General features: G+C 34.8%; 3 protein-coding genes across 10 annotated transcripts; 2 read left to right on the forward strand and 1 right to left on the reverse strand.

Annotated features, from left to right (window-relative positions):
- The first annotated feature begins 10,259 nt into the window (after window positions 1-10,259).
- LOC107859764 (protein PIN-LIKES 7) lies at window positions 10,260-14,646 on the forward strand. Of its 3 annotated transcripts, none has more exons than XM_016704862.2 (11): window positions 10,260-10,436; window positions 12,002-12,271; window positions 12,355-12,434; window positions 12,612-12,736; window positions 12,909-13,030; window positions 13,109-13,312; window positions 13,422-13,535; window positions 13,608-13,708; window positions 13,872-13,924; window positions 14,084-14,269; window positions 14,356-14,646. In XM_016704862.2, the coding sequence occupies exons 2-11, from the start codon at window positions 12,137-12,139 to the stop codon at window positions 14,478-14,480; spliced, it is 1,245 nt and encodes a 414-aa protein (XP_016560348.1). In that variant the 5' UTR covers window positions 10,260-10,436; window positions 12,002-12,136; the 3' UTR covers window positions 14,481-14,646. The 3 variants fall into 3 exon arrangements, with proteins under 3 accessions (XP_016560348.1, XP_047263104.1, XP_047263105.1); XM_047407148.1 differs by lacking the exon at window positions 10,260-10,436 and adding an exon at window positions 11,708-11,900; XM_047407149.1 differs by lacking the exon at window positions 10,260-10,436 and adding an exon at window positions 11,708-11,784.
- A 393-nt stretch (window positions 14,647-15,039) lies between these two features.
- LOC107859763 (exosome complex exonuclease RRP44 homolog A) lies at window positions 15,040-39,925 on the reverse strand. Its single transcript, XM_016704860.2, has 25 exons — window positions 38,881-39,925; window positions 36,956-37,211; window positions 36,706-36,873; window positions 36,468-36,625; window positions 34,709-34,764; window positions 33,234-33,356; window positions 32,897-33,027; window positions 32,568-32,808; window positions 32,057-32,204; window positions 29,080-29,320; window positions 28,750-28,906; window positions 28,547-28,615; window positions 27,979-28,104; window positions 27,786-27,838; window positions 26,808-26,914; window positions 25,961-26,015; window positions 25,748-25,847; window positions 19,825-19,936; window positions 18,465-18,585; window positions 17,100-17,159; window positions 16,902-17,007; window positions 16,727-16,822; window positions 15,896-15,977; window positions 15,741-15,806; window positions 15,040-15,460 (listed from the first exon to the last, which is right to left on the reverse strand). Exons 2-25 carry the CDS (start codon window positions 37,007-37,009, stop codon window positions 15,265-15,267), a joined length of 2,826 nt encoding a protein of 941 aa, XP_016560346.1. The 5' UTR covers window positions 37,010-37,211; window positions 38,881-39,925; the 3' UTR covers window positions 15,040-15,264.
- A 4,822-nt stretch (window positions 39,926-44,747) lies between these two features.
- LOC107859765 (putative B3 domain-containing protein REM15) lies at window positions 44,748-51,899 on the forward strand. Of its 6 annotated transcripts, none has more exons than XM_047407151.1 (11): window positions 44,748-44,898; window positions 45,010-45,103; window positions 45,508-45,817; window positions 46,496-46,626; window positions 46,785-47,016; window positions 47,312-47,461; window positions 47,804-47,934; window positions 48,057-48,288; window positions 50,705-50,784; window positions 50,910-51,141; window positions 51,370-51,899. In XM_047407151.1, exons 3-11 carry the CDS (start codon window positions 45,697-45,699, stop codon window positions 51,429-51,431), a joined length of 1,371 nt encoding a protein of 456 aa, XP_047263107.1. In that variant the 5' UTR covers window positions 44,748-44,898; window positions 45,010-45,103; window positions 45,508-45,696; the 3' UTR covers window positions 51,432-51,899. The 6 variants fall into 6 exon arrangements, with proteins under 6 accessions (XP_047263107.1, XP_047263106.1, XP_047263109.1 ...); XM_047407150.1 differs by having other exon boundaries at window positions 45,010-45,099; XM_047407153.1 differs by adding an exon at window positions 46,214-46,299 and having other exon boundaries at window positions 44,822-45,099.
- The last annotated feature ends 18,714 nt before the right edge of the window (window positions 51,900-70,613 follow it).

A 70,613-nucleotide genomic window follows, 5' to 3' on the forward strand; every position in this document is an offset into this window, starting at 1 on the left:
AAACTTATGTGAAAAACTTTTAAGGATTCAAAATACTTGAAGCATATAAAAGTTTCTGGGAAACTTATTTATAATCCTTATATTGTATAAGCTTATTGTTTGAACATCATTGGAACTCTTGGAGAGTTTTCAAAGCAATAGATTATTTGCTGAAATTCAAAATATATCGAATTGGATTGGTTATGAAGTATCATATCTTAGTAAAATTGATGCACTCATGTACCTTGCAAATACTACAAGGCCTATAGCCTTTTCAGTCAATTTGTTAGCAAGGTATATTTCTGCTCCTACTATGAGACATCAAAATGGGATAAAACACATGAGCTTGTTTTATTCTAAAGATTACAGTCCCGATCTTATTGGTCATGCTGATGTTGGGTACTTATCTAACCCGCATAAAGCTCGATCTCAAATAGGCTATGTGTTCATATGTGGTGGTACTGCCATATCTTAGAGATATACAAAGCAGTCTATCGTAGCCACTTCATCGAATCATGTTGAGATAATAGCTATTCATGAAGCAAGCCGAGAAAGTGTATGTTTGAGGTCCATGATACATCTCATTCGAGAAAAATGTGGTGTGAAATATGACAGAAAAAATTTGGTAACCTGCAGTAGCAAGTCAAGTTCACCTGATAGTGTAGAATATTTTCTATACTGACGATGCACAAAAATTAAATTCCATAATATATGTGGACAATTAATGATTCCTTTTCACCAAAGCTAGAGATTTAATTAATTTGATTGAGTAAAGAAATAACCATAATTCGCTTATTTATTAAGTATGGAGTATTGTATATATGAAAGGGCTTTTTAAATTTTAAATAGATAGTTAACCATTAATTTATTGTTTTTATATACTTCTATTGGTAGCCCTCCAATAATTCTTTTGATTCTTATTCTTCTTGCTGACTTTGATTCGGTAGGCACAACAACATGAGAATCTAGTTTCCAATTAATTATTATTACTCTCTCCATTTTAATTTATTTGTCTGATTTCGACTTTATGAAATTTAATTTAGTGATTTTAATCACATGTGAATAAATGAAAATAAAGAGCGGTAAAGAAATACATTAATTTTAAAATGTACTAAAAAAATAAAATAAGATAAATAAATTAAAACAAACGGTGTATCAAGCACAAGACAAATTAATTGTTTATATTTTCATCTTCTTGAGAAGAGATCAATTGCTCATCTCAAATCATCCTCTATGTTTATAACAAAAAAATAATCTTGAAACTTTCTATTATAACAACTACTTACATTAATTAATGCCACACGAATGATATATGTAGAAGATGACCCTAGGAAAAACGAGTAGAATTGCATTTATTTTCCTTTTTCGTCACATTTTTTATTTTCGTTTTAATTAGCAATTAGCAATCTCTTTTTTATATCCATATATGGTTAAAAGACAAAACAAATTAAAAAGAAGTGTTAAGGGATTAATTAAATTATCCATCCTGCTAGCTGCAGGTGAACCGGTCAATAAAATGATTAGCTGGATTTCTTATGTTTCATACGCTGTATTTTATGTGATATTAAGTTTTTGTAAGTTCATTTTACAACAATGACTTTTTTTATATGTTAAAAATATTCTAGTTTTAAATTCTTAATTATTCTTATTTTAAGCTTTAATGTCATATTTTTAGTTATAACCACAGCAAAGATTATGGCAAATTAAAGTTACAAAATTCTTTCTTCTTTCTTATTGACCGTACTTTTTCATATTGAATCAAATATTGCTACATAAATAGAAACAAAGCGAATTATATAAAAACACAGTATGGTTGTAATAGTCAATGATATTCAAAAAGATGGTGAGAAGGAAGATATAGCTAGTTGCTTTGTTATGTTTTGCTCTAGCTAATTATTATTATATCCATTTTTCAGAATATAATGCAAGGTAACATGGACAGCTTTTTTATTAAAAGATTGTATTTTACCTTAAAAGGAAACTGATGAAATAAATCTCGAACGTGTGTGACTGTGACTGTGACTGTGAGAGAGAGTCATCAAGGAAACACGTTTTTGCAACTTGCAAATCCCATAATAATTATAGTAGTATGGATGAAATTAGAGGAACTGGTCAAAACTAATGTTCCTCTTGTTTTTTTGTTCTATTCTTTGAAAGAATTGGTCCATAAAGTAATTTAATTTCTTTTATAGAGAGAAAAGATTATGAATGTTGAATTCATAATAGAGATTAAGACTGACACCCTATCTTAGGTGGGCATAATTAATACGATCTACTCGAAGAGAATATAAGAATGAGTTGAGTTAATAAATATGTCAGTCTCGGATGGTCACGAGTTGAGCTTTAGTTATTGGGTTGAAGTTTGCATAAAGATGAGTGGAGTTTGGGCCATTGACTTTAGCTAATTTTTGTTGATTATGTTCAAGCATAATTCATTCAAGATTGATTGATTATGATGTTTGATCCATTAAAAACTTTCAGGTTAGAACAGGTCAAATGGATTTGGGCTGAATTTGTCTGCTATGCTCTCTCAGCCCAACCCAACCCAATGCCTGCATTTTATTTCATTTTTTTTCTCCAAATTTTAGCTGAAGGATAAATTAGTCAAAGTATTTTTCTTATTTATAAATTTTAAAGAAGCGTGTGTAATACGAAACAGGAGGAGTATAAGGTAACAAAATGGATTTTATAACTCACACGAAGTTAAAAGTATGATAGACACAAAACTCACATCGAAACCTTCCTTTTATATATTTAAAATACGATTTTTATCTACTAATGTCACACATATATTTAGTTTGTCTCAATTTTGTATATTTGAAAAAAGAAATTAATTTTAAAATTTTAATCTATAAAATTATTCTACTTGCACAACTTTCCAAATTTTATTAATTTAGACTCTCTTCGTCCCAAATTACCCGTCTCAAATTGAGATAGCACAACTATTAAAAAAACAATGACTGGTAATGTAACTTTACCATTTTGTTCCTATTAATTTCGTCATGCTGATAGTTCCAATATTGATGGAGTTATTATAGGATTGATATCAAAACACTTTTTGCATGGATAATTACGATTATAGGATTACCAAAATGTTTGCAACATTTTTCAAGATTTGATAATTCAATGCTAGTAATAAGGATTAATCAATTACTAAGGGTATAATGGGAAAAAAAGATTGTCTTATCTTGATTAATGATAAAAGACAAGTAAAATAATAAATTAAATTAGAAAAATCGAGATGGATAATTTGAGACGGAGAAAGTATATTACATCTACTTTCATTACTGTCCACGTCGAAATTTCAGAACCTTGCAGTTTGATCCAATTATTGGAGTTTAGTACTATCAGAAAAAATAATGTCGATTGTAGACATCTACTCTACAAGACTGTTCAAGATTGTTCTTCTTACAGGTAAGCCTGTCAAATGGGCCCAGACAGGCCCAGCCCGACCCACTAAGCAAATTCGATTCGGTATGATTTGGCTCGATCAGTCCACGGGATGTAGGATATCGGGTCTCGGGCTGAGTTATTTTTTGATTTGGGCCCGATTAACCCAGTCTGGACCAAACTCGATCTGGGTCCGCTGGTTAACCGGCCTGAATATTTTTTTTTTAATTCAGATTTGGTCAAAATTTGACTGTTGGGTTAGTTGACCGTTGGGCCCAACGGCTATATTACCGTTTGGGCCCTTAAAACGGCTCAATTGACCTTTTTTAATAAAAATAAATAAATCATTTTAACTATTTTTTTAATCCCAAAAAAATCTATAAATGCCCTACACTCTCAAATTATTTTTCACACAAATTTTCATTCTCTCAAATCTCATTCTCTCTCAATTCTCAAATATTCTATACATTTAAATTCCTAAAGTGCTCACTTTAATTTTTTAATTTTGCGATTACAAAGTACGAGTGGAAGTTTCTAAAGTCGCAACCTTCGGATACTTTTAAAATTTGGTATTATCGTTCTATCTCTTACGTTTAATTTTTAATTAGTGTATTAATTGTTGAATATTTAATTTTATTATATTTGTGTTTTGAATTTTTTTAGTTTAATTTATATTATGGATAAATTAAGAAAACTCGCCACTAAAGGTGTTAAAATTTTTTATCCCGAAAGTGGTAGTGGTAGCAAAAAGCGAATTACTAGTGATAGCGGTACTTCAAGTAGTAGATATACCTGTGTGCCTTCGCCTTTAGTATCGCTTGGTACACCTTTTGAGGAAGAAATAGGTGTAGGTGCTCATGATATGAATTATATAAAAGCTCAGAAAAATTATGGTATAGAAGAAGAAAAATGAAGTAGATGCGGTTAATTTAGATGAAGATGAAAAAAGTATTGTTGAGACCCTTGCAGTAGGAAATGCTAACGTTAGATTCGAATCGGTTAATGTCTCTTTCCGTCCTCCCCGTGCCTCAAGAGCTCGTAAAACAACTAGTATTGTATGATAATTTTTTGAACGTATATTAGATATTGAGGTGCAATGCAATATTTGTCAAAAAATACATAAGCATAAAAAAGGGGGCAAGCAAGGGGCTACGGATACGTTAACGAGACATATAGAGGATCTTCACAAAAGAGAGTTACAAATTGCAAAAGGAGGTGAGGTTGTTGGTGGGTCCACACAAGCTAGAATGGACCTAACAACTGGTCATGTAATTAAGAAGTATAATAAATTAAGAGACCGGAAAGAAATAACAAAAATGGTAGTTGTGGGTTGTTTGCCTTTTAGTTTTTCTTCTTCTGATGTCTCTATTCATTATATTCAAACAATTTATAATCCTATGTTTAATGGTATTCCTAGAAGTACTTGTCGGTCTGATATTTTTAGACTTCATTCACAATATTATTTTTATTTATCAACATTATTAAAAAATATTCAATGTAGATTGTCTCTAACTTCTGATCTTGGTCGTGTTGTAAATAAAAATGATTATTTAACCGTTACTTGCCACTGGATGGATAGTAATTTTGTGATGTAAAAATGTATTCTTGCTTTTTTATATGATGAAGATCGTAAACATTCTGGAGATTTTATTGCTGGTTCGATTGTTAAAGTTGCAGAATTTTATGGTATCGAAAATAAAATCTTATGTATTGCTTTTGATAATATGCTTCTAACAACAAGACTGTTATAACAAAGTTAAAATCTAAGATATCTCCGCAATTACCTTAAATTTTTCATATTAAGTGTGCATGTCATATATATAATTTAATTGTAAAAGATGGTCTTGAGTTTTTTGAACGTTATATTGAATAAATCCGTCTTGCTGTTGGTTTTATTCAAGGAAATAATCGAAAAAAAAGAATTAGAGAATTTAAAGTTAAATGTCAAGAAAATGGACTTGCACTATATTGATGGCAGAGGAAATTGATATTAGATGGAATTCTACGTATGATTTTTTAAAAACTTGTTATAATAATAGAGTTCCTATTACACTAGCTTTTAACCAACATTGTGGTTCATTTGCTGATTGCATGCTACATGATTCTGATTGGGTTGTAATTAATAATCTTGTTAAGTTTTTAGAAAAATTTTATATAGCTACGGTTGAATTTTTTAGTGTTTATTATCCTACTGTTTGAAATATTTTGGCATATATAGCCGATATTTCTGGTTTACTCAAAGAATATAAAACTAAAAAAGGTTATAAAGAAGTTGTTGTTGTCATGTTTACTAATTTTTTTTTTAAAAAAATTCCGATTTCCCCTATTTACTTGGTTGGTGCACTGCTATGCTAAATCCGTGTATAAAATATAATACTATGTGCCACTTTAGTACTCTTATTTATGCTAACTTAGAAATAAATACTAACAATGATTCTGAACAAGTACAACTTAATTTGTGGACGGCTATGACTGATGCGAATGCTTACATAGATAAATTATATGTAAAATTTAAGAAAAATACTCATTTACTAAGTGGGCATTTTACTCATCCTAATTTGACATTACACAATTATTAAGAAAAATACTCTCTCCGTCCCAAATTGAGATGACACATTGATTAAGAAAAATAATTAATAACATGTCTAGCTTACCATAGTACCCCTATTAAATGATGTTTACAATTTAATTTGAAGAAAAAGTAATTAATACAAAGGGTAAAACATGGAAAAAAAAATTATCTTGTCTTGATTAATGAAAAAAGACAAGTAAAATGGAACAACAAATTAGAAAATTTGGACCGGATAATTTGGAACGAAGAGAGTAATTAATAACATAACTACTTTACCATAATTTTCCTAATAAATGATGTTTACATTTTAATTTGAATATAAAACAATTAATACTAAGGGTGAAAAACGGAAAAAAAAAAATTATCTTATCTTGAAATCAAATTAGGAAATTTGGGACGAGTAAAATGGGACGGGGAATATCAAGAAAAATTAATATCAAGAGTTAACTCAAGATGCGAAAATTGTTCAAGTTATATCTAAGTGACCACCCATTTTGACTTATGTTGATCTCGAGTCCTCAGAGCTAAAAGGGACAGTTTTCCAGCGTAGGAATCAAAACGGCCAATTCTTTTTTTATGTAAGAAAACGGACAAACTATCACTAATACCAGTCTAACGTTTGTTGAGGGAAGAAAGTAACAATTAGTCTAAAAAGTTAAAAGTGACTTAACACATATTTATTAATGAAAATTTGTATTGTTTTTTAAAAATTGAAGTGATAAAATCATATTAGTACTTTTTTTTCTCTCAACAAACGTTTGTCAGATAGTGTTAGCGGTGCCCATTTTTGGACAAATTGTCCATTTTATTACATAAAAAACTATACATTTTGACTCTGAACTTGAAGAACTGTCTCTATTAGCTCTGAACTTCTGAGTCTCTCTCCTCCCTTCTTATGCCCAAATTTGAACATTTAACGTGCAAGGCCCAACATCGAAAAATAAATTGAGATCAATTTTGATATTATATTAAAAGCTAACTCAATTTGAAAAGTTAGTTAAAGAAAATGAAAGTCAATCTGAAAATCTTCACAATAACAATATAATAACCTTTAAAGTTTGGAAGAATCGCACTATAACCTTTAATTAATAAGATAAAGGATTAGTATCTTCCTTAATTACACCAAATACCTCTATGTTGTCCAATACTAAAACAAGTTTTATACCAACTCTTCACAATACTTCCAAATCAAGTACGTCTCAAAAATTCTTTTTTTTAAAATAATTGCTGCTATTTAATTCGAATTTGTTCTTCAAAAATCAAAAGTCAAGATGATTAGGATTATCTGATAATGTGTTAATAATTCAGTTATTTTTTCCAGAAATTTCCGTACAAATCGGAGTTATTAATGGGTCCACCTCACTTTTTACTTGTCTTAGGATCATTTTATCAGGGATAAGAACCAGTAATATTTTTCATAAATATTTAAGTCGAATGTATGAATATTTGTTTGTTGAATTTCAACAATTTTTTTGTGAGTTTTTTGAGAGTTGAACATGTGGGAATCATGTGAAATACGGCCAATGTTGAATATTCCTACTTAGCAATTATAGTTATCAATTTGAAAACACAAACTAACTCTGATTAAAATTTCCATTAATTAAACTTGTTGTGAAATATGTCGACTACTACTACAGCTACCCCATCATTAAGTCCTTAATTATATGGCTGCTCATTAATACTTTACAATTAGTTCCGAAATGAAAACGTTTTATACTAAATTCAACCAAGCGTTCATATGACTAATTTTTTTTTTCTTTTTACAGAATTATACTCAATGTTTCTACAGCAAATTATATTAATTTTTTATACTTGATAATAAAGTTGACATGATTAACTCTCTCATCCCATTGTATGTGAAATTAATTTTCAATGAACGTGAAAAGAGATATGTTAAGTATCCCAAATCGAAAAAGGGATGAGTAATTGGCCTCCTTATATGGACTTGGGCAATCAAGAGCTGACTTTTGAGGTTGAGTTAGGCTCACGATTCATTCTTATCATGGTATCAGAGTCAGGCCCATCCCAAATCTTTGTTCACCGATGTTGGCAATGAATGGGTAATTGGTTAACTTTTGAGGTTGAGTTAGACCCAAGATTCATTCTTATCAAGCTAAAACGTTAACTAGAGTTAGGCCCAAGAATCAAGATTCATTCTTATCAAGCTAAAACGATAACTAATATGCGGAGGAGTGTTAAGTACCCTACATAGAAAAATGGATGAGTATTACTTGGTCTCCGTATGAGTCAAGCTAAAACGATAACTAATATGAAACGGATCAAGATGTATTTTAATCATCGTAGTAATCCAAATCTTTTACACATAATAACTAATATTGATAGGGAATTAGAAGACGATTATTCGATCGATGTAAATATAGTTCTATTGTTCTAAAGTAATGTAGGAGAATTAAAGACGACAATGATTGCAACCTAAGACCAAGTGTAGTAGTTGTCAATATCTTAGTCAAGACCACAAATAATTTGTCTGCCATTATATAAGTATATATTAGGCGTTCATGAACAAGAATAAAGAGAAAAAGAATAAAAGTGCATGAACAAGAATATATATATTGGTCCTATAAACTTAATTTGGACCCAGCAAAGAGGAGGCTGAAATTTGTCGACTAGTTAGTTTCGACTTTGGAGGTAGATGCTAAGTATATATCATTAGTCATTTATTAACTTCAATAATTGATGAAGTTTCTTAAAGGCTCTTGTATATTCCACAATAAAAATATTTAATAATCTTCATTATAAGAATATTAGTCTAAGCTATCTTTTTATTTTTCTTCAATATCTCACTTAATTATTTTTCAAGTATACTAGTTGGAACGACTAAAAGATTATTTGGCTGAAAAAAGTATCCGATAAATAAGTTCTTGTCTATTTAAAATGTTAAACATCCTATAATATGTAAATGTAGATCCGTTATAGCAAGTTAAATTACAAAAGTAAAAATTCTTCACAACCTAGCTAGTAGACATTTTATTTTGTAAAAAAATAAAATAAAAATAGTTGAAGTAGACTATAAATGTAACTTGTCTTAGAAGGACAATTGAAGCAATTAGCTGGATGTAAAGCCACCAATTTAGAAAGTTTACTTGACAATTATCATTATCCTAATTTTGAATAAAGTGCCAGAATCTAATTAAAATTTCTCTTCTTCCTTTTGTACAAAGTAAATCTAAACAAATAAAAAAGAAAAAGAAAAATACTCAACTTGCAAGGCTGCAAGCCAGCCAGGCAATTTGGATTTATATTCAACTGAATTACATGTCATTTTTGAGTCAGCACCCTTACAACAATATTATCTTATATATACCGTTATAAATGTTACTAAAAATTAAATTACTATAATCCTTTTACATGTAGAGAAAATAATTAAAAGGGTAGATTAATATAAATAGCTGTCCACCCAAAAAGATAGTGGATAGATATTATGTATATTAGCTAACGGTATTATTACATCTCAACATTTACTAAATGAAGATAAAGGAGAAAAAAACTAGCTAATTCCTTCTTGATTATTTAAGATAAGCAATTATTTTGAATTAATTCTTTAATAATCACGATAATTTAAAAGGATGAGCGAGTGTAAAAATATACATGAGTACATTTAACCATGATCAAGTAATAAATTAGAAGTTTATATGAGAAACAACTATTTTTTTCTCATTCGAAAATTATATTTTTCTATGATGGACCCATACAAACATATTTATTTTATACTATTATCTATTTTGAACCGAGGATCTCTCAGAAATAGGCTCTCTAGTAGTATGGATTGCGTACACACACTTTACCACCACCAACCCCTCTGGTCCCACTTTGTGGGAATACCCTAAATGTTGTTGGTATTCGGTATTTGTTTTAGAACTCGATTAATTCAGATTCATATAACATAGAATTTATTTAAATTTATACCGCGTAGAACTTATTTAGAAGAAGCAATTACTATCAAAAAAAATTTTAAATTCAAAACTCAAAATTGAGACGTCTAATTAAGATAGAAGCAATCTCATCGTTTGGTGGAATAAAATATTTTCTGATATGGGAATTTGTCATGTTATTGGGGAGGCATCAACTCTTTTTTTTTGGTTCCAATCATTGTACGTAGAGTTTGAGTCCAACACGGACCATACATATCAGTTGAACTAATTATTAATAATTCATTTATATACACTCAAGGGATATATATCAATTTTAATTAGTAAAAATAATACGTAATAACTTACTAGAAATTAGTATGTAATTTACAGATAATCACCAGCCACCACTCATATATAAGAAGGTCCGATACAATTGCAATTCTATTGTTTTCTTTTATTTTCTTATCCATTCTTTCTATAATACTTCAACTTCTATTCCTCTTTCTTCATACAACAACGACGACAATTTTTTATTTTTTTGCTTTTTTTCTTTGTCGTCGAATTTTCAAGTTTCTATTTATTTTTTTTGTCAGGAGAAAAAAATCAGATTATAATTATTCCAGGTTCGTTTCTTATGTCTCCTTGCTATAAATATACATATTTTATTTGCTATCTGTTTTTGAGGGTGATTTGAAAATCGTTTTACCAAGTAAAATTAAGATGCATGGATTGTTTTTTGTTGCTGCCATCAGAATTCTTTTTTTTTTTTTCTTTTTTTTCTGTTCTATTCTTCCTAATAAAAAAAGCGAAGATGTCAAAAAGAATATTAAAATTTATATAACCATTAACGGGTAAAGTTGTTATGCTGCAATCGAGGGTTCAAGCTGTGGTAACAGTCTCGATGCATTTAGTGCACCAGACTGCTCTTTTCTAGAGATGCGGAGTGTTTTTACATCAGTAAGTTTGAAATAAACAATTTGGGTGGCAAAAAATGAAGATGATTTCTTATCAAAACGTAGCCTTTTTTTCCTGACATTTTGCTAAACAAAAATAAGCCTCTCTGAGGTAAATAAGAAGGTGTATGCTTTATTAAAGCTTTGTGAACCACAGCCACATTAATTAATTAATATTTTTTAAAATCAAAATGGCTGCTTGGCTTTATGATAAGTAACTAAAGTGAAATGAGTTTGTAGAAATCTCTCAACTTCTCTATTTGGCTTTGCAATGGCTCAGATTATTACAACATTATGAATATATTTGGTATGACTGAATTTATTTTTCAGGAAATATTTTACATGAATAAGTCAATTTTGGTGCTTGATTATCCAAAAAAAAAAAAACCAAGTTAATTATGAGCAAGTCAATTTTTCTTATCGCTATTTAAATTTTTTTTTTTTTTATATTAATACTTATTTGAACTAACACTCAACATTATTGTAAATCTTTCAAACTCAAAATTTCTATTTGTTGAGAGGCATGGGGTGGCAGTATGGACGATGACAACACTTTCACATTATAGGCTCTTGACGTACAGATACCCATGCCAATTATTGGCGTAGTCAAGAATTCTAATAAAAGATATTCAAGATTTAATAAGCAATTTTTTTTTTGTATACACGATATTCAACGGACCACCATTCAATCTACATAACAGAATTGTTGTTAATAGAAAAGTAGTACTTCCTTCGTTTCGGAATAAGGAATTGTTGAGGTATTTATTGGTGTTTCAAAATAAGTGAATCATTGAATTTTCTTTTTAAAGTTACCCTTATAATTTGACAATCAATTAATTTTCGAAAAGGTTTTAAAGGTCAACTTTTGCTTTTTGGAGGGTAAAAATGAAAAATTATGTTAAATTTATGTTTTTATTGCTTTTTTTTAATTTGTATGTCAAAATTCAACAATTCATTTATTATGAACGGAGGGAGCATATCATAAGCCCTCAAGCGTGACTAATGAGTTAAAAACTAGGTGACAAATTGTGTTGGCTCAGTATTGTAGTGCCGTTTTCTGTCATGACAGTACTTTCCCTGGTTCTTTCTATGCTTACATTTTAAAAAATGTCACGGCCATTGCCCCATAAAACAGTACATTTCACTATTTTTCTTATCTATTTTTTGTTTGTTTATTCGGATTTTATCATTCCACCAACTAATTCTTTATTTCTTTTGGCTTCTTGTACTTGCAGGATTTAGATAGAGACATTCAATATCTAGTTTATAAAGTTTTGCTAGCAACTATGAAACTCCATAGTTAGACATTACAGCCAGCAAAGAATATACATTCTTAGACATTTTTTTAGCTACAAAATTTTGCAAAAAAGATGGGTTTTTTGACATTATTAGAAGTGGCATCGATGCCAATAGTGCAAGTGCTAATAATAAGTGTATTAGGAGCTTTGATGGCCACTGATTATCTCAAGTTACTTCCTGCTGATGCCCGCAAATCCCTTAACAAGGCAAGCGATTTATATTTGGCGTTTAATTTGTTGATGTCCATATTTTAAGAGTTTAACTTTTATACGTTGACGTATTTATGCAGATAGTGTTCATGGTATTTACGCCTTGCCTAATGTTTGCGAGTTTGGCAGAGTCTGTCACCTTTCAAGATATCGTCTCATGGTACATTGATTTAATTTTTCTTGGATAGTTTATTAGTCTATATGGTTATCAATCAAATAAATTGAGACGTAAAGAGTATTCAAGCTTTGATCACGAGGAGTTGTCAAATCTAAGATGATGTGTCATTTTAGTGGCATTACAGATGAACTAATCTTTTTTTAATTATGGTTTCTGTAGGTGGTTTATGCCTGTTAATGTTGGGCTAACATTTCTATTTGGAGGGATTCTTGGATGGATAGTTGTGAAAATATTGAAACCAAAGCCATATCTTGAGGGACTCATTATTGCTACATGCTCATCAGGTACATCAAAATTTATTGTCCGGTTCGACCGAACTTGGTAGCTTTGTCCAAATCTCTATATTTGTGTCAAGAAATCAACTTAAATATGTGTAACTAACTCAAAATTCTGGATTTGCCTCTATCCCGAACGCGTCTACATTGTAGATGTTTCTAACATTATTTTGACAAACAGGAAACTTGGGAAATCTTCTATTGATTGTTATTCCTGCAATTTGCAAAGAAGATGGAAGCCCATTTGGTGATCATAGAACTTGTTCTTCTGTTGGCCTTTCCTATGCCTCTTTCTCTATGGCAGTAAGTTTTTACTCATCTACCCCCTGTGTTATGTTTATAAGTTGCAGTTATCAACACAAAATGTTCTTGATTTTGCAGCTTGGGGGTTTCTACATATGGACATACACATATCAGCTAATAAGAAGCTCATCCTTGAAATTTAAAGCACAAAAAACAGCAGAAGAAGAAGCATTTAAGGAACCAAACAAGGACTTAGATACAAATGAAAAGTCTTACCTTCTTGACAACAATTCTCAAGATCAACTTCCAATTAGTGTGACAAAATCCAGTGAAAATTTAACAGTAAGCTATATATATATATATATATATGTATGTATATACACACACCCTGTCTTTAATAAGACATTAGTACTTATCAGATATCTAATCGATCGATGAATATAACTATCAGAAAGCATGTGTAGTAGCAGAAATAGAGACAGTAAAAGGATCATCATGGAGCAAAATAGTAGGGGTGTTGCACACTTTCTTGGAAGAGCTAATGGCACCACCAACACTTGGAGCAGTAAGTACTGCTTTACTATATTGAATAAATATAGTAAATGTTATTCTTAATTATCTGTGGGTAATATTTCAGATGGTAGGATTCCTGTTTGGGTCAGTGACATGGCTGAAAAATCTGGTGATTGGGGATGCTGCTCCCTTTAGAGTTATTCAAGACTCTGTCAAATTACTTGGGTATGTATTATTATCACCTAAACTAAATAGGACGCTTATAATTGCGATCATGCTACATCAACTCTTACAAACAGCAGCAGAAAGCTTGATAATACTCTAGGATAAAACTTTTTTGTTCAACTTCTTTCTCTGTGAAATGACATGTTGCTTTCTTACCTATCAGGGATGGAACCATTCCATGCATCACCCTCATACTTGGAGGCAACCTCACCCAAGGTAAGAAAAAATAATAATAAACCTATTGGCCCTAGTAAGCATCGTCAGAGGCAAATCTAAAACGAGTTCTGTAACTATGTTATATGTATGCATATACTCATTCTGAACGCCTGGAGTCGCCTATAGTTGTCTCAAATACTTTATCGTGAAACTTGACAGGATTGAGGAAGGCACAAGTAAAACCATCAATCATAATAGCAGTAGTTAGCGTACGGTATATCTTCAGTCCATTGATAGGTATTGGAATGGTTAAAGCAGCAGCCAGTCTAGGCTTCCTTCCAGCAGATCCTCTTTACCATTTCGTGCTAATGCTTCAGTACACCGTCCCACCTGCCATGAATATCGGTAAGTTTAATAGTTTCATATCAACTTAATTTAACAAATTAGAACAGATTACAACTAATGTGATGTTTATTGAACATGAACTGCAGGAACAATGACACAGTTAGTTGATGTAGCACAAGAAGAGTGTTCAGTTCTTGTCATGTGGACTTACTTGGTAGCAGCACTAGCACTCACCATTTGGTCCACTGTATTTATGTGGCTCTTATCATGATTGAAAAAACAGCACTATACACAACAAAACTTAAGACACTGAAAGCAGCATTTTTTTATTTTTTTTTAGGAGTTCCATTTCTAGTCAAATTTCTTTTATGAAGGAGCTTGTATGCTGTTCTACATTTGTTTATGAAAATACAAAATCATTATTTCGCATCCTAAAATAGCCTACTTTTGTATAGTAGTAAAAGTTTGTTTTTGAAGCACAAGTTTCTATTTTTGGTTGGGAAAAAAGACCTATTAGCAAAAATTTACAAGTATTTATCAAACTGCCCATTACTGCTGAAAAAACTAGCATCATGAAATGTCTAAAAACTTGTTTTACACCACAAGTCTCAACACTTTCTTTACAAGACATTGTTCCGATCAAATGGTATCACATAAATTAGGACGGTGGTAGCAGATGACAAATATTCAATGTCAACAACCAAGCCCCGGCCCATGAACACTACTAAGTTTTGATTGCATCATTTAGTAAGTCTTTTTTGCTCGTATTCTTAACATTAGAAATGAGGGGGAAATTTTGGGAAAAGATGGTAGTACAAAAAGAATAACAATGGAAGGAAAGAAAATAGTATATGATTGTGGCAGAAAGCAATCAAAGTATAACTATCAATATTTGAACATTTATGTGTATGTTTTATATGTTCATGGAGCTGCATCAATCCAATCATATTGTACACACAATATGTCCTTTACAAACGAATCCACTATCATACTGGAATAACGACTACATGCTATCAACCTCGACGTACCCCATTTTTTGGGTAAAGTTATCGGTCTCATACAAGGGTTAGTTGGAGTTTAGGCCGATTAGGCTGAGGCTCAACAACCTCCATGTGAATTCTCACTGTTCCAAGTACACCATAAGAAACACTCCCGTCAAGCTTTCTAATTTTCTGTTGTTTCTCATCGACTGTCCATTCCCCTCCTTTGTCGCCTTTAGGTGTCAAGTATACAGGTCCTTCAATACCGTACCTGGGAAGGTATACAATAATAAATGAGTATCTAACACATCTTCAGGTTGACAGGAGGATTTGGAATCCAATTGAAATCAAAAAATGATTTGACAATCTTAAAAACAACTAAAGTTTTAGCAACACCATGGTCAACTGATGCAAAAGGAAACCCATCAACTTGTTAATAAAAAAACTCATATAGTCAACTTTTGCTCTCTACGTGAAGAAACAGCAGCTAACCAAATGGAGGGTCAAGTAAAAGCAGTATGGCGAATAGAACAGCACAAGGGATACCATACTTGGGCACAAAGACAATGAAGCCATTGGATCTTATTTTCACTATTCTCGCCTCGGTATCTGTTGGCCTGCACAAACATGGAAAATAAAAATGAGAGGATATGGGGTGGGGGTGGGGGGGCATAAAGGGAGAGAACCAAGAAGATGCTCTTAATACCGCTTCCTGAAGAAAATGAGGGTATGGAGCTCGACTGATGCTCTGCTGGCCATCTGAGCATTCCTATGCCGATAATTTAGATCTGCAAAATTTAGATGAGCAAACATAACCACACAAAATGTGGAACTAGAGAACGAGTTCTACAATTTTCCTATAAGATGACTTCTACTTTTCTTCTTTTTCTATTTCCTTTTCACTTGTCTTTGCATAACAGCCACAAACAGTAAATGTTGGTGAGAGTGAAAAAAAGATCTGAACAGAAGTTCATTATAAGTTTAAGCCCTTTAATGTCCAAAGTTCAGCAGTAGCATAAATACTAGAAAGCTAATGATGCACAAGTGGATTATTTGCATTGAACAGGTAGGCTTTAACAGAAGTACTCAAGTCCTTTTAATAACCGAGAAATCCTCAACTGTCAATGGTGCACGATTAGAAACTCAGTGGATAATGGGCCACCATCTACCCTTCTACAAATAAATACCAAGCCTTTGTCTGCAGCAGGGTTTGAACCTGTGATGTGTGCCTAACTCACACATTACACATTAGGCCCATTGCTGGACTGAAGCCCCAGAGGTCAAAAGTACTCATAGCTAAGTAAAACCTGGACTAACAGACATTCAATCCGAAGTCCCCATTATTCACTCAGTGGAGGAAAAAAGCATAAAGCCATTAATACAAACTTCTTCTGATCTACCTCCGAATAGATGACAACCAAAAGCCTATTTAATCAAGAACAAGCATAACAAGAAAGGAAAGCTCATATTCCTCCATCCACAAGAAGTCGAATGCATTTAAAACAGAATACCAAGCATAATGAAAAGCAGTACTTACTGTCAGAAATACTAGTTAGCTTGGGCCTATCTTGGAAAACACCAGGAAGCTTATAAATCCCCAAAGAAGCAGCAAGCAACCGATGAACGATGACATCTACAAGTCAGAAAAAGAGGCTCACAATTGATCACATCCAGCGCTTTGTCATTATAAATGGACGGTAACTTATACTAACCAGCATATCTTCTAATGGGCGAAGTGAAATGAGTATAAAGCAGAGAGGCAAGACCATAATGAAGATATTCCGGAGGACTAAGGTCTCCACTACAGAAGTAAACCGCCTGAAAATGGTGTATCAAAAGCAACACCAACTCAGAAATTACTTGATTTTTTCAAAAGTAGGGGATTTATCAAATCAACGAAGAAGGATCACCTGTGTCATGCATCTCGTTGCCAAAATCCGAATCAGCTTGTTGAAGTATGGATCGTCACCCTAGGGAGAAGATAGAAAGTTAGCATATGAATGCACAACAGCACCCAAACGGAACTAGATGTCCCTAAACTACTTTGAGTAGTGCAATATCATCACTATGCAATGTTTTCATGGCTATCAAGTCCCGGATTGATAATTTTTCCGTAAAAGTTGTTCTTCAGTCAATTTTGAGCAAAATCAACTTATGCAAATACATAAAATATAATTAACGGCATTTTAGTGAAGGACCAATGCAAATCTTCAATAAATAACAGGACAGTCAAATAAGAACCATGGAAGGTATTCACTGATTTTCTTGTTATTTTCAACTTATTTTGAAGAAAAAACAATAATTTTTGCCAAATTACTTTCATTTGTGAGCTAAACACATTATGAAGTACCTTATGTTTGGCCAAAAAGTAAATAGTCAATACAGAGCACCTTGCATTGCAAAAGAAATGATACTGAAATTTCTTAACAGTAAAATTAGGATGCCAGCTAGTGAGCCTGAGTCTAGCTTCAGGCATTTAAGGATAGGATTGAGCCTAAAATGCCACGAATAGAGCTCAGCTTGATTGGAGAATCTAAAGGCTTGACATTAAGCTGCAAAAAGTTCAAACATAACGAATTGGATCTGCCACAAGCCCTATGTTCCAATTAAAGGAAGCCAAACTTGAAACAAAATCACTTAAATCAGCAAATCAAATTTTATTCCTCTAAGCCAAAAACAAACACGACTTGCAACAACAATAACAACAACAACAACAACAACATACTAATAATTAGTTGTTGCGAAACAAACACGACTTGCAAATAACAAAAATCTTAATAGCTTAATATAAGTGAATGTTGTGAAAAAGCCAATTGCAAAATTAGCTGTTCATTGCATCGTCAATCAATTGAATGGAGAAGAGATAAGTAAATAGTGAATCTTTTCCCATGAGAGAGGGAATGAGATAATGACACAGAAAGAGGCAGTGTGGCTGCACATTAGAAGCAGTAGGAAAAATCAGGTAAGGTTGTAGGATGCTCGTCTGCTAGGGTTCTATGGCTTATAAGGAGAGGATGAAATTCATTTCTCACCTTGGTCAGCTAGCCTACACCCAAGCTTATTCTGGGAGTGGGTGAATGCTTGTTCATGTCAGCTCAGCTATGAACTAGCTAAGGTGAGCAAACAATGAATTGGCACACGCAACTTGTGAACTATCTGTGATATTCAACTTGATTTATAGCTAAAACCCTCAGATATATAGTGGAAGGAATAAACTTCATGCTTTAATTCTTACGTTTCACAATGCAAATCAGGTTCAATGAGCCACAACTCACCTTAGCACGATCTAGAGAGTCAGCCAATGCTTTGGATGATGTCACATCCAAACTAAGACCAACTGCTTCAGCTGTGCGGAGAAGAGGCTCAAGCATTTCTTTGGTTGGGCTTGGATGGCGCCTGCAAATAAAAATGTGTCATGCAAACCTGGAGAATTATCAGATTTAATTGCAGTACAAAGGTTAAGCTCTAATAACCTTTCACAACACACTAGCAAAAATGTAATTCAAGTTTTTGCACAACGCTTGAATTGTCAAGTAAGATAATAGCAGATAAATTAGACTAGAGCTAAGCTTTGCTTGACCATGCTATTTTGTAAGAAGTTTCTAACATAACATTAAGTACAAAATTTTCAGAATACTTATGGTCATCCAAAGTTCGGGGCAGGAATTAAGAGTTAGGAAACATGCAGATAAGTCGGCTTCTGCAAGAGCCACCATCTCTTTCCCTAGTGCTCCATCTTAGACAACTATGAATAGTCATCTGATGTATGAAAACCGTGCAAAAAGAAAATCAGTGAAGGAGGGGAGAATATGAAGCAGAGATGTATGTAAAAGTGGATTGAGCATGTTCTTTGATGAAGTAAGGTATTTTATTAAAAAGGCATCAAGGAGATGCAAAGTAAAAGATCATGGTTAAACTCCACAGTACAAAAACATCCACCGCTATATCAGTGAGTTTAACCAGAAGCAAAAGAAGGTTTCTAAACCGTGGAAAGAGAAGCGATAAAATCAAAAGGGAGATAACATCATTTACTGGGGATAGATTGCTCCAACTAAAGAGATTCAAAAGGAAAAAAGATTTCATTCTACTGCTGGGAGTAGATACGCTATCAAAACATCTACAATTCCTTTCCTTCCAAAGACACCAAAAGATACAAGCTGGGATCATCTGCCAAAAATGGATTCAGCATATGTTAAGCCTGCTACAGCTAGACAGGCGTAACCCTTTTTTAAAGGAAATGAATCCCTTTAAGAAATATATGTCATCATCGCTTCAAAGGATTAAAGCCCTTAAAGAAATGTAGCCTCACATGTGTATTCCTTAAATTGCTATCCTTAAGTACAACTTTGCATCTTGAAAAACCTATGCCTGTGATCCAAGAATCATTTTAATATCTGCCTGTAACCATTCATCAAACTGCTAGACCTCCAAGAAACTTCTCATTATCACCTATAATCCCATATTATCTCATATTGCATTCTGTTTTAGCACATGAAGGATGCAGAAAGAGACTCATACAGCATAGCAGAATGTATATGAGACGAGAAAACTTAGACACCAGTAAAGGAAGATGTTCTTGGTAAAAATAGTTAACTGTACAAACGGATTTGTTTCGAAGTAACGATAGCAGCAAACCTTAATAGTGCACAGAGAGGAAAATGCTTCAGGATTTGTTCAGCAACTGCAACATTAGCCGCAAGCATAAACTCCTCAATCATTTGGTTTGCTTCACGAATCTGATACATTCCTATACATACAGCTTACAAAATTAGCTTTACACGAAACAGTAAAACAAAGGACGATGTTATGTGCAATCCCACCAAAAAAAGCAGAACTCTTCTATGAAATCGTGGAAAGAACATGAAAGATCATCACATCAAACTAGTGATGGCAGATCCCATGTCCCGTACTCTCAGCAGATGGAAATCAATCCTCTATATTCCCTGCATAACTCAACCCTTTGTATTCCTCCAGTGAAGTACAGATTAATCCATGTTTGTCCTCGAGACAATTCATATTCCTGTAGCTCATACCTAACAGTAGTGATGATACAGAGCTGAAATAACCCATACCATAGGAAAAGCTCGAACCACTTTGAGCAAGAGAGTACTTGTACCCAAAACCGACATAGAAGCGTAGGTAGGGAATACCTAGGAACACGAGACGACTCTTCCTAAGGAACTCAGTAGAATAGGCCCGTAACTTCGGGAGAAGGGATGCATCCTCACAAAGAGTTAGCAGTGACCAGGCCCTGACGACTATTCCCGTAGCTCATACCTAATACTAATAGGAATGATGATACAACGTTGAAGTAACCCATGCCATAAAGCTCGAACAACTTTGAGCAAGAGGGTACTTCTACCCAAAACCGACATAGAACCGTAGGTAGGGAATACCTAGGAGCACGAGACGACTCTTCCTAAGGAACTCAGTAGAATAGGCCCGTAAATTCAGGAGAAGGATGCATCTCACAAATGGTTAGCAGTGACCAGGCCCTGATGGCCTTTACCAAAAACACAGGTCTCCAAAAGGTCATAAGACCCTATACAGGGCCAGAAGGTCAAGGAATAATAACAAGAAGAAGAACAGCAACAATAAAGCTCCATACAGAAGATCAAGTGGAAGGTCATCACTTCTTTATATTTTTGGTGTAAAGAGCAACATATAGAACAGGAAGTTCAGTTGTTGGACTTAATAGGATTACTGAAGTTAGGTTTTAGTAAGTGTGAATTTTGGACGTGGTCAGCAGACCCTTAATGGTGAGGAATACAAAAGTTACCAGTTCCAAAAAAAAAAGAGGATAGAGAAAGATGCATTTCTGCCTTTAATAACATCTGTCAAAAATAAGCCAGAATTGGGTTTTACAATTGCTAAGGGATATGTTCTATGAGCCCAACAATAACAGCAGACTCGGTGTAATCTCACAAGTGGGCTCTGGGGAGGGTAGGATGTATGCAGGCCTTATCCTATCTTTGTGGGGCAGGGAGACTGTTTCCAATAGACCCTCGGCTCAAAAGAGAAGTTGTTGAAGTATGGATGCAAGAAAATACGACAACAACAACAACAAACCCAGTGTATTCCCACCTAGTGGGGTCTGGGGGGTAAGATGTACGCAGTCCATACCTCTACCTCTGAAGAAGTAGAAAGGCTGTTTCCGATAGACCCCCGGCACAAGGCACGAGATACCACACAAACACATAGTAAAGCACAGCACAAGATTACATAACATAAATACGACACCCATAAGTAATATAAAACAGAGGAAAGCACACAGATTCGTAATAAAACGTGGAACACGAACTCATAACAGGAATAAAACCCCCACCAAGTAATTCCCTACACTAGCGACTCAAACTGGTCCTAGTCCTCTGCCCTAATTCGCGTCCTCCAGACCTTCCTATCTAGGGTCATGTCCTCGGTGAGCTGTAACTGTTCCATGTCCCGCCTAATCACCTCACTCCAGTACTTCTTCGGCCTACCCCTACCCCGCCTAAAACCATCCAATGCTAGCCTCTCACACCTACGGACCGGGGCATCCATGCCCCTCCTCTTCACGTGTCCGAACCATCTCAATCGGGCTTCCTGCATCTTGCACTCCACTGGAGTCACACCAACCTTCTCCCGGATAGTCTCATTCCGAACTCTATCCCCTCTAGTCAGCCCACACATCCAGCGCAACATCCGCATTTCTGCCACCCTCATTTTTTGGATGTGGGAGTTCTTAACTGGCCAACACTCCGCTCCATACAACATGGCCGGACGGACTACCGCCCTGTAGAATTTGCCTTTAAGCTTGGGCGACACCTTCTTATCACACAGCACCCCCGACGCGAGCTTCCACTTCATCCATCCCGCCCCAATACGGTGCGAGACATCCTCGTCAATCTCACCGTTACTCTGGATCACGGACCCGAGATACTTGAAACTCTCCCTCTTACATACCTCCTGTGATTCCAGCTTCACTACTACCTCATTCTCCCGCCTCACGTCATTAAACTTGCATTCCACATACTCTGTCTTGCTTCTGCTCACCCTGAACCCTTTAGACTCAAGGGTTTGCCTCCACACCTCTAATTTGTCACTCACACCCCCTCGAGTCTCATCTATCAGAACTACATCGTCTGCAAAAAGCATACACCACGGCACCTCCCCTTGAATACGCCGCGTCAACACATCCATCACCAACGCAAACAAAAAGGGACTAAGAGTAGATCCCTGATGCAACCCTGTCAGGACAGTGAAATGCTCTGAGTCTCCTCCCGCCGTCCTCACCTTAGTTTTCGCTTCATCATACATATCCATAATTGCTCTGATATATGCCAGCGGTACTCCACTCACCTCCAAGCATCTCCAAAGCACCTCCCTGGGGACTTTGTCGTAGGCCTTCTCCAGGTCGATAAACACCATGTGCAAGTCCTTCTTCCTTTCCCTATACTGTTCCACCAACCTCCGTACCAGATGAATTGCCTCCGTCGTCGAGCGGCCAGGCATAAATCCAAACTAGTTTTCTGAGATAGACACTATCCGTCTCAGCCTCACCTCGACCACTCTCTCCCAGATCTTCATAGAGTGACTCAATAACTTAATCCCCCTATAGTTATTGCAACTCTGGATGTCCCCCTTATTCTTATAGAAAGGGATCATGGTACTCCACCTCCAAGCCTCGGGCATCTTTGCCGTCTTGAAGATTTCATTAAACAATCCAGTCAACCACCTTACACCAGCCTCTCCAACGAACTTCCAAAACTCCACCGGTATCTCATCCAGCCCCGTCGCACTACCCCTTCGCATTCTGCGAACAATCTGTCTAACCTCTTCTACCTTAAAACGTCTACAATAGCTAAAATCCCGACACTCCTTTGAGTGCTCCAGTTCCCCTAACACAATAGCTCTATCCCCTTCGTCATTCAAGAGCCTATGAAAGTACGACTGCCATCTATTCTTAATGTGGCCGTCCTCCACCAACACTCTACCGTCCTCCCCCTTAATGCACCTCACCTGATCGAGGTCACGACCCTTCCTCTCCCTAGCCTTAGCGAGTCTAAACAACTTTTTCTCCCCTCCTTTCCCCTGTAACCCTGCATACAAGCTCTCAAAGGCGGCCGTCTTAGCTGCCGTGACTGCTGACTTAGCCTCCTTCCTCGCTAGCTTGTACTCTTTCCTATTTACCCGCTTCTCCTCTTCGTCCTTACTCTCCACCAACTTGGCATACACCCCTTTCTTGGTCCCCACTTTATTCTCCACCTCTTCATTCCACCACCAATCCCCCCGATGGTGCCCGGCCCGGCCCCTAAAAACACCCAACACCTCACTTGCATTCTCCCTGATGCACCTAGCCGCCCTATCCCACATACTATCCACGTCTCCCCTACACTCCCACACCCCCATTCCCGCCAACTTCTCCCCTATCTCCCACGCAATCACTGGCGTCAGGCCGCCCCACTTAATTCTAGGTCTACACTCCCTACTCCTCTTCTTTCTATTCTTCTTTATACCCAAATCCATAACCAAGAGCCTATGCTGGGTCGAAAGATTCTCACTCGGGATGACCTTACAGTCCTTACACAACGCCCTATCCCCTTTCCTAAGCAACAAAAAGTCAATCTGGGTCCTGGCTATCGCGCTTCGAAAGGTGATCAGGTGCTCGTCCTTCTTCGGGAAGCCCGAGTTGACCACCACCAGCCCAAAGGACCTCGCAAACTCCAATAGGGTAGCCCCCTCTTCATTTCTCTCCCCAAAACCAAAACCACCATGCACATCACCAAAGCCTCCCAGTAGCGCCCCGATGTGCCCGTTGAAATCTCCTGCTACAACAATCTTCTCCGAGCTAGGCACGCCTCTCACCACCTCTTCCAAAGCCTCCCAAAACCGCATCTTCTCCTCCCCCTCCGATCCCACTTGCGGCGCATAGGCACTACACACGTTCAGGGTAAACCCCCGAATGACCAACTTAATAGTCATCAACCTATCGTTAATCCTCTTCACCTCTACTACTTGACCTCTAAGCTCTTCATCAACTAAGATGCCAACTCCATTCCTACGCCTCTCGCTCCCAGAGTACCACAGCTTGTAACCATCCACATCTCTAGCCTTAGACCCTACCCACTTGGTCTCTTGAACACACGCAATGTTGATCCTCTTCTTCCTAAGAGTCTTCACAAGCTCTATGGACTTACCCTGAAGGGTCCCTATATTCCAAGACCCAACCCTCAGCCTACCGTCACTATCCGCACGCCCTCCACTACCCCCCCCCGCGGCCAAACCTTGGCCTCCCTCCCACTCCCGCCCTTTCCTCATCCCCCGCCCCCACCACGGCCCCACGCCCCAACCCCCTCGGACATGACCCTATCCACCCATTACCGCCCACAGCCACAACTACACGAAAGTATAAGAGAATATAAAGATAATATAAAGATATAAAGATATAAACGATGGTAATAGCAAAGCAGCAGCAAGTAATACAAGGCTCACACAAATTCAAAGAAATACTCCAGAAACAAAACTATACTCAATTAGGGGCAAACACCACTAGACTGAACACCCACAGTCCCAAATACAGATTCCCGAGCCGATAACCCAATCCAACGCAGTGCAAGAAACGACCACAGCAACAGCAACAACAGACAACAGACAATATCCACAAATCCCACGCAAGTCAAGGTACAGGGCTACTACTAGCATAATACGAAGAATGAAAGAATGCAGAATGAAATAACAAAGGTTAGAAGTCACCGGATTACGCTTGTAGACCAAGCCGGCAACCAAGCCCAGCGTCGACCTGCTGCCGACCGAGCGGCGGGTGCAGATGGAGCTGCGGCTGAAGACCGAGCTTCGGCTGTTGTACCGGCGCCGGAGGGGGGGGGGGGGGGGGAGGGACAGAAGGGGGGGGGGGGGGGGGCGGGGGGGGGGGGGGGGGGGGGGGGGGGGGGGGGGGGGGGGGGGGGGGGGGGGGGGGGGGGGGGGGGGGGGGGGGGGGGGGGGGGCTGCTTGGAACTGGAGGTCGGCGACGGGGGTCGGCGCCGGTGACCGGAGGTCTGTGCCGGAGGTCGGGTCGGGTCGGCGCCGAAGGTCGGCGCTGGGGCCGGGGACCGGGGCGAGAGAGAGAGAGGGTAGGGAGAGAGAGAGAGAGAGTCGTTCGAACGGCGACGGCGGTCGATGCCGGGGACCGGTGGTCGGGTCGGGTCGGCGACGGTGCCGAAGGCCGTGGACCGGGGCGAGGCGAGAGAGAGAGAGAGGGTAGGGAGGGAGAGAGAGAGAGAGAGCCGTTAGAGAGGGTAGGTCGAGAGAGCAAAATAGAAAAATATATGTTTTGTGAACTCAAAACTAAGAAGTTTTGATGTCATAATACTGCACCAGTCTGAAACAAATGATCCCTAAACTGAATCTTAAGCACTGTCAAATATATAAATTAAAAGAGATCCGTAAGAAGATTTCTTGGATTTCCAAATAGCAGATAGTTGAGCACCTTTATCTAATTTACAATAAGCCTACCAAAAGAAACTTGAGAGAGAGAGAGAGAGAGAGAGAGAGAGAGAGCAAAAAAAGAATTGGATTATACCGATATCAAGAGGATCATGAGTTTCAGTATCAATCTGAAATTTGACTTCAGCAGAAGCAAGTGTCAGCGCACCCCTATCAATGCGTCTTTGCCTCATTATCTGCAAGGTTGGTCTCATTAGAATGCCTTTAATATATTGATACTAGCGCTGGAAGTCCAAAATCTAAGATATTGTAACTAAAGAAAGGGGAATAAAGATTACAAGATCAACACCTTGGCTAACTTATTCAAATTTCGTAAATCTGAAGTTATTGGATCCACCAAGCGACTGGAATAACAAATATATTTTGTGAGTACAGGAACTAGGATGTACAAATGAAGGAAATAACAAAAAAGCAGAGATGTGTTCTTTATGATGTTTAAGAAGTCGGACACGCAAGTAGTGACTAGTTTAAAGTTGACGTGAAACAAACCTTTAAGTTAAAAACACTCAGGTTGAGTGGTTCATCTATTCGGACCATCAAGAAACCCACTTCAACAATCATTAGTAGTAGATTTTACTTCTTAACCATCTACGGCCCCCTTGGTTGACATAAGTTAGACTTAATATTTTCTGTGACTAGATCAAATGTAAAATGCTTTGAAATAAACCAGTTTTAGGCCTGTAGGTACTGCATAATCAATTTCTACTGCATGTACAGATGGCAGATGCAGATAAGAAAACGCAGATCTAATCTCCTATCTACTTGATCATGAGCCCAAACAAAAAATTAACCTCCAGAACAAGATACAGATGCTAACCTCAAAAATGGGCACAACAAAGCAACTTCACATTTTTATATGGAAGTTTCACTGACAATTTTGTACTTTATATAATCTTAACATCTTTTTAAAGGAGAGGAGTCCCCTCATATTCCTGATGCTTGGTCTCTCTGTTAAGCATGACATGGGGTGGCTCTTTTGTGGTCACTCAAAATGAGCGTTGCACAAATAAATAAAAAAACTAAATAAACAAGAACTCAACAAAAATAATATCCATTGGTAGATCTAACCGCCTCTACGAGTGACCAGAAAAGAGCCAAGGAGACAAAACATAAATAGAAACATCAAATGGGAGAACCTGTCATCCATTCTCGCTTGAGCCTCAACATAAGATAATGCTGCACACGATTTAATCACACTTTTAGTGTATCTTGTAGAAATAATCTCAGCATCAGGTGTCATTTCCTGAAAGAAAAATAAACATACATTAAGTGAAAATACATATATAGAACTTATGTCACGGGAATGTAGATTCTATACCTTCTGGTATATAAATATGCATTGAATACGGCTAGTTTGCCCATGTTATGAACGTGGATACATTTACTTGATCAAAAAGAAGAGGTTATGTCGGAGGGGAAATATCAGACCATGACCAGCAGGAGGGAGGAAAGCACAAGCACACAAACGAAAACGACAGGGGCTAATAAAGTCTCTATTGTATGCCAGTATAATTGAGCCATACAATCCAGAATACTATAAAATTATTTCATAAACAACCTGCAATAATTAAGTTTTTATCTTCTTATATGTACCTATCTGCCTAATGTAAGGGTTAGTCACGACACTCGACTCATACATGCATAAGGACCAAACAAAAATGATTTATTCTAGGCTGACATTTAACCAATTGAACAGGACAGCTTGATCAATAAGGTTACAAAAATCCCAGTTGGTTGGGGCACGACAAAGGAACTAATTTTGAGTTTGAACTTGCATCAACATAAGACAACCTTTCGTACATTATGCATTACTTTCGACATGGCGGCGTAAATAACTGACAGTTAGCATGCAGTTAGATGATTGACCATTTAAAAAAAAAATTAATAAATAGATGATTGACCATTAAATAGTTATGTATAAGCTGGGTGTTAATAAAAGACAAAATTATACTGTCTTCAGACTGAGGGAACACTGTACGAACCTCTAGATAGATAGATAGGCAGCAAGAAAGAAAAATAACATAGATAAACTGACAGATATTTGAGAGAAAGAAGTCGGAGAAATAGAAGATCAGCTATTGCTTCTACCGATATCATAAAAATAAATCACATACCCAGATAACTGAGAAAGCCAGTCTTTCAACATCAGAACGAAGTGAACAAATATCTGCCAAGAAAAGAAAAAACATCAGATTATTGAAAAAGGCATCCATAACAAAGAAGTACAAATTTTGGTTAAAATAATAGAGCAAAATCCATCTCCAAGCAAAATCTATTCCAGGCTAGTGCCACAAAAGTAAACTTTACCTTCTGTAAGAGGTTTTGGAAGCATATCGATTCTACGCTCTACAAGATATACAGAAGTGCCTCTTTGTGAAGCCTCATCATCAAGTGGAGTTCCAGGATGAACAAAATTTGTAACATCAGCAATATCTGATATGCATTAAAGACTCACAACTAACACTTTCCCTGATGTAGAAGTTATATTTTATTTTTTTTAAAAAAAAAGGTGGAATACAAAAGGTAGTTGAGGAAAAGCACATTTTTAGTTGGGGACGCGGGGGCATACAGCCATTTGTAGCTAGCACAAGAAGATTTGGTGAGTCAAAAGATTATTTAGGTACAAAATCATGACGATTGAAAACATTAAAGGAAATAAGAGACGGTGTCAGTTAAATACTCATCATTACATTGGTTGTACACAGAACAAGTCTAATAAACCAAAGATAATTTGAAAAGCCTCATGTGCACAAAACCCTCATCACGCCCCTCTTCAAGAAGCTCACTGTCTATTGAAGAAGAAAATTAGCAAAAGACATCAGCGTTAAGGTTTTGCAAATTCTAGCCAAAACATTTCAAAATTAAACATGGATACGAACTCCCACTTCAAAATTTCCATTAGGAAGAGGCATACAATGCAATGCATCATCAATATCCTTGCATCCTGCATCATAGAAAACAGAATTCTGACTGAGATTATCACGTGTAGAAAGTATCTCACCTACGCTGACACAAACTAAATGTGGGCTCTGCAGTTAAATTGAAGACGAAAAGAACTATAAAATTTGGACAACATACCAGGAGGGTCCACACTACATACACGCAGATGACGTAAATCCTGTCTAATAGGATTTGTCAAATCTTGAGAAGAAACAGACCAAGGTAATGGTGGCAAGCACGCCAACACTTGGGCAGAAAATGGTCTGGCGTCTATATCATTCTCAATTAATACCACCTAAAGTGATTATAGAACAAATTAAGTCATGATATTATTTATCAGCATCAAGAAAAAAATCAAATGTTAACTATTTAAGCATGTAAGATAATATATAAGTACATTACAGAAAAAGTATAGAAGAATAATCAGTTTAAAATTTTAAAGAGCAAGAATGACATTTTACCACATACCTCTGTTTCCGTGTCCCTATCACCTATTTCTCCAATTGTCCTGACATAGTGACCAGTTGGAAATCGGGACAATCGATCCCACGAATCAACCGCAACAATAATCCGTTTATCCAGTAAATTTCCCAATTGACGAGTCTGTATCCGTATCTTAGGGAACCTGCGATCTTTGGATACAAATAAGGCATGGGCACGACCACCATCACCTGCTGGCATGGGCATTGGCTCCAAGGATCCACAGTAACTACAAGGACAAAACGTATTATACACAAGGTAAATGAAGACTTCGTAAATAGTGGATATTTAAAGAAGTATTGAGTTCAATGACAGTCCAGAGAGTCGGGAAACCATAGAACTTTTGCAGGATTTTCACATATTTAAGGGGCAGAACTCTATAATCCTCATGCTATTTGCAAATACAACAACATACCCAATATATTCCCACCAAGTGGAGTCTGGAGAGGGTAAGTCTACTCAGTCCATACCACTACCTCAAATGTAAGATAGAGAGGCCGTTTTCAATAGACCCCCGACTCAAAGTAAAACAATCTAACATAAGAAATAGTAAAAGAACAAGATACAATAGAAAATAGCATATTCAATAGTACCATAAAGAAGATACTCCAAGTAACACACCAAAAGATATCCTAAACTCAGACTACCCTTTTACCCTAATCCACCTCCTCCACAACTTCCTATCCAGAGGACAAGGTCCTCGGTAAGCTAGAGCTGCTCAAGTCATGTCTAATCACCTCCCTCCAATATTTCTTTGGTCTACCTCTACCTCGCTTGAAACCATCCCTAGCCAATCTCACACACCTCCGTACTGGGGCATCCGTGCTCCTCCCCATCACATGACCGAACCATCTCACCCTCGCTTCCCCCATCTTGGCTTCCAGCGACGCCACTCCCACCTTATCTCGAATAACCTCATTTCTAATCCTATCTTTCCTAGTACACCCACACATCCACCGAAGCATTCTCATCTCCGCCACCTTCAACTTCTGGATGTGGACCTTCTTAATAGGCCAACACTCCGCCCCATACAACCAAGCCGATCTAACCACCACTCTGTAGACCTTGCCTTTAAATTTGGGAGACCTTTTTGTCACACAAGATTCCGGAGGCGAGCCTCCATTTCATCCACCTTACCCCAATCCGGTGAGTGACATCTTCGTCAATCTCTCCATTCTCCTGAATCATAGACCCCAGATACTTGAAACTGTCTCTCTTACTGATAGAATGAGTGTCAAGCTTAACAACCACATCGGAATCATGAGATACCTCGCTGAACTTACACTCCAACTATTCCGTCTTGGACCTACTCAACCTAAACTCTTTAGATTCAAGAGTCTGCCTCCAAACCTCCAATTTAGCATTAACTCCACTACGTGTCTCATCAATCAAGACTACATCATCCGCAAAAAGCAAACAATAAGGCACCTCACCTTGAATGTGCCGCGTCAAAACATCCCTCACCAAGGCAAAAAGAAACGGACTAACGCCGATCCTTGATGTGAACCCCATCAAGACAGGAAAGTGCTCTGAGTCCCCTCCCCCAATCCTAACCCGAGTCTTGGATCCATCGTACATATCCTTAATCGCCCTAACATACACTATAGGTACACCTCTAGCCTCCAAGCACCTCCCTGAGAACTCTTAACTCTATCATGGGCCTTCTCTAAGTCGATAAACACCATATGCAAATCCTTCTTCCTTTCCCTATACTTCTCCACCAGTCTCCGGACGAGATAGATAGCTTCAGTAGTCGAGAGCCCTGGCATAAATCCAAAATGATTTTCAGAAATAGTAACAATCCTCCGCAATCTCAATGATTACAGGAATTGAATGTCAGGACCAACCCAATTGCAAAGCTATCACAAGAGGTAAGAAAAAGTCTCTAGAAAGATGATCGACGCCTGAAAGGCACCAGACATAGAGAAGCAGCGTCTCAACTGTCCCGAGAGAGAGGAGCAACACCTTGAATAGTCGTCAGGAGAGTAGTGGTGGCACCAGAGGGTGTAAGCCGCCCACCAGTAACATAAGCTATGTGAGTTTCTACCAAAACCGAAGAGGCTCAAATACCATGTCATGAAAAATGGACATTGGATCTAACTCAACCTCAAAAACTAGCTCCGGAGATAAATCTAGGAACATTAAAGGAGACAAAACCTCATACATCTGAAACACCAAGGACTGAACATTTGGAGCATGGAATTTATAATGATCAAAATTTACTTTAACTCTTACCTTAAAATTTAGGTTAGATGTGAATACTTTAACCTTGAATCACAGCAAGCAAAGTACGACTCTCAGTGGTACAAATTAAAGAATTTACATGCTTTGGGAAAAAAATATAACCTACAAAAGACAATCAAATAAACTTTTCTAACAGTTAAAGTGTAAAAATGTAGTTCGATCAATGCGTAAAAGAATGGGTCCCATCAATTTTTTGCTGTGAGGACCCAACATTATGAAAATGCATTTCACTGCCCAGAAATGGTCATTGTTCAAGCCCCAAATGTAAATCACAACACTCAAAAGTGAGGAAGAATCTAAAACTATACGTAACTGGTGCATCTAACTTTATCAAAAACCTTAGGCAAAGGCATTTTTACAAAATATCTATCATGTTAGAAAAAGAAGAGCCTGCTTTTCAACCTGGTTAAAGTCTAAACATATTTTCAAACATTTTCTCCATTTCGAATTAAGAAAAGAATTCAAAAGACTTAACAATCTGAAAAAATGAAGAATAAACCATAAGAATATAACCATGGACAAATAAAGTTCAATCCCAAACATGGATGCTGAAAGGTTCCTTAAATGAAATGACCACGATCGTGTTGCTAGGTGGTCACCAATTAGGAGGAACCAAGGTGATATCCTTCATCAAATTATCTAAATGAAAAATAAAGGATACAATCTTTTTTTAAAAGAGAAAAGATAGTGTACTCTAAACGTGATAGGATATGTCACTTACGAGTGCCAGTTCCGCTTTATGATACCAACAACACGTCCAGTTGGCCGAGAAGGTTTCGTTTCCTCAGGTGCAGTTTGCCCTTGATTCATGACTCTAGGAGCATCATCAGCGCTGTTTGGAGCTAAATGAACATCTTCTTCTTCGTCCTCTTCAGGATACCAAAATAGTTATGAGATTTACATGCACAAAAACGTTTTCCTCCATAATGAGAGCAAGTAAGGACAACTACATGGAGGTTGAAAGAAGATAGGGTAAAAAGTTAAGGGGGTGGTAAAAGGGTTGGATTTAAGCCACGTATTAGAAGAGTGTAAATTGATAGTGCTAATCAGTTCAATTAGATACTACTTACTCTTCAATCCTTTTGCATTAATCAATAAGCCCATGTTTGAAAAGTAAGAACATGATGACCTAATTGTAAACGGAAGACATATCTAACCCTCTTCGCATAGTTCGGAAATTCCCAATATATCGGGAATGTCCATTAAAGTATAAGAGAAGGAAGTGGACAAACCTTCATCGGCTAATGCCAAAGACTTCTCCTCGTGCCACTGTTCTTGAGGCAAAAGCTCAACTGCCACTATATCACCATCAAAAGCCCTATTCATGTTTGCACGCCCGTATATAATTATCTCATCGCCAATGCTTTCACTTCCAACATATGCTTCAAATGGATTAAAACGGTTAACACGGAGTTTGCCCTGGTGAAGAAGTCCCCGAAGCAAGCCAGAAGTAATTTCTGACATGGGCTTATGCTATAGAAAACATGAACAGACAAAGTTTAGGAGGTCATAGTCTTAAAAACCGCACCCAAAATAAACTATATTAAGCAGTCGAAAATACCTCATTGTAAATGACTTTTCGCTTTGAAGGCCTCAAATCCTCAACATCATCCATAATAACATCTTCAGAGGGAGGCTGAACTATTAGGTCAAGCAATTCCGGCTGACCAAGTGACTTTACATAACACTCAACTGAGATCAATGGAAGTAAGTCAGTTAAGATTCATGAAGATAACTTAATTAAGCAAGAGATAACTAAAGGAAACAGCTCTATACACAGTAACGACTAAAGAGAACTTTAACAAACATTAACAGAAGCGTCAAAGTGGTCAAATCCATACCACCACAGTATCATACTACTCAATGATTGACATCAAACAACAAGAAGAGAGCTTTACTTGTCTCTGCAGAAATTCCCTCTTCAATTGCCTTCTTCTTGTTCTCTCTATCATTTGTAATTAGCAAGACACTTGCTGCATCACCAAGATGATCCTGATACCATTTAGCTGCCTTCCTAATAGCTGAACCACCAAAAATTGTTGAAGTTCGTCAATATACTGGTGATTACCAACAAAAGCTTTCAGCTTCATTAAGGACAGAGTTGAAGGCATATATAAAGACCAATTAGAGATAAACAGTCATGGTTCTTGATTACATGTCCTCAAATCATATTAACCTTTCCCATTCCACTTCTTGCCGGTGAAATGTAACAAAGTTCGACTTACTTAGAGTTTTGCACTCAGTTAATCAAAATTAAGAGATCATGAAGCTTTACTAGAGAACAATGATCTAAGCATTAGTTTACACTGGATAGAAGATGGAAGAAAAATACTTGGATAAACATCAAAAGGACAAAAAATTACCCTAAATGTTAATTCAAAGGTTCTCATTCTGTCATCGTCTAGAATACTCCACCGAAAGAAAACCTGAAGAATGAAGTGCTTCACTCCCCAGTGCACCTAAGAACCCAATGCATCATTGGTGTGGGTCAGTGGCAGAAATAGACAAGGTTATGTTCACTTTTCTAGAGATTGATTTTCCCCAAATTTAGTAAATTTATAAAAATCCCTAACTATTCAATCACATTAAGAAACTGAAAAGGAATAATGTCAAGCATTTGACTTTTCACTTTGTATTGCCAATGATAATGGGAAATATCCTGTTTGCTCCTCTCAACTGAAAAAAGCCCAAATCAAAAGAGAGGATCAGAGGAAGACTGGTGGAAGAATGTCCCTGCTGGCATCTGGTGGACATTATGGAAAGAAAGGAATGAGAGATGTTATGAAGGGAAGGTAGACAGCACACAGATGATCAAGATGAGATGTCTCTGTCTTTTGTATTTTAAGCAGGAACTAGTGGGGGAAGTAGATAGTTAGTGGAATTTATAGGACAACTGTAAATTTTTGAAAGTTTGCTTTGGTTTTGATTATGATGATTGTAAATCCCTCTTCATCAGGAGTTTCCTGATGAATCTTTGTGTGAATACAAAGTGTTACTCATCTCCAAAAGAAATGAAAAATGTCCAAATCCAATTTCAATACATTTAAAATCTTTTTGACTTCTTTTCCTTTTTTTGATGGAAAAGATGAGACATTGTCGCAGGAGCAAAACTTCTTTTGCAAGTTTAGATTCTCCTCTACATCAGTATGAAACGCACTTTTTTAGCATGGCCTTTATACACTTAATAAACAAGTAAGGTAAGTGTGACCTTTAATTCGCCTAGCATAAGCACATACCATAGGACTTGGAGAAATTAGAGGAAGGTCCCAGACAACTAGTGGATGGATAACGCAGAAATGCATGGCACAAAATGTTCAAGAAAAGCAATGAAATACAACTTCAATTGCTAGTTCACAAAGGTGACCAGACGAACCTCTATCATTCCGATCATTTGGACTTTCACCAGCCATGGCTGTCACATAAGTATCCCTGAAAAAAAATGTGCAGAAGAAGGAATTTTAATCAGATTTCAGCCTTGGCTGTAACCAGCAAGAATTGATGTCTGGTAGTGGTTTTTCGAGTAAGAGGATCATTCAAAGGGCACACACAAGGTTTTTCTTATTGCTCAAGGTCAGCCATGAAATCCTCAATTATAGCAGTAGATGCTATTCTAAAAATGGGCAGCCTGGTGAACTAAAGCTACCGCTATGCGAAGGATCCGGGAAAGGGCCCCGCCACAAGGGCGTATTGTACGCAGCTACCTTGCATTTCTGCCAGAGGCTGTTTCCCAAGGCTTGAACCCGTGACCTCCTGGTCACATGGAACTTTACCAGTTACTCCAAGGCTCCCCTTCCAGTTGATGTTATTCTACTTATCCAAAAAACAGAGATACCATTTGTAGCAATCAGCAAAAGCGCGTGAGGGAGATGCTAACATCAAGACAATTGGGCAAATGAAGTTTGCCTACTCTACTTCCATCTTCTTTTAAGCGGAAAAGATGACAAAATTTAAAGTAGTCTGACATAGTTTAAAGTTGTGTGTGGATTACCAACGAGACTGTCACGGCATGTGATGCTCAGGTTGAGAAAACAAGAACTAATAAGTAGAGAACTGTGTTGCAATGTAATCTATTAGACCTCCTGAGTTAAGTATTTGGAATTATCATTATGCCACATAAAGTTAATAGAGGAAAGTACATGATTGTTGAGACATAGTTGAAGTGAATGAAAGTAAAGGAAAAAAGGACTCGTTAAGGTACTTTTTCATGCTTATCCAAGTTATTTCTCTCATTATTGTGTATCACTGAAGGGTTTTGGAGAACAAATACATAATCACACCACTTCTTACAGCCTAATTCTTCCCCAACTAATAGCTTACAATGGCAACAGTTCCAACACTACCATCTGCAAATGTTGAAGGATATACTACAATCTTTTTCTTTATTAAGAAGATAAAATAATAAGTGTTACAATATTATATATATATATATATATATATATATATATATATATATAAAATAATAAGTGTAAAAAATTTCCCTTATCTCTGAAACCAGGAAAGGAAGTTTCCACTGATAGGCAAACCTTGCAACCGTTGTGAATGAAAAGGGACTCAGACCAAGAATCCAAGTACAAGTGTAAGGTGATAACCACCACACTACCCTGGCCGCTGCCAATGCAATGTAACTTAACAATATCTTATGAGTTTTGACTGAAGAACTTTCAGCAAGTGCAACACTCTTTTCGTAGAGGACAAGTCCTTGACATACAATTACATGGACCATTAAGGTAACTGGTTTCTCACGCCCCAAGTGATAAACAATATTGCCCTATCCTACCTCTTTTTTTCATTATGTTCTTTAAATTCAATAATGTACTCACTCTATGCCAAAAAAGAAAATGATGCATTGCAGTTTAAGTGGATCAAATGAAACATATTACTAAATCATCGACCAAATCCTAGCATTCAAAGTCAATAGTTCCAGCACCCCTGCCCTCTCCCCAGAATGATACAATCAGTTATCTAAGCAGAAGGAAAAGGCAATATTCTGAAAATAAATAAATGATCAAACAACACGAATAAGCAGTGGGTTGTCAAAGCATTAAAGTTCCAATCTTTCGATCAAAAGGCAAGTGAAATCAACAGCAAAACAACTCGGGTTGCAGAAAGGGAAAAAAAGTAAAGGTACATACTTGTGATGTTCATTAGAAAAGACATAGAACTTCCTTAAAGAATTGCTACATAGCGCCCTGAGTCTGTTATAAACAGCAATATTCTTGTTCTTAACCTCGGACAACACCACGGATAGCACAACCACATTGTCCATAGCTGGATTTTCCAGCAAATCAATCTAGCACAAATCCAAAAGGTAAACAATAAACCCAACAGAACAAACAAAGTATGCAGCAGTAATTATCAAATTCTACATACCTGATTGAGGACAACATTGGTGTCAAGAACAAGAATAGTGGTGGAGGGAGAGTCACTTAAACGAGCAGATGAAATATCACAGCCTTTGTCATTGTCTTCGGTTTTTTTATTATAGCAATAGGGGACTCCACAATAAATATCATCTCGTAAATAATGTTCCCTAACTTCCTGTAACCCAAAACAAAAAAGATATCAAATTTAAAACACCCAAATGAGAAAAATGAAAAAAACAAAAAAAAACAGCAGCAACCTTAACCACTTTGCCTTGTCTGGTTTGGCGTGAGAATGCTTTGCTCTTCAACATATTTCTGCTGGTACTGCTGGGATTCTTCTACTTTGGGAGGTTTAGGGCAATGGGGTTTATGGGTTTTGGGTTGTTGGTGGGTACGATGATGTTAGTGTTTGGACAACAGAGAAGCACAGCGGCCCTCTTTCTTGATTTTCTTGAATTTGTTAAGGCTTTCTCTGGGGTTGTTTTTGCTTTGGCCATGTTGTCTTTTTTCACCCTATAAAATATTAACTAAATTTATTTATTACTTATTTTTATTAGTAGTAATTTTTTCCATCATATTAATACCTTTTAATATTTATGACTAAAATAAAAATGAAATTAAGCAATTAATTGTGTCTTTATTTTCTAAAATAATAAGTATTGAGGAATATCTAATTTTAAAAAATATGAAAAGTATTTCGGAATAAAGTGAATAAAATTTATAATATAAAAAGATAGTACAGTAAATAAAAATTAAGATGGATCTTCTATTTGACGCTTATATTTTACGTGGTAATAAAAAAATTACGCCATTTAACCTATGTTCCTTTTTTGAGAAAAATATTATATTAATACTACATATTTTTTCTAATTTTCTTTTTAGTTGTTGTACAATAGTATCTTTTAAAATTTATAATGATCAAAATATGATATTTTAAATTAAAAAAAAAAGTTTAAATAACACGAGCCTTAAAAAGTAATGATAAATTAGCATTGTTACAAAATAAATTTGTTTAATCCGCTATTTTATTTTATTTTTATAAATTAATGGTTAGAACCTGTTATTTAAGATGTATAGAATTTATCGTTTTGAATATTTAGATTAGTTTTCGATACAGAATTATGTGTTGGGATGTGGGATTTGAAGAATAATTGTCACACCCCTTTTTACATACTCCAAAAGATTTATATTTTAAGTTCGAAAGAGTTTTTACATACTCCAAAAGATTTATATTTTAAGTTCGAAAGAGTTTTTATTAAAGTGACAAAATGAAGATTGATTCCGAAAATAAGAATTATTTTTTCATTCAAAATCAAAGTCGCCACTTGGCATAATCTGGTGTGCCAAGTCACCATTGGAAAAATTCTTTTCGAAACCCTTTGACTCTTTAAACCGGTTTGCGAATAGAGATTCCGGCTAAGGAATTCTATTGACCGAGGGAAAGGTGTTAGGCACCCCTCGATCCCGTGGTTCGACCACGGTCGCTTGGTGGAACGTATCGGCTAATTTTGACACTATGAATGTACAAACCACACAAACACGTACAATAATCAAACAAAACAAAACAATCCGAAATGTAAAGTCCAGTCCAAATATTACAACCCGAAATAAAAAGGGATTGAAAATAAACCTACGCTAATCCTAAACTAATGCTCTACCCGACGCCTCGGGCCTTCACCACGAACGTCCTCCGGGCACATGATACCTCGGGGCATTCCCCGATGAATAAATATATACAGATACTTCGGAGCATTCCCCGGCCAAATTATACAATTGAATTAAATACGATAAACTAGAAAGAAACATTCACACGCACATTCCAACATCCAACCAAAACATCAATCTTAAATTCTTGCCTACCCGAACCTATATTGCCTATCCATTTCATTATGGCATAAATCTATCACATTCACTTGTACCGAATGGAACAAAAGACAACAAACCAACATCAATCTACGTTCAACTTTTTCTCAATTTCTCCATTCCTCCCTAAATCCCCTTATCAATCCATTGAAACATGATCAAATTCATTCTTCAAACCACCAAAAATCGACCTATCAAACATCATGATCATAACAATCGACATAAACAAAGTCCAACAAAACATAATCACAACACACATAATAACAACCAATTCAATATATACCAAGATAAATAAAAAGAGCGGGTTAAGGAAATGGACCTCACTGACACTTGCTTTTGTCGATAATAAAGAAGTCCAAAAATCGAAAAAAACCTCGAACAAGAACCCCACAACGAACAAAACCAACTCGAATTGGGAGAAATCCAAATCCGAAACTGAGATTGAACTTAAATTCCAAAACTAATACCGAGCTCGATGAACCAAAAACGGAAATCGCAATAAGAGAGTCGACGAGTTTGAAAATCCGGTGGACCCATCGGAACAGTAACAGGAACAGTGACTGGGTGTTTTTCGGTGGATTTTTTAACTGAAAAACGAGGACCCTTTGCTACGCCTGAGCTCCGGTGAGTTCGGCAGCAATTGGAAACGGAGATGCGATCTGTAGCGACAACGTTTCCGGTGAAAAACTCAGTCCAAATTTCTCTCTCGCACGTTTCTTCTCTGCTTTTAACTCTCAACCTCAAATCTCACTCTCTCCGGTTCGATCCCCTCTTTCTCTCTGTTTTTCTCCCGACCTCACTTCACCGGTGGAGATGGCTGGCGGCGCTGGAGGGGAGAACGGAGGAAGCTGGCGGTGGTTTGACGTTGGTTCCATCGATTAGGTTCGCCGGTGGGGTGAGCTGCGGCTGTTTTGATATTGTCGTTGATAGAGAGAGTAAGAGGGAGATGAGAGGGAGAGTAAAGGGTCCGGCCTTTTTTTTTTTTTTTTTTTTTTTTTTGTATATGCTGAGGTCCATTTTTTCAGTTTTTGTGTGTATGTGTGTATATATGAGGTGAGGGTGGGGCAGTGGTGAGGTAGGTGGGGTAGAGTTTGTTAGGATAGGGTAGGTAGGTGTTGTTTTTTAATTGGGTGGGTTGTTAGAGTATTAGGATAAAACAAAATTAGTTAGGGGGTTGTTATTTTTGTCATTTTGTAGAGGGATTATCCCACGGATGAGGGTACACGGTAGGATAAGGTAAACAATAGGTAAAAACAATATCGGGGAGGGACGAAATTAGGTGTCTATAATAATATTTTTTTATTTTTATCTTTTTTGTAATTTTTTAAAAAAATCTAAATATACATGATTAAAATTTTAGCTATTTTTTTATATGGATTGTAATCATGAATCTTATATGCAACAAAAGTCAGAGGCGAAATCAGGATTTGAAGAGAGCAGGTGTACTATTATCGTAATATAAGCGTTCGAGAATCTTTCAATGACGACTGAGGGATATTGTCATGTCTAATTGATTGAAAAGTAAAATTGATTGATCAGTAAAGGCTTAAGCAATGACGAAAATACAAATATATAGGTCAAATGTGAGCTTTAGGATAATATATAAATATTAACTCTTTATGTAGTAGCCTAGCGGTTAAGGGTGGATTGTGGTCGCATGATCGATTCCTCACAACTACTTTTGTTGTTAAGAAATTTTGATCACAGAAAATATTAAAGGAAAACTTGAAACTAGGATTCAATCCCAGGTCACATCTGCGGGAAACAGCAACTAAAACCAACACGCCCAAGGTGTTATTGTGCTCTCCAGTGGGTGCACGTAATTTATATAATAGTTTCTTAAGGTATATAAATGTACACATACACAATTTTTTCTGAACTTACTGGGTGCACGTGCACCCCCACCCTAACACGTGGGTCCGTCCCTGACAAAATCTCTTGATGATGTAATTGGAGATCAAGAAAAAAAGATTGTAGATGATAGACAGCGGACCAAATGGGATAGTTTAACTACGATTAGTGTTAAAGATAGAAAAGACGTTAATTTATGGAGGTTTGGTGAAAATAGCTCGAATGCAATGGTGTGCATGCTTTGGACAACTAGTTTCATTAAGGAAGTGGACAAAGAGGTGTTGCGGGATCTCGAGAAGCTGATTTTTGTGCATAAGGTAGTTAGCGATGGAATGGAAAGTTCACAGTAATGTAAATATTAAAAAGGCATATACGAAATTAATAGAAAAAGGTATAAGATGGCGAATAAGAAAGCAAAATCAACTGTTGCAGTACTACAAAAAAAGCAATTTTAAACCTCTGTATTTAAAATTAGAGAAGAATATTGGGGAATTAAAAAAAAAGTACATATTTAGTCAAGGCAAATAAAAATAAAGGTTCATGACTTATACCAATTAAGGATACCAGACATGGGTGAGAAGAGAAACCAAAATAAATAAATTAATTGAAGTGAGTAATTAAAATTGCCTCGATTAGTTTGCCTACTCTATGATACGGAGGAAATGGGCAAATAGCCTCTTTTTGAATCTCTTATTAAGTTTTAATATTTAGCATTTTCAAATTAACGAAATTTTATTCACTTTTTAATACGAAAACAAGTATTTGATTGATCATATTCTTAGACTATAAAATGAAAAGTTTAAAATATTAGATATTCGTTGCAACTTAAAAAAATGGAACTCCGGAAAATATTTCTAGAATTTGAAATATGTAATTGAAACTTCAGAAAATCTTCATAAAGTTTTATTTTTGAGATACTTTAAAACTTTTGCTCGGAGATTTTACAAAAATTAAGTCATTATTCATGGATAACAATTTAAACTATTTCACTAAATCTAACATATGGGGTATTCTATAAGTTGTTTTATAGGCTTATCGTAGCTCAAGAGCAAGTTGTTTTACAGGCTTATCGTAGCTCAAGAGCTTTAGAAAATGACTTGTGTCTGATGGACAATAGTTTATACTATTTCATTATGTCTAATTCATGGGGTACTTGATAAGTTATACTTCATGAACAAAAATTTGATCTTACGTTTAGTTGACAATAATGTACCAAAAAATTGTTATATTAAAAATAGTTATTTTAGTTGTTTAATTTATAAAATCAAGAAAATTTTATTACATTTTTTCCTTTCTACTTATAGTATTAAATAATTACACAATGTAAAAAAAAATCAAATATAAAGTTTCAAAATATCATTCATAAAGTTAGTCTATATCTATATCTATAATCTATAATATATAATATATTAAAAGTGTGAAGATTCTTAGAAATGTGATTCGAACTTTTTGTCCTTCATTAAAACACTTCGCAATAAACAAAATAGTTTTTTCACCTTTTTTTTATTTTACTTATTATTTAATTATAACATTGATTCCTAAAATAATTAGGTCAGGACTTCAAAATACATGGTAACTTTTGTGTTAAAATAATTTGTCTAGGTTTAATTTGTTCAATTTACCATATATATATTTATATGATTAATATATCATGCATACAAAATTTAGGTCTACAAAATTGCATGATAACAATTGTACGGTGCCTCCATCGTAAAAATTTGTTCATGTTCTCATAATCACGACAAGCAATTTTGTTCGGGCAACTGCAAGGGGAGAAAATAGTATGATAGTTTCTTAGTTTGTAAATTAAAATATGCAGCTCCCATTAGTTTTCTTTGATAATTTTGTGAATGAGGTTTAGGGATTAGATCTCCTCCACTGCTATTTTATCTATTAGTCTTCAATAGAAGTGTTTGATATGTGTCATGTGAACAATATTACAACCCAACACATTCGACTTTTGGAGGCTGATGGATACATGGATTTGGTTAGAGGGCGATGGGACTCTTTGTGATGAAAGGTATGACATATATTGTATTAGCACACTCATAACAGTTTCTTTATAGTCAACTATTGTATTTTAAACATCTATTTTATATAAATTACAATTTTTATGTTTCTCAAACATACTCTCTCAAATAGAGTGAAGAACATAACACTTTTTTTTATATGTCACTTTTGAATAATTTAAGTGTCTAATTGAAAAAAGGATCAGTTGAGATGTCTAAGTGAAATATGTGAACAATATAAAATTATAATTTATCTCGGATAGATTATAATTTTATAATGTTTCTTGTGAATTTCTGTCAACTTTTATTGCTCCTTTTTTGCTAGCCTATTCGCTCGTCATTTTTTTTGTTACAAATACATGAATATTTGTGTGACTTTGTAATTTCAAAATAGTAGAAATTAATATCTAAAAATAACTAGAAACTTTAAAATTGAATTTAATAAGCATTACTGTTTTGTTTAAGAGATCTTTTTCGTTATAAGATTTTAGATTTAGGAGCCTAATTTTTATTTTATTTTATTTTATTTTTTAAGAATTTCTTATTTTTAACATTTTTAGCCATACACAATTTGGGAAAGTTTTTACCCACAGTTTGATCCGTTTAAAATTACAAAAGAGTCATAGTCCATGGAACCATGAGTAGTTTAATATTTTATTATTATTGTTGGAGCCTTAATTGTTGATTTTTACTCTTCATTAAAAGAGTGCATAATACAAAAAAAATTATCTTTTCATTTTCTCCTTCAAATTACTAATAAATTATTTTTTAAATATTTAAATAAGAAGTTTTACAACATATGATAAGAGAAAATATATTTTAAAAATTAAAGAGTCTTAAAATATGTATGATAAGATATATTATGAAAAATAATAATTAGGATAAATTACATAAAATCACAAACCTAAGAGATCTTATTACCCAAAATTCCTTACCTTTTAAAAAAATATTTAAAATTTCGGATTAATTTTATATTTTACTCTTGATACACCTATATCTATATCTATAATCTATATCTATGATATATTAAATGTGTGAAAAACTTTTAGAAAAGTGATTTGAACTTTTTGTCCTTCATTAAAATACCTTTCTTCAGACAAAACTGTCTTTTCACTATTTTTAAATTATTATTTAATTATTTTTATTATATCAACTAGACTCCTACAATATATGGGATTCCTAAAATATATGGAAGAAAAATTAATTAATATTTCTTTTGTAGCATAAAAAATACTCATGAAATAAGATTCTATTGAGGAAATATTTTTATAAACATTGAATACACGTTAAACTAATATCGAACCGATTAGTTGATATGCTTACGACTTACTTGAGATGTGATTACTATTATCGTGATGATTTTATCGTTATTTACAAAAACTGTTACGTTTGACAAGTGTTTTGCCAAAGTTAGAAATATATAGGATGATTTGGTAAGAACTAAAATGTGTTGTACTATTTTGAATATATATTACTTTTAAAATATATGAAAGAAGAATTAATTAATATTTTTTTTTTGTACTGATCAATTAGAAAAAATATTCCTAAAATAGAATAGAAAAATACTCCTAAAATAGTACTCTATTAAGGAAATACTTCTATAAATATTGAGATGCACGTTAAACTACCGAAGAAATCGATTTACTTATTGAAAAAATATAATTGATGTTAATCTAACTTCCTTCATTGTTTGTGTAACATAAGAGAATTCATCGTGTGTGTATATATATTTTTGTTTTCATTCAAGTTATTTTTTAGGGTCAAAATTTTCGCTAAGACAAGACTTATTTTCATCAAAACTGGAGTTTTGTGATCACTATTGTTTTGATGTCTCTGTCACAGTGTTGTTTTGTTACAGTTTACAAGTGGTAGATGAATGCCGATCAGCTTGGATAAATTCTTTTGGTAAAGGTTAGATTTAACTAATTAAATTCTTCAAAAAATGTTAAATTTAATTATTGTATTCATCTTTATTATTTAAACAAATATTCTATTTTCTGAAATGTTTGAATTTAATAAAGTGAGATACACGCGCGAGGCGTGTACACGTGAACTAGTATAGTAAATATACACCTATCATATTTTTATTATCAGAGAGAGTATTTGTGAACTTGGCCCAAGTCATTCGCTCCCTTGACACTCATAATAGCAACGTAATATATAAACTTGTATAAAGTTGAATAAGAACACACCTATTTTGTATAGGATAATACACGCAAAATATCATATATGATGCGAATTAACCACCTAATACACATGTATCAACCCATCCAATTTTATAGTAGTAATTTAATTGCACCCAAAATTTGACTGGGCCACACCTTTGGTGCAACATTGTTAACTTTTTTCTGGGACCACAAGTTACCATTTGTTCAATGTGCTGCTATTAGCTTAGTCTTGACATAATTTGTGACACATATTGGAGCACATTGTATATATAGACTCTTGTGCATCAATGTTTTCCGGATCCCGCAAATGTAATTAGAGATTTCAATGATTGTTAGAAATTTTTGTGCTATGTGTAAAATTTTTTTAAAGACTTCTTCAATTATATCAACTGAACTTTCAAACTTTCAATTGCAAAACAGAAAAGGGGGATTTTGTTGATTGCCATGAAAATCCCTCCAAAGAAACCTCATTTTTTCAAGCCCATTCAGAAAGGTTTCAAGCATGGTCTTGTAAGTAAGCCTTTTTTAAGTTCTTGTCATCTTTCCTTTGTCTAATATATGTTGTATGTATGATATGAAAGTGGAAGAATTCATCCCCCAAAAGACAAAACACTAAAAAATTGAGTACCATAGTTCTTTGAAGTATTTCCTCCGTTTCAATTTGTTTGTCTTAGTACAGAGTTTTAATTAAGATTTTTAGATCTTGTGGTCTTAAAACTAAATATGTATAGAATGAACCAAAACATGTTGAATTTGAAGAAAATGACATTATTTGTAAAATGGACTAAAAATAAAACCAAGACAAATAAATTGAAAAAGAGTGAGTACAATTGTTTAGCTAGGTAGAAAAATAGTACAATTGTCAGGTCCTATACAGAGCAGAATGGTGATTTGAGACAAGTTTATGTTGTATTGCAGACGATACCTACGGGTTTCTTGAAGTATCTGAAGGGATGACATCAAATTGAACATGTAGTACTGAGAAGTGGGGGCAAAAGTTGGCTGGTGAAGGTGAAGGGCTGCCGATTCAAAGCGGGTTGGGCTGCATTTGTAGAAGAACATGATCTGCAATTGGGAGATCTGTTGATTTTCAGACATGAAGGAGATATGGAATTTGAGGTTTCCATCTTTGATTCAAGTCATTGTGACAGAGAGTATGCAGAGTATCTGCAGGAAGAAGAAGGATGTGATAATGTTGAAGAGACTTCCAAGAATTTTAAATTCAAAGGTAACATCTTTAGAATCCGTTTATCTTAACTAGTGGAGGTGAGTGGCGGAGCCTAGATTTCAAGTTTCAACATCTATTATATCAACGTAAAAAAGTAGATGTAATTTTCCGCTAAAGAGGGTGCGGATGCCTTACCTGGCTCCGTCCCTTGTAGTGGCAGTTTCCACCTATATTTTCTCTACCCACCCAAGCCACCTGCAACAACCCCATATTCAACCCGCTCATTTCAAATATGGTTAAATAATCTAGAACTTTTTCAATCCACAATACGATGGGTAATACTGAGTTGGATGAGGTTTCAAATTTGTATGGTTTTCTAGTTTTCCGACTGGTTTAAGCTATTGCCTGCTGTTCCTGATACAACCAGAATTGATCAAGGTGAAGTTGTTAATCTAGGAGCAGAAGCTCGAAGACGATGATTGCTAAATCTAGGAATGAACCGAGAATTGTAGCTGAGGAGAGAAATGTAGAAAAAGAGAGAAGTAATTGATCTTATTTCATGAATGAATCAATTTATATGTTTACAGTGTATTTATAGGCAATCTTAACAGTGTATTTGTAAACTAAGTAACTAATTCTGGGATGGATGTTTAAGTTCCATTCATGTTTCGATTATAATAATTTTTGTCATATTCAATTTTCTTGACATGGATTTCTCTACAATTAACAACTTAATAGGCAAATCGAAGCTCTGCATCATGCCATCAAGCAAGGTGTTTACCCATGCAGATGCCGGTACGCACAACCCTTGTGCTCAATCTCACTTTGAGTGCACTGTCAGTCGATATTGCATTTCAAATAGTTACTTGGTAAGTCTCAGAGCTCATTTTCCCTTTGCCGTTAAGAAACTTCATGCTAAAGGAAACATTTGCACCATTTTGTTATTTTCCCTCCTGTGTATATTGGAGTTATTTGCAGCAAAAATATGAAGTGTATCATATGTGCAAATTGTTATAAACCATTTCAGCGTCTTCCTAAACAATTTGCAATGGAAAACGGTCTCATCAACAAGAAATGTGGTCTGATGATCAGAGATGAAAGACAAAGATCATGGCACTTAAGACTAGCTACCTTCAATTCTAGAGTCCATATATTAGGTGGATGGCGTGAGTTTCTCCTTGCAAATGACTTAAAGGAGGGAGATTATATGATGTTTGAGGTTGTTGCTCATGGAGAAAAACCAATTTGGAAATTTCACAGTAAGTTTTCTCATTTGAGCAACTCTTCTTTCAGTTATCTTTTTACTTTGTTATATACACCATGACACTATATTGCATCTTTGTCAAAATTATTATGTTTGGTTCTCCATACTATCAAATAAATCAAGTCTATCATTAACAGTATCTCTACCTCCAAGGTAGGGGTAAGATCTGTGTACACTCTACCCACCCCAAACCACACTCTGCGGGATTGGGTTTCGTTGTTGGTTTTCCATACTGAAAAAAATGTTCTTCCTAATGCCTCGGATAGTCCATTAACGGTTACCTAGCCCAGGAAAGGAAACGAAAGGGCAATCTGTTGGAGGACCCTCCTTTGCTCTATCTAACTCGGCGTGCGCTCCTTCCGGCCCTGCGAGAAATCAAGCATACAGTTGGAAATTTGAAGTCAAAGATAAGGGATCTTTAGAGTCTGACAGAGATGCAGGTTAGTCCACTTTTTTGGTGATATATTGTTACATAAGTATAATGTTGTAGTTTATGATTTTACAAAGAAATTGGAGCTTCAAAACATTAGTCCAACATATTGTAATGACTGACAAGAACATGAAGAGCATCACAAACAATAATAAACTGCCACGTATTATAGTACAATTAGTTTATACTTGATGAATACCAAATTAATTATCTCAACCTTGAAATAAGCTCAATTTATTATTTGATTAAATTAGTCAAAAGATAGGGTGCGTACTTCTTCTATACTTTAATTGTAAACATCTTGACGTATTTGATTTTTGACATGGATTTGTTACAATTAACAATTTAACAGACAAACCAAACCCGAACATTGTTTCAAGAAGAAAGGCTTTTCCCAACGAAGAATCTGCTACTCACAGCTCTTTCGGTAAATCACATTTTGTGTACATTGTTAAGCCGTATTGCCTTACAAGGAATTACTTGGTGAGTCTGAAAAGGAAATATTTGCATCATTTTCTTTATTTTCCCCTCTTTGTTTATTGGAGTAGTGATACAGTGAAAAACTGTGGTTCGTGCAAATCATTATAACTTATAAACCTTTTCAGTACCTTCCTAAACGATTTGCTCAGGCAAACGGTCTCATCGACAAGAAATGTGGTTTGGTTATTAGAGATGAAAGACATAGATCCTGGGATTTAAGGCTGGGTACCAACAATGCTGGACTCTATATTCGAGGAGGGTGGCGTGAATTCTGTGTTGATAATGACTTGAAGGCGGGAGATTGCATAAAGTTTGAGGTTGTTACTAATGGAGAGAAACCAATCTTGAAATTTCATGGCAAGTTTTCTCATTTAAGCAACCTCTTGTTTCCCTAACAACATTATTTCTTTGTTGTATGCACCTTGTATAAATTTATGTATTGTTGTGTTTGGTTGTTCGAAACTGTAAAAAATGTTCTTCATAAGCAGCTTACATTTTCAAAAATTTACCCAGCCAATGAAGACGTTTTGTGAAATTGTTGTTTTCCTGAATTATTTTCTGCGGAACTAAATTTTGTAGCACAACAGTTTAGTTGTATACCCAAATAGGACCTTATTTATGCACTCCTTTCGTAGATTGTGTATGGAGAGCTTTACATGCTATTGTACTTGCTTTTTTAATAGGTTTCCTTTTAGCTGTTTTTGCTTGTTATAAGAATAGTGTTTCATCTTTCATAGGCTATAATCCAAAGTAAAGGGCCAGTTTTCTAGGTTTATTCACTCAAGTTTATATGTTGAGTCATCTAATTAAGGCCCTTTCCCAGGTTCCATCTGGCTAAGTTTTCATATTTTGTTATTTAAAAAATTTTTAAAAAATTCATATGGGTTAAACAGTATTTAACAATTTTTTTTTAATATATATATATATACACATACATACATACACGCGCTCTACAAAGTTGTAAGGTCTGCATACATGGTACCCTCCCTAGACACCGCTTGTGGGATTACTCTGGATATGTTGTTTCTTAGTTCTGTAAAATCTCTTTCTTGTGAATGTGGTGTTTTGGTTAGTTCAGATGGTCTTCTGTCCATTTCCAAGAATCAGTCTGGATTCATGCCGGGATGATCAACTACGGAAATCATCCATCTTGTGAGGAGATTGATGGAGAAATACCGGGAAAGAAAGAGGGACTTGCATATAGTGTTCATTGACCTTGAAAAGTCCCAACACAAAGTCTCAAGGGAAGTTCTCTGGAGATGCGTGGAGGTTAGAGGCATACCGGTGGCTTATATTAGGGCGATAAAGGACAAATATTATGGATCTAAAACGCATGTTAGAACGGTAGGTGGAGACTTGGAGCACTTCTAAGTGGAAATGGGGTTGCACCAGGGATCAGTTCTCAAATAACGCGGAATATTCAAGATGAGGTGCCTGGTATTTGTTATTTGCAGATGACATTGTACTATAGATGGGACGCGTAATGGTGTTAATGCTAGGTCAGAGACGCGGAGACAAACTCTGGAGGCTAAAGGATTCAAGTTGAGTTGGACCAGAACATTTGGAGTGCAAATTCAGCGAGGGGCAACATAAGGCAAGCATCGAAGTGAGGCTTGACACAGAGGCTATTACCTGGAGAGACAGTTTCAAGTATCTTGGGTCTAGCATCCAGGGAAGTGGAGACACTGACGATGATATCATGCATCACACTGGTACAATGTGGATGAAGTAGAGGCTTTCCTTGGAGTCTTGTGCGATAAGAAGATACCACCGAAATCTAAAGGTAAGTTTTGTAGAGTAGTGGTTAGACTGACGCTGTTGTATGGCGCTAAGTTTTGGCCAATCGAAACTCCCATGTTCATAAGATGCATGTTGTGGATATGAGGATATAGAGGTGGATGTGTAGTCACACTTGGTGTGATAAGATTAGAAATGAGGATATTCGAGATAACGTGGGAGTGGCCTCCATGGTGGACAAGATGAGGGAAGCGAATTGAGATTGTTTGGACGTGTAAAGAGGCAAAGTGCAGACACCTAGTAAGGAGATGCGAGAGGTCGGATATAGTAGGTATAAGCCTATAAGGAGAGGTAAAGGTAGACCGAAGAAGTAGTGGGGATAGGTGATTAGATAGGAATAACGTTACCGAGGACATGACCTTAGATAAGAGGGTGTTGAGGACATGTATTAAGGTAGAAGGTTAGTAAGGCAGGAGTGTTGTCGTGTTTTTCAAGGGGTTAGGCTTGTAGGTGTTTATTGTTGTACTAGTCGTAATATTGTAGTCCTTTCTTGTGAAATCTGTTAGTCTATTGTGTTTTGATTATCGAGTTATTTTATTGTTGTTCTTGTTCTTTCTTTGAGATTTTGCACTTTTTCCATTGTTAGTTGCTATATTGTCTTCAATTGTACTTAGAATTGCTACACTTGAGCCAAGTGTCTTTTGGAAACAACTTCTCTACCTCCACGAGGTAGTGGTAAGGCGTGGATATACTCTACCCTCCCCAGGCCTTACTTGTGTGATTTCACTGGGTACATCATTGTTGTTGTTGTTGTAAGGTGGTCTTTGGTTAGTTCTTTCTCAACCCTTCTAGACTGTCAGTTTTTGTAATTCTTTAAAATTTTTGCTTTAAGAACAAGAGATGCAATATTTTTTGATGATAAAAAAGAAGAGATACAACATTTTAGTAGGTAAAAACACTTTTAGATGTTTTAAACTCTACTGAAATATATCGTCAAACAAAACCCCAGCATCAAGTCATGCATGTCCCTATGCAGGAGCTGGCACTCACAAGCCTTTTGGTCAATCTCATTTTGTATGCATTCTTAGACCTTATTGCTTCGTCAGTGATTCATTGGTAAGTCTAAAATTTACTTTAAGAAGTTCCTTCGAGAATACCATTTCCCCCTCTTTGTTTCTTGGTGAAAATATGCAGTATAGCACTCTTTGATTGTCTGTGCAATTGGTTATAAACCGTTTCAGGTCATTCCTACAAAAGTTGCACTTGCAAATGGTCTCTCCAACAAGAGATGCGGTTTGATTATTAGAGATGAAAGGGAAAGATCGTGGAATGTTAAGTTACATTCTTCTGGCAATAGTGTATATATCACAGGTGGATGGCATGAATTCCGTGATGCAAATTGCTTAAAGGAAGGAGATTGCATAATGTTTGAGGTTGTTTCTAATGGAAACACACCAATATGGAAATACAATGGTAAGTTTCCTCATTTAAGCACGACTTGTTTTGCGATTATCTTAATATGCACATAAGTTATGACTCCTTTTGGTATATGTCTTGGATGAAGCAACTTTCTTAAATGGACAAAAGTACTTTGCATTCTAAGACTGCATAATTCCTTGTCAATTTAGTCTAAGTTTCAGTGTCTGTTTTATACAATTCAATCTCAGAACTAAGGCTATGTTTTGTTTTTACACATTGTAGGTAAATTTTTTGGGAATTTAAGGATGCCAAACATCACAGAAGCCACTGACAGGATAATTTGAAGTAGTTGGTGAAGCAAGTGGATGTACAAAATTTGATATGGATTTTTTGAAATATATCTGTGCATTGTTTCCAAAATGATCCCATAACTCGGTTCGGTATTGTGAGGAGATCAAATTCTTTTAAGGACAAAGTAGACCATGTGGGATCGGAAATCATTCAAAAGTTGTTTACGTTTTCACAGGTTCCGTGGAAACGTTGCGTACAATAAACTCGTGGTTCGACCCTTCTCCAAACCCTCACATAGAGGGAGCTTTAGTGCAATGAGCTGTCCTTTTTATTTGTTTCCAAGACAATAGATGACAAGCATAAAGAATGTAGCTTTATATATGTGTGTGTGAGTATTTAGATGCAATGATTATTTGTTCTAAGCATGTATATTTTCTTTTCCTAGCCAAATATGTAAAAATATATTTGATTACAATGTCGTTATCTTTAACAAAATAAAAAATTTATAATTAATATATTCTTAATGAAATGTTTGTTTTACATAAAAAATGATAGCTTTAAATAATCATGGAACTTAAAAGGTTAAAAATCTATATCTATAATCTATAATATATATAATATATTAAAAGTGTGAAGATCATTAGAAAAGTTATTTGAACTTTTTGTCCTTCATTAAAAGTCTCCGCTATAAATAAAATCATCTTTTCACATTATTATTTTATTATTTAATTATATTTATAATATTAATTCCTAAAATATATAAAACTAATAATTTCTAAAATATATTAAAATATAATATAATATATGGCAATCCCTCCCCCCATTTTCATGTTATGATCCTAAAAGGAAATTAAAGCTACCTTAAATACTTTCGTTAGTTAAAAACATAATATACTACCTTAAATAATTTAATAACACAATTGATTGTTACGTTTTTCAAAAGACAAAAAAAAAATTCCTTATTTAAAGAATCCTTTTCTTAGAATAAAAGAATTTGAACTTCTATAAATTGATTATTATTCCTTTCACATCAATCTAGAGATATTATTCTCCCAATATTACAGTTTTTTTTTATATCAGTCATATGTAGATTTAATTTATTACAAATTATATTTTTATAATTTTTTTTGTTATCATTGTTCAAAATTTCTTTGTTTCTTGAAGATATAACGAAAAATTAAATAATAAATATTTATATTATTCTTCATCTTTCTCTATTTTTTTCTATTTTGTGTTGTAGGAATATGCATTTCAACAATTTAGAATCAGGTATTTCAGTTATATTTTTTATAAATTTTGCACCGTTAGGCTATCACTTTATAATTTTTTTATGATTTATAGTCAAAGAATTCTAAAATATATGATGAATAACTTTCTCTTTTTTTTTTATTGTCATTCAAGTTTTTTTATTGTTTCTTGTTGATGTAAATAAAAATTAAAGAATAAATATGTGTATTATTCTTCTTCTTTCTCGATTTTTCTATTGATAATAAATGCTTTTTTTTTTTTTCTATTTGTGTTGCAGGGGTATGCAGTTTCTCAAAGGTTTATATCCAAATATTTTTTCATGTATAATTCTATAAATTTTGTATTGTTAGACTATGACTTTATGATTTTCTCTATGATTAATAATTAAAGAATCTTAAAATATATGATAGTAGGAAAATAATTAATTTAGTTCAAATTTTTTTTGTTATTTTAATAATTTGTTTGTACACGGAAAAGGGGTATTACTAATTTCATAACGTGTATTGTAAAATTAATTATAGTAAAACACATAAATAAAAAAGAAGTGACATAGAGAAAGTCTTAAATAGTAAAGAAAAATAAAAATTTTCATAGTTTGGTGACTTTCTTTGAAGTAAAAATTTTTGAATTTGAATTTTTAGAAATTAGAATCATTCCTTTTTGCGACAATATGACAAGAAACAAAAATAGGTTAAAGTGATTTTTGAGAAAAAAATGTGATGATGAGTTATCATATTTTTCTTTAAGTATATTTTTTATCTTAAAAGTTTTATGTTATTTTTTAAAAAAGTTGTTTACTTAGTACTCTAACATACACACAATAATTATTTTTTTATAAAAATTTATTATTAATTAACACGAGATACACGTATATTTGACTAATAAATCTAAAAATTAATGTGACATGGACAAGAAAATTTATGTTGGTTGCGTTGAAGAGATTTTTAGGTATATGTACATCAGTTTAACTTGTTTCCACTGACTGTGGAATTTTTTTTTTACAGAGTCACACTTATTTTTTTTGCCTTTATTTAATAAAATACAAATATTATTAGTATTATAAGGCAATTAAAACTCTTAATTTTATTTTACAGGGTTTGTTTATGATTTTTATTTACTTACCGTAAATGGGAAGATTTCATCATTCTCGTTTTATTTTATTATTCTTACTTTTACGTTTCTCATCGTTGTTTCTTCTTCAATACCATTTAAACAACCACGAACATTCACCATTATATTTTTGAAGAACTTCTCCAGTTGAATAATATAGTTTACACTTTTAAGCTATATTTGTTTTTCAATCTAACAAACATTAGTTATATGATGCAGGAGAAAAATACAGAAGACATTGGAGCTTAACATGAGGAAGTAGAAAATAACTCTATGGCAGTCGTACCATTTACTCCCCAATTCGGAGATGAAGAATCAAGAGTGCCATATATCAGTATGAAGTTTCAATCACCTGATGTTGCATATAAGTTTTATCTTGATTATGCTCATCGTAGTGTTTTTAATGTGCGTAAAAATCGAATCAGTAGATCAAGAACAGATAAATCAATAATAGATCAAGAATTTGTTTGTTCAAAAGAAGAATTTCGCTAAAAAAAAAGTCCCAAAAATAATATGCAACAAGATGAAACTAGAGAACGGTGTAAAGTGATGATATATTTGTTAAAGAAAGAAGAAGAAAAAGGGGTTGTTGCTAGGTTGGTCTCAAACCATAATTATGAACTTGCTTCTCCATATCGTCAAAAATTCTTACGGTCGAAAAGAAAAAATGTCGGAGGCTCAAAAGAATTTTATTGATTTATTAGATAATTTAGGTGTTTGTTCTAGTAAAATTGCATCGATATTAATTACTCAGGGCAGGGGGTGTAGAGAATCTCAATTTAACTGGACGAGAGATTCAAAATTATTTAACTACCAAAAGGCAAAAGAATCTTGAGAAAGGAGATGTTCAATTGATGTTGAAGTACTTTCAAAAACGCCAATCTGAAAGCCCAGACTTCTTTTATGCAATACAAATGGATGTAGAAGGCCACTTAGCTAATTGTTTTTGGGTTGATGCTCGGTCTAGGATAGTTTATAAAAACTTTCATGATGTTGTCATTTTTTATCCTACATACTTGACAAACAGATATAAGATGCCTTTTCTCCCATTTACCGGAGTCAATAATCATTTTCAATCCATTTTATTTGATTGTACTCTTCTTTGGAATAAAACTCAAGAAACTTTTGAGTAGTTACTTCACACGTGGAAAGAAGCAATGTTTGGTGTTGTGCCTCGTACAATTATCACGGATCAGGATGCTGCAGTAACAAATGCAATCGCAAATGTGTTTCCAAATTGTGCACATCTTTTTTGCATGTGGCATATTGAGAAGAAAATTCTTGAATATTTAAGCCATGTCTATCATGAATTTGATGATTGCAAAACTAAGTTTAGTATGTGTCTACATGGTACTACCACGCCTGAGGAATTTGAAGCTACTTGGACTGATATTATCAAAACATATAATTTAGAAGAAAATAGTTGGTTGTAAAGAATATATAAAATTTGTGAAAAATGAATTCCCAGCATATGTGAGAAGGAACTTTTATGCTGGAATGTCAACAACTCAAAGAGGTGAGAGTATGAACAATTTTTTTAAGGATTATCAAAATTCTAGTACACCAATGAGTGTATTTGTAGCGCAATATGATAAAATTGTTGATGCGAGGTATGATAAAATAAGGGAGAAAGAATAGAAGACAAAACATTCGAAGGCTATTTTGAAGACTTTATATCCGTTGTACAATGAAGCATCAAAGATATATACCAGAAAAATATTTCAAAAATTTTAAGAAGAAGTAATTCAGTCTCAAAAATTTATTTCAGAAAAGATTGAGGTTTGGGATGGAATACATTTCTATAAAATTCATTTGTTTGAGAAACAAACACCTGCATACATTATTAGATTAAACCTTATACTGAAAAATGCTACTTGTTCTTGTTGTAAGTTTGAGTTCATGGGAATCTTATGTAGGCATGTGCTTGTAGTATTTATAAAGAAATAAATTTACTCACTTCCACCATGTTATCTGTTGAATCGGTGGACAAGATATGCAACTAAAGAGAAAGTTGACGATATTTCAACTGACAAATCGCATATTAACAATTTAAAACCTTCCTCTATGTGGTTCAATAACATTATGATGCATGTTCTTGGCCTCTCCGAACGAGCTACACGGTCTAAAAGGCATTATAAGTTTGTGTATCAAATATTGTCCCAACTATGTGAAGAACTTGATGAACTTCCTTACGAGGCTGAGAATAATAATATATATGATGGTCTAGTTAACGAGTCAAATATATTAAAACACAAGCGAGCAAAGACAACACACTATCTTGCTTGACCCTCTATGTGTGATAACTAAAGGACGCCCTAATTCTTTGAGAACTAAAAGTGGTCTTGAAAGTTCTTTGAAGGTCAAAAAAAAGTTCTGCAAAAAAATAAAAAGGGCAAGTCTTAAAAGTTCGAAAGACGACAAGGACAAAGGCAAAGACAAAGACAAGGGAAAGGGCAAGGGAGTAAGGTAATCTCACTTTATATGATGTTACACTTAATATTGTCACTTTTGTAACTTTATATTTGATGTACAGTTCAAGCTCTAATGTTGAAGTGGAACCTAAAGGCACACCACCACCACTTCGTACAACTTCTACAGTGGTAATTTTTTTTTTTGTAGTTCTTGTCTTTGTCAATTAAAATTTCTTCTCTTGTATCTTTATATATTACCTAATATTTTTTTTTTAAAAAGCAATTTTAATCATATTAAAATTCATTTCAAGAAAAAATTTACATCGGTTGCAGTGGATATACCGCTTCATTCACGGTAGGTTTTGTTCTTGCCATATTATCCCATATACTATAAAGTGTTTGAAGGCCTATGTATATCAAAATGACCTTTCAATATAATTTTTCAGGATTTGATGAGAACAACTTCATTTCCATACCGACAAGATTTATGATTTATGAAAAACTTGAAGTTTAAAGCTTCCAGACTCATGAAGAAACAAGCAGCTACATTTATTTCTTTTCCTTTTAGTAGAAAATAATCCTAGATTCTGAAGTACAATATTGTTCAAGATTTTGTATAAGATTTTACTCGCAATTTACAATTTTAACTCTATATTTGAGCTTTATATTCTTGACTGTGTGTTTATCTACTTACATGACTTTTGCAATTGCTGCAATCCTCTATTTTGATTTTTCACTAAATATAGCAGTGGTTTATATTTTTTTTTGCAAACTGTTAGTTATGTTATAATAGACCTTACAAGATTGTTGTAACGCCCCGATTTTCTGAACCGGAATGCTACACGGTGCTCATGACCCCAAAGGACCACAAGCTAACCCATGGCTGATATTTGTACCTGTACACTGCATAATATAACATGATAATGCGGAAACATGCACCGAAAGGCCATAAGGCTCAATACTAAACATAACTGAATAATGTAACATCTGTATGGGGTAATAGAATACCCAAAACAAAACTGAGAAAACTTAAGCCTGAAAACATGATAGTTTGTATCTAGTCTGCATCTAGTCTGAAAGCCTCTACTGTCTGAATAATCTTAATAAGGAGTTGATGGGACATGTCCCCAACTAACTCCGTCTAATAAACTGACTAATGAGATAATAAAGAAATAATCATGTCCTCGAAGAATAAGGACTCACTTCTGACTCTGACTGCTGAAAACTGGAATCTACTGCTGATCTGGAACTCGTGTCTCTAAACCTATCGTGTAACATAAAAAGAAAGCACCATAGCGCAAATGCATCAGTACAATAGAATGCACTGAGTATACATGTGAGGTAGGCTATATGCAAGGGTTTGCATGCATACTTATGCTAACTGACTGTCTAATATGAATGTGAGAATACATGCATAGGTATGTAATTGTAACTGAAACCATGATAACGTGATTTCTGAATCTGACTACTAATAACATGACATGACTGATAACTGATATAACTGATAGCATGAATAACTAAATTTGAATATAACTGATAACATGGGCGACTGTATCTGACAGTTCTGAATTTGATGGAACTATCTGAGTTCCGTACTGTATTATGAGTTGACTGTATCTGACAGTCCTAAATTTTGAAGAACTATCTGAGTTTTATTACTGAGACTGATTGACTGTATTTGACAGTTCTGATTCTGTAACATGAAACTGTGGGAAGTAGTATTTAACCGACATGCCCCTGATATGCCATTATGGCTGAGTTGGGTTCCAATCTGTAACCCCAATTGGAAGGGTGTCAATATCTCGCTATTGGTAAGAACAAGCTATGGGTGATCCTCATCTGATAGTGTCCCCTATACGAGAACGGTGGGGCCCTTACTTGACAGTGCTAATCCACCTCATCAACCCTCATCGACAGTGTTGATGTCTCAACCTATGCTGGCTACATAGTTCTGAAACGCAAGGATGACTGCTAAGGATCACACCTTCATCTGATAGTGTGTGTCCCCATCCTTGGGTTTGTTCGGTGCTAATTTCTACTCCCATCTGAATGGACACTGAACATGATTTACTGAACTGAACATGAGCTGAAATACTGAATTCTGTTGACTGACAGAATACTACTGATATCTGACAACTGACTGAATCATGCGATCATGGAGAGTTCCTGAGTCATAAGACTGTCTGAAGTCTAAGGATTCATAACTTGACTGAGAGTACCGTGAAAACATGACATGACTCTAAGCACACAACTAATGTTTAGGGTACAAGTACCCCTAGGACTCGATGGAAGGAAACTGACAGCGCATGACTTACTTGAATACATAATAATCACCATGACACATTTATTGAAGCATTTCATCAAACATCTAATAGGCATAAGCTTGTACATTCATGGAGATTTCATAATATCATGCTAGTTAGGCAATTTTCCTTCATCTAGGCATTTACTTAAACATATTGTAGGCATGGTTCATGTAAACATCATTGTATAATAATTAAACTTCATGGTTCCAATCTAATTTCATCATTAAAGGGTTTAAGTCTTAGGGTTGCCTAAATCTATGGCTACAAAAATTAAACCCACATAGAAATTATCGACAATTATGGAGTAGAATCCAATTTCTTATTTATCAACATGAACATGAGCAGCCAAATCACGAAAACATAAAGAAAATCCATAACTTGTAGTTGAAAAAGGTATTCTTGGACTTTATGAACGAAAGAGGTCCATGAATGAACACTATGCATATCTTAGTTCGTGATTTCGTGAAGATTGACGGTAAAACCTTCTTGAATTTGAATCCCCAATAGAAACCCTAACTTGTTCTTGAGAGAAACTAGTATATTTTGGGTGAAAAGTAGTTGAATCACGTGTTAAAGGGCTTAAATAGGGTGGAAAGTTGACCCTTTTAACCCTGGACGCGTAATTTAATTTCAGTAAAATTTTCCCGAACTGGGCCCCTAGCGCGACGCGGCATTATCGTGCCATGTCACTGGAAATTGACAATTGAGAAATTGAGGGATGGCGCGACGCGGAGCCATCGCATTGCCCCTTCCTTCGTGACCTGGAACTTTGGCGCGACGCGGGGAAATCGCACCGAGACACTGGAAAAGGACAATTCCGAATTTGAGCCCTGGCTCAATGCGCCATAATCGCGGACCCCTACTAGAATTTTCCTCTTGGGGCGCGGCGTGCCATTGACTTATATGGCACTATTTTACGACGGGAACTTGAAATAGTCATAACTTCTTACCCGATTATCGGATTTAAGCGAATCATATATCGATGAAAAGCTTATTGAATTTCCCACATGACAAAAAGTGAAAATATTGAAAATTACTCATGTAATAATCATCATTCACTTTAGAAACTAATACTAATCATTCTTGGAACGAAATTAGGTAGAAAAATTCGGGGTATTACAATTGTATGTTGTCCAGCGTCACAAAACTGGAGTATGCAACGGGAGTGTGTATGTGCGCACCAACATATTTCTCCATTTGAATATTTCAGCTGTGTGGGACATGAAATAACGTGAGTTAGATAATAACCACAGCTTATGCAAAAGTCAATTGTAAGCATTTCGGCACCACAAACACACTATTTTAGCCCAAACAAAAATCAATTCAATTTCTCTTTCATTTAGTTAAATTAAGAAACCAACAGTTGCAATATTTTTTCATAAAAAACACCAATGATCCCAAGTCGTACTAGCTGAACAAATCTCAGCAGAGGTTTTATACTATCTAGTATTCATATTTACATTTTAGTACATAGTTTCTCAGTTTCATGTAATGCAAAGCGACTACTGCGATCACGCTATTAAGCCTGTTGCTTCGAAATTGCTATCTGACACAAGTTGTTTCAACATAGAAACTTTCCTTTTCTATTTCATTTGCTTGCTTCTTGGGGATGCAGGGAAGGTCTATTAGCAACTCACTTTAACAGGTCGTTTGGTAGGAGGGTTAAGGATAACTAATCTCGGAATTAATTTAGAAAATAAGCTTATTCCATGTTTGGTCGGCAATAGTGGTAGAAAAAACTACCAGCTAGACCTATTTTAACCTGCGGAAACTCAAATTTCTTAAAAAACAACATCGAACTAGTAAATGAAATTCTTTGCATTCTGCAATGACCGGTGAGTCCCACGATGTGTAGTAAACTAATGGACTAGACATAGAAAATGTGTAGTAGAGAAATACATACTTGTTCTAAACGTTGGAAGCATTCCCAGACTCGTGTACTGGCCCCCTTTACCTTTGGAGCTTGCATACGGACAGCTGCATGAAATTACTTGAATTTGAGAAAGAAGGATAACCAGCTGCAAGGAAAATGATGGCTATGAAAATTACCCGAAATCTAATGTCAGAGTGATTTTTTCATATATTTTTCACGGATTCAAAGGAGGATATTCATCATGAGTTATACTTCTGCATCCTAAGTTCAAAACAGTAAAAATATAGATAAGTCACTGCCACATTTGGCAATGACTAAAATATTACAACATATTAGGGTTCTCAAAATAGATATTACTATTTCTCTCCTTTCTAAGGGAAAAAATGTTTGTTTAAATGAAAGAGATTGACCAGTACCACTAACCAACAAAGAAAAAATATAGTACATGTTGAGTAGAAACAGAATGTGCCACAAAACAGAACCAAAATAAAATGTATATTCTCTTCATCGATCTGTCACAAAATGTTGAACTCTTTGCAGTGATAAAATGTATATTCTTTTCATCAAAAGCACTGTATATGGAGACATAGCTTTACAAATTCTCAAAATAATAAAAAAGCTTGTCCAAAGTGAACCTGGACAAAAGCAATGTAGAGAGTTAAAATTGGGTGCTAATATCAACACTAGTCCACCATTATATTTGTTTTTTTAACTATGTCCCCCAATTAGCATTTATAGTAATCATTCTCAAGAGAGGATGAGCTTAAAGTTCTCCGTACGAGAACTTACAAGAATGAAAATGTAGCAAGCACAAATTACCTGTATTTTATCGAAGTGAGCATGATGGTGCTGCTGAACAAAACAAAACACAGAGAAGTGAACCATCAAATCCTTCAAGTTCTCAAGTCAAGTTCAAATTCAAGATTTGACTCGAAGGCTCTTGATTTTATACTTGAAAAGGCAAATCAGAGGATTCATAAATATTGTAACACTCCCATAATGAAATCAAATAAAATAATCATTGTAATATTTTTCTTATTCTAATTATTATTTTCTAGACTCGAACTTTTATTGTCTACGAATTCTGGCATGCCCAGTGGCACAATTTCTACCTCTTATCTCAACTTTTTCAGCATCAAAGTTCAAGAACACTAAAATGACTTTCAAGAAGGTTAACTCTTAATCCACTGTCCTTAAGGTTGTTGATTCCAAGTTCTCCGCAGATGTAGAAAACATTCTTGGTGTTACTTTTGAAAGCTTTGAAATTGTCACAAGGAGCAAAGATATTATGTTAGGACATCAAACACACCAAGTGTCATTCGCACCAACTTTGATCTTTAGATCTTTAATCCCAAAAGAAGAAAGGTCCTTGCAAATACTTCATAAAAAGAAAGACAATTAAGAAGACTCCATCTCTGTTTGAGCTCTCTAGTTCGAAAAATTCTTGCATAAAGAACGATGATCATTCAATCAACGTACTATCTCCACTTACCCCGCATAAGCTGAGCACTTCGAAGATCAACTTATAAATTAATTTGTGTTACTTTCTGACATATTCAATGATCATGCAAACAATAGTAGCTGATGTCTCATCTATGGAAGAGCATCTTGCAGATCTAGTAAAGGCAATTGACGATTTGATCAAATATGTGCAAAATTAAGATGCTCGAATTGATAAGTAGGTGGATAAAATTGAAGGCTTAATACACAATTCTAGCCAGGCACTTGAGAAAACTCTAGAAGTTAATGATACAGAACACACAACAAAACAAATACCACCTACATAGAAGGTACAAGTTTTTTCTGAGAATAATCTCAATTGATCAATTGAAAGAGATCATCAAGAGAATAATCTCAATTGATCAATTGAAAGAGATCATCAAAGGGACCCTTAAAGACAAATATAAAGTTTCCACAAGTGTTCCCTAACATATGCCAAGCCCTACACTATAAGGGTTAGTAGCTTCAAAATGTTGGTCGGTTATCAACCGCCCAAATTTTAAAAATTTAAGAAAAAAAGAAATCCAAGGAAACATGTCGCGCACTATTTTGAGTCATATAATAATGTTGGAACCTATGATGGTTATCTCGTCAAGAAATTTTTTTGCCCCCTAAAGGAAAAGGTCTTCGATTGGTACACAGACCTTGGGCCTAATTTCATTGATAGTTAGGAGCAACTAGAGCATGAGTTCCTAAGTTGCTTTTATAGCACAAGACATACAAGAAGCATGGTAGAGCTTATAAATACTCATCAGAAAAAGAATGAGCCAGTTATTGATTTCATCAACTGATGGAGAAACTGCAAAGATAAGCTTACTGAAGCTTCCGTTAGAGATGTGTATCCAAGGGATGTGTTGGAAGCTTCTCTACATCTTACAAGGCATCAAGGAAAAATCCTTCGAAGATTTGGTTACTCATGCTCACGAAATGGAGTTAAGTATGTCTTCTGCCGAAAAAGAAGTAACACCTATCCATGGCCCTCGAAAGGGAAAGAACAAGCAGGAACCCATAAGATATAGTAAGTTTGTTCTAAAAAATGACAATAATGAATCTATGAATGTCAACGTGTCGTCTGTAAAGTTCACCATAAAAGTGAGCAAGAAGCAAAACATGAAGGCGACTTCTATTCAAACACTTCCAAGTCAGAAGTTGACTTTAAAGGAGATACATGAAAAGGAATATCCCTTCCTTGATTTTGACATTTTTGAAATTTTCAATGAACTTTTCTAGCGTAAGCTGATTGATCTGCTAGAAATGAAGCGACCCAATGGAGTTGAAAAAAATTAATGATCCAAACTATTGCAAGTATATAGGTTTATGAATCACCCTTTGGAGAAATGTTTCGTCTTCAAGGATAAAATCATGCAACTGGCTATTGAGAAGAAGATCGTGCTTGATGATGAGAAAGTCAGTTCTCATCAAATCTCCATCACTTTTGGCTAGCTTGATCCGATCCAAATATGCAACTGCAAAGAGCATAATGAGGAGCCATTGGAGCATGACAAATCTTAAATTGACGAAGGTTAGATTTTGGTTACTAGGCGGAGATGCAACTAGAGGAGTCTATGAAAGGAGCCATCTAAGAAGATCTTGAATTCAAGTACATGTCAAGATTAAGTCCATCAAATCCACAAGTCAAGATCAAATCCTTTAAGTTCTCAATCCAAGTTCAAATTCATCAAATTCAAGTTCAAGCTTGAATGCTATTGAATTTATACCCAAAAAGGCGAATCAGAGGATTCATAGATATTATAACACTAAATTAAGTTTTAAGTGCTTTAGTATTTTTTATTTTGTTAACTGCTAAAAATATATACTATTTTAATTGAGTAAAACTATAAATAAGACCTATAAGTGATCATGAGGCAACAATAATTAAAAACATAGAGATAGAACTAATTATCTACAATTATTAATAATATTTTGCAATTGTATACTTAATCAAATTTTGAAAAATAATCTAGTTTAATCCTTGATTATAAAAAATAATGAAAGCAAAGGTTTTTATAAGTTTAGTTAGTTATGGGAAGCCCGTGGAAACCACTGGCCCAACATTTATTCTAAATTAATATTATAACAATAATACAACAATAACAAACCTAGTATTCCCACATAGTGGGGTCTTGGGAGGGCAAAATGTACGGAGTCCATGCCACTACCTCCAAAGAAGTAGAGTGGCTGTTTTTGATAGACCCCCGACTCTAGACAAAGGACCGTAAACAAATATTGCAAGCATACACCATGATAAAAATAACAGAGATATAACAACCAGCAAAAAATAAAATACATTAACCAACAGAGGACACCCCCCTCCCCTCAGTCCTAGCATTACTAACCAAGCTACACTAAACTCTCCTAACTACTGCATATGACTTGACCACACACCTTATCCCTCTATCCTAATATTATTCTCCAAACCTTCCTATCGAGGGTCATGTCCTCAGTGATTTGTAACTGCTCCATGTCAGGTCTAATCACTTCTCTCTAGTATTTCTTTGGTCTATCCCTACCCCGCTTAAAACCATCCAAGGCCAACCTCTTACACCTACGAACTGGAGCATCCATATCCCTTCTCATCACATTACCAAACCATCTCAACCTCACTTTCCGTATCTTATCCTCCACCGACGTCACTCCCACCTTTTCCTAAATAATCTCATTCCTAACCCTATCAGCCCTCGTGAATCCACACATCCAACGCAATATCCTCATTTTCGCCACCTTCAACTTTTAGACATGAGAATTCTTAATAGGACAACACTCTGCTCCATACAACATAGCTGATCGGACTGCAAATCTGTAGAATTTGCCTTTAAGCTTGGGAGACACCTTCTTATCGCATAAAATTCCCTACGCGAGCCGCCATTTTAATCAACCTACCCCAATACAGTGAGAGACATCCTCATCAATCTCTCAATTTCCCTGAATCATAGACCCAAGGTACTTCAAACTATCCCTCTTATAAACCACCTGTAAGAATTCTCACGTGACATTTTTTGAATTTTGAATTTATAACAATAATCATATCAATTAATGTGACATTTTTTGAATTTTGAAATTTAAATAAATTTATTTTACAGAGTAATTTTTGCATATATTTATTCAAATACATAATTTTATTTTAAAAATTAAATTCACGATCAAAATTAAACTCTACAAATCTATAAATTAATAAAGAGTGTGAAAAGCAAAACTCGATGGGCCTATATTATTGTTTTTCAGATAACATGGAGTCAGTATATGTTATTTTTTTGTCTCAATTTATGTGACACAAACAAAATTTAGATAATCAATTATACTTTTAATATGGTTTTAGATATTTAAGTTGTTAACTATTGTAATTTATAATATTTTTTTATATTGTTTTCAAATAATATACGTTACTCTCCCTGCCCAAACTTTTGTGGTGTTGATAGTCAATTATATTTTTAAAATAATCTAAGTTTTTAATTATTGTAATTTATAATACTTTCTTCTATTCCAATTTAAGTGGTGTTGATATAATTTCGACTGTCAACCAAATATTTTCTATCTTTTAAATCTTGTAAGTTGTTAATTGTTGTGATTTATAGTATTTTTTATGTACCTTTTGACATATATACCAGATTATTTTTTTTAGATATTTTATGTTGTTAGCCATTGTAATTTACAATACCTTTTATGTATTTTCAAATAATATATTTTACTCTCATTGTCCAAACTTTTGTGTCATTGATAGTCAATTATATTTATTAAATAATTTAAGTTTTTAATTATGGTGATCTATAATACTTTTTCTTCTATTCCAATTTAGGTGACATAATGTTTAGATAACCATAGTAATTAGTTAGGAATAATATAGTAAAATCATTATTGAAGCAGCGAAACAGACATGCTTTAAACGACTCACAACAACTAACTAGAAGTGATATAACAAAATTAATATAAAAAAAATACTTGTGAAAGAACTTTAAGTGGGTCTCATATAAGACGTCAAGTTAATTTAAAACAACAGGAGTTAATTTATAATTTTATATCTACTTTACTTTTTTTATTAAATATTATTAATTTTTTAATATTTAGATAATTTATAATAATTAATTAGGAGTAATATTTAGTAAAATTATGATTGAAGCAGCTGAAGTAGATATATCATAAAATCCATTTTACTTTTTTTTATTAAATATTATTAATTTTTTAATAGTAAATAGCTTATAATAACTAATTAAAAATAATATAAAATCACGAAGCAAACAGACATGTTGATGTTGTGCTGTCTGCTTTTCTTTTTATTAGTAAGTATTTTTAATAATTAAATAACTTATAATAATTAATTAGAAATAATATAATAAAATAATGAAGGAAACAGATTGATGAGGAAGGCATATTGACGCCCTACTGCCTCCTTTTCTTCTTATTAATTCGTAAGTAATATAGTATTGTTTGAAGAATAAATAAGGACCACCAAAAAATTTGTGATAGTGAATATATTTTGAGAGTGTTAAGAAATAAGTGGATGTCTTCCACCCTTTTTTAACATTGTATAAAATTGAATTGTAATTTTCAATATTCTACAGAATCGACCAATTCTAATTGGTTGTAGTGTAGGTAGAATTGCTTATATAAGGCATGTAATTACTGACGCATTCATGCTATGGTGTTTTATTTTATACCATAGGTTCAGCAGCACGAGCTCCAGAGCACCAGTAGTATTTCAGTTTCAGCAGCAGAGTTGCAGTGAGTCCTCATACTTTGAGGACTATTATGCTATCATTATTTATTTCAGTTGCTTTCAGTATATGGAGTTAGTTGGGAATATGTCCCCTCAACTCCTTATTCAGGCATATGTATAGGCTTTCAGATTTGATTCAGACTTTAGTATTTTCAGCTGTGGTATTGTGATACCGTATTTCAGATGTTATGACTTCACCAGATGTGAACCTTATGGCCTTACAGCTTTTACACATTCCGCATTTATTCAATATATTATGCAGTGTACAGGTACAGATATCAGTCATAGGTTAGCTAGTGGTCCTTCGGGGTCATGGTCACCATGTAGCGTTTCGATTACCAGAATTAGGGCATTACATAATGCCACTGGTGTACAAATAATTTACTATGCAAAAGTAAAATTCGTATGATATAAAGTATGCCTTGTGCCTTAGGGAATAAAGATTTCACAAAGTTCCTGGCATTATTGTAGGAGAATTATTCTCCTGTGGTGGATGAAATGAAGTTTGTTTCAGTCTGACAATATTGGAAAACTTGAATACATATAATAAATTATTGTCATGCCTAGCTAGATGACAAAAGTTATATGAAAATCCTTGAAGGAATGTTATAAAGCGATTGTATTGGATACCCCATGATTATAAAGATCACTTAACTTGAAAACAGGTCAAGTTTGATCTCATGAAAATGATTAGTAAGTACTATGTTTTAGTATAGTTGGTGCACTTATGAATTGTGGAGCATTATTTATAAGAATAAAGTTTATTTTAAACGATACAAGTATAATACGCACGCTGCACTCTTTATTCCTTAGCTGAGGTTTTAGCCCACAAGATTTTCCTGGCAAGGTTTTTAATGAGGCAGCTAACAATGCGTACTACTGGATATATACTAGGAGTGTTTGACAAATGAAATATTTGTCAATTGATGAACATACATTGAAAAGACATAAAAGGATGCATCTTGATAAGCATAACACTTATTTGATTTACAATCCAAGACACTTGAAGATGTCACAGATGAAATGCTGAATATTATCACTTGACAAAATTTATATGAAAACTTCTTAAGGATTTAAAATGTTTGAAGCATATAAAAAAATCTGAAAAACTTATGTATAATCCTTATATTGCATGAATTTATAACTTGAAAATCATTGAAACTCTTGGAGAGTTTTCAAAAGCAATAGATTATTTGCTGACATGAGAAATATGCCGAAATGAATTGATTATGAAGTACCATATCTTAGTGCAATTGATGTACTAATGTATTCTGCAAATACTACAAAATCTGAAATAGTCCTTTCGGTTAATTTGTTAGCAAGGTATAATTCTGCTCCTACTAGGAGACATCGAAATGGGATTAAACACATAATCTTACTTTATTTCGAAGATTTTAGTCCCAATCTTGTTGATTATATTGATGCTGAGTATTTATTTAACCCACATAAATTTCGGTCTCAAACATGCAATATGTTGACATGTGGGGATACTGTCATATCTTGGAGATATACAAAGCAGTCTATCTAGCACTTCATCAAACCATGTGGAGATAATAACTATTCATGAAGAAGTCGTGAATGTGTGTGGTTGGTATCCATGATACATCTCATTCAAGAAAAATATGGGCTGTAATGCAACAAAATATCCACGATTTTATATGAAGATAATGTAGTATGCATAGCGCAGTTAAAAGGTGGATTCATAAAAGGTGGATTCATAAAGGGAGATATAACGAAACATATTTCGCCAAAACTTTTCTACACACATGAACTCAAAAATAATGGTGATATCGACGTACGACAGGTTCGTTCAAGTGACAATTTAGCAGGCTTATTCACCAAAGGATTGTCAACTTCATATTCGAGAAAATGATATACAAAATTGGAATGCGACATCTCCGAGATGTTAAGTGATGTTTTAATCAGGGGGAGTAAATACACACTGCATTCTTTTTTCCCTTGGTCAAGATTTTATCCCATTAGATTTTCCTTGATAAGGTTTTTAGTAAGGCAGTTGAATAATAAAATGTATATTACAAGATATGAATTGTTAGAGTTTCTTTTTATTTTGTGTTAGACATCCAATGAAGAGTGTTAAGAAATAAGTGGATGTCTTCCACCCTTTGTCAACTTTGTACAAAATTGAATTGTAGTTTTCAATATTGTACAAAATTGAATTGCAGTTTTCAACACTGAATAAAATTGACCAATTCTAATTAGTTAGTGTAAAATTGACCAATTCTAATTGGTCAGTGTAGGTAGGTTTGCCTATATAAGACATGTCATTAGTTTCATTTCAGAGACACAACAATACACAACTCCTGTAATTTATTTCTGGATTTTCTTGCGTTATTTTATTTTATAACAGAAAGTAAATACTAGTATATAATAGGGATTGGTTATGATTATTCTAAGCCATAATTCGACACCTGTTGTTGCTTCTCCAAAGTCAAAAAATTAAGAAGTTTCGTCATAATTTGGACACAATTTTTTTTTTTTAAATAAAATTTATATATTTAAAAGCTAATTAAAATCACTATAAATCACAATAATTATTTTAAAAAAATTATAATCAAACATAAATTTATTTGAATTTCAGCCATTAATACTAAATTACCATACGCATATTCAATTGCAATAAATTAGGGAAAATGAAGTATAAAACGAACGAAGAGAGTTGATGGAGGAGAAATTATTATATAATTAATCATGATGTAGGATCTCCTTAATAAAACCCTAAACCCCATTACTCTGAGGTTTGGGGATATTGAAGGAGAATAAGTGTTTGATTTTTTTCCCCCGATTTTTTTGGGAATTTTGTAGTGATAGGGATTGTGTATATTTTTTTTTTATATCGGAATTATATTGCATGTGTTGTTGAAAATTAAGGAGTAATGGGTGAGGGATTATTGGGAATTTAACCCTCACCTACATGGTAAAAGTTCAGTTTCAAATATTTGACCAACGGAGCCATTAAAATTTCCAATCGTAAGTATTTCATTTTCGTGAATATTTTGTTTCATTATAAATTGGATTCACTATAATACTCTATTGCAATTTTTTATTAGATTTACCATTATGGCATTTGCAATTACTTTTTTTTCCAGGACATTGCATTCTTCAACAGAGAGGGCATTTTGTTGATTGCCATTTGCCATGAAAATTGCTCCAAAGAAACCTCATTTTTTCAAGCCAGTTATGCCAGGTTTCAAGCATGGTCTTGTAAGTTATCCTTCAAGTATTTTTTTTTTTTTTTCATATTTCCTTTGTTTACTTACGGCCTGCCGTCCTACAACTGCCCGAAAAGGAACTGCAGTGATCTTGAATAGGGATCCTACAGCGATAAATGGAATTTCCATAAAAATACCACTAGATCGAGCATCAGTGATTTCGTATCCGGTCAAAATTTTGGCTAATTGATCGAAGTGGGTAGCTCCAGTAGACCCATTGATCATGGAACAAATAGGGTGGGTAGGCTTAAGCACCACACTAAACGTATATACGTGAACCCCCTCGTTACCATACGTGAGACTCTCACCGCATACGGCTCGCACAAAGACTCCTAAATCCATCCCGAGCCCTTTCTTCCACCTCTCCTCTCCAATCTTCGATCAAACTTGCGCTCCCCAGGCTCTATGAAACGGTGGTCTTTCCTTCGCCTATCGTATGTATCGACTTATAGGTAATATATGAACAGACACTCAAATTTGGTTTTATTTTCCAAGAGAGCATTTTAACTTTGAGAGAACACATCTAGACGCTTCAATGTGTCTCTATTGTGTCAGTTGAACACTCCAACTTAGTGGACATTTGCCATGAAAGTTAAAAAAAAGTTGTGATTGTGCTTAAAAAAAAACTTTATTTGGAATTTTTGGAGATGGAGTTGTGATTATGTTTGACCATTCTTTTTTCAATAAATATTTAAAATTAAAATGATAGTTAAAATTAAAATGCACATTTGAAAAAAAAAATATGAAATATAATTTAAAGGGGTTATTTTATGAAAATAAAAAGTTAGGATTTTTTTTTTTTAAAAGTGAAAATATGGTGAGGTCCTCCAAAATTTGTTTGTCATA

The sequence above is a fragment of the Capsicum annuum genome, chromosome 2 (genome assembly GCF_002878395.1).
Source record: "Capsicum annuum cultivar UCD-10X-F1 chromosome 2, UCD10Xv1.1, whole genome shotgun sequence".
In the NCBI taxonomy this organism is placed as follows: Eukaryota; Viridiplantae; Streptophyta; class Magnoliopsida; order Solanales; family Solanaceae; genus Capsicum; species Capsicum annuum.

What these genes read in the sequence shown, in the direction of transcription:
- LOC107859764 (XM_016704862.2), top strand. Translation starts at nt 12,137, where the DNA reads ATGGGTTTTTTGACATTATTAGAAGTGGCATCGATGCCAATAGTGCAA. An exon ending in AATCCAGTGAAAATTTAACA is followed by an intron (nt 13,313 to 13,421) that starts GTAAGCTATATA and finishes TATAACTATCAG; the next exon opens with AAAGCATGTGTAGTAGCAGA. An exon ending in TGGAGGCAACCTCACCCAAG is followed by an intron (nt 13,925 to 14,083) that starts GTAAGAAAAAAT and finishes GAAACTTGACAG; the next exon opens with GATTGAGGAAGGCACAAGTA.
- LOC107859763 (XM_016704860.2), bottom strand. Translation starts at nt 37,009, where the DNA reads ATGTTGAAGAGCAAAGCATTCTCACGCCAAACCAGACAAGGCAAAGTG. An exon ending in TTTGGCATTAGCCGATGAAG is followed by an intron (nt 32,205 to 32,567) that starts GTTTGTCCACTT and finishes GGTATCCTGAAG; the next exon opens with AGGACGAAGAAGAAGATGTT. An exon ending in CCTCTCTGTGCACTATTAAG is followed by an intron (nt 18,586 to 19,824) that starts GTTTGCTGCTAT and finishes TTTTATTTGCAG; the next exon opens with GCGCCATCCAAGCCCAACCA.
- LOC107859765 (XM_047407151.1), top strand. Translation starts at nt 45,697, where the DNA reads ATGGAATTTGAGGTTTCCATCTTTGATTCAAGTCATTGTGACAGAGAG. An exon ending in GCCTTACAAGGAATTACTTG is followed by an intron (nt 47,935 to 48,056) that starts GTGAGTCTGAAA and finishes AAACCTTTTCAG; the next exon opens with TACCTTCCTAAACGATTTGC. An exon ending in ACCAATATGGAAATACAATG is followed by an intron (nt 51,142 to 51,369) that starts GTAAGTTTCCTC and finishes TACACATTGTAG; the next exon opens with GTAAATTTTTTGGGAATTTA.